The following is a 71288-nucleotide window of genomic DNA, read 5'->3' as shown; positions in this document are numbered from 1 at the left end:
CATTAGTGGTATTTGTTTGGGGCATTGTGCCGTATTCCCTCACTCCCCAGTGTAATGTCTGCTACATCTTGTGTGAGTGTCGGCTGAGCTTCCCGTGCACTAGCAAGCTCTCTCTCTTATCTTAATCTCTTCTCTTCCTTTTATCCCCTCTTTCATCCTCTGCAACTCCCTCCCTCCCCTGTCTCTCATTCTGTTTCTCTCTGAAGGGGTGACGGAGGTGCAGGCAGGCTTTGCCACTCAGGGCTGGTTCATCGGGCTTGTGAGTGCCATCGTGCTGCTGCTGCTGGTACTGCTCATTCTCTGCTTTATCAAGAGGGGCAAAGGGGGCAAATACTCAGGTAGGTCAAATCAGTCAAATGTACCCATTTCCCAGAGTCCTGCCACTGTGCTCCCACAACACTGCTTGACAGTATGTCATTATCAAGCTGTCAGACAGTGTCTCGAAGACCAGAGCAGCTTTCAGTGATTAATGGTAGAGATGATGAAATTCAATAATCTCTCACTCTCTTTCTCCCTCCCTCTCTCTTTCTCTCTCTCAGTTAAAGATAAAGAGGAGGGTCAAGTGGACTCTGAGGCCCGCCCTATGAAGGATGAGACATTTGGAGAATATAGGTTTGTCTATGTTGTTAGATATTCATGTATCGATTGTCATGTATTGATTACTATAGCATCTCTCCGCTTACCTGATCCTAATTTTTACATAAAGAGTTAAGCCATGATCATCCCGATTCCATCATAGGGAAGACATATGTTTCCCAACCCTCTCTGTTCCTTATCCTGTCCCTCTTTTCCCCAATGCTTCCCCCTGCTTTACAGATCTCTAGAAAGGTATGCTGTTTAGTGCTTTATTGTGCATGCCTCCCCTGCAACTGTCTGGTGTTTAGATTTGAAAGTGTTCTGCTTGGTAAAGGCTCCCCCATTTACCCTCCCCTTTTACCCAATACCCTTTTACTGTACCCCTCCTATGACTTGGTGGTACTCTGTATGCACTTGGTCTAAGGTATAATTCTATAATTGTACTGTGTACCTCACAGCATGTGTGGTAATGGTTTTTCCCACCACAACCTCCTACTTGACCCTATCCCCTCTCTCTCTCTCTCTCTCTCTCTCTCTCTCTCTTTTTTTCTCTCTCCCTCTCTCTATATGCCTGTTTTGTTTTCTGAGAAGGCAAGGTGTGCCATGATGTATGTGTGTTCCATTCACTAAAGTGTACAAGAAAGGTGAACAAAAACTCAACTCTCCCACTTTCTCTATCCACAGTGACAACGAGGAGAAGGGGACCGCCAGCCAGCCCTCTCTGTGTGATGAGAGTAAGCTGTGTACTAGTGAGGACAACCTGGACGAGTTCAACGTCAGCAGTGCCGTCACCACCGAGGTCAACATGGACGAGTCCTTAGTCAGTCAGTACAGCCGGCCCAGCGAGGGCCCAGACCCTGGCCTACAGGACAGCTCCCCTCTCAACCCCACCACTGTTACCTCCACCAACAACGGCCTCCCCAACTCAGCGGCCATTTTAGATTAAGCTCACAGGACTGTCAGACCAAAACATGTCAACATATACGTGCCCATACATATCTCTAAACGTGACTGACTTTGTAATCGATAGGCTGACTGCATGATCAATATAGAAGTGACGATTCCGATACATCTGTCATTCAGTCATACTATCTTGACAGACTGTTTGACCAGGAGTGTCTGTTGACAGGACAACACAGCCCGGACAGACGTGACTAACACTCACGTGACTAACAGACCCAAACCACCAACCCTAAAGATGTCCTTTGACCTTCTCGATGTAGTTTACAGCAAACCTGAGTGACAGCCATTAGCCTCTCTCCCTCTCTTTCTCTCTCACTCTTTATCAAATCATTGGGTTGTATTGGATTGGCAGAGACAGAGATGGAAATTGGAAAAAAATTATTATAATTAAAAAAACCCTGACAAATCTAGGTACTGTAGAGATACTAGTTGGATTTCAGGTATGATGATCTTAAGCAGAAATGCAGAGAAGTGCATACTGTACAGAGGGATGGAGAGGCGAGTGTGAGGACACAGACAGCGCAAGCAAATGTGGGTTACAAATGGCAAGTCTTAAATATTATCTCATGTTTTATTTATTTGTCATAAGCCATTTATTCATAAGCCATGTCAGTTTTTGCCAATTTAATTTTTTATGATTAATTTATTTTTCTACTAACTTTTTGGATACAAAAAGTCAACATTCTTTTGGTTGGCTATCAGGTTTGATTTGTACAGTATGTTCTCCTTTTCCAAAAAATACAATGTTTTATAGATAATTTGCATAATTTACTCATGATTTGTTTTTCTACATACTTCATAGATCAAGATGATTTAATTTACCCTAGCCAAGTTTCATACTATAAATACATGGGATGCATAAGAGGAATTTGCTGTGAAAATGCTGTATAGCAAGCAGTGTATATAGCTGCATTACATCTATCTATTTAGCCATATACAGTATTATAGATATGTACATGCTCCTTATGAGTTCCTGTGCCTGCTGGCGTCTACATAGAGCACCAGAAAATGTCATAACTCTCGCCTTTTCACCATAAGTGTAATGTCATTATTGGTATGATATTGTAATTTTTGTGTAGAACTATGTGTAGCTTTCTGTATCTGTCTGTGTCTCTTTCTACAGTGTATTAAACTATGTCCATTGATAAACAATCTTTCCCATACCTGTTCATGTCATAGCATATCACCACACTCTATAATGTGTAAAAGGAGCAGTATTTATAGATATATTTACAGTTATTAGGGAGTAAAACACACACACACACACACACACACACACACACACACACACACACACACACACACACACACACACAATGCACGCTGGCGATCCAAAACAGGCTTATTGATCAGCAGATTATGATGAAAGGCAAACATGTGTAAATGAGTTGCTTTTTACATCTAACATATAGAATGTACTGTATTCGTTGTAGGGCTGGGTACTAAATTATATTTACATGCCAAAAACCCTTTTGGAATTATGAAAAAGAGCAGGCAAGAATCCATTAGAGAGATGAGAACAGAGTTATTGGTATGGATATCAAGAGTCCGAAGAGACATAGAAAGAGAGCTTTTTAAATGTCACTCTGAATGTAAATACAACCCAAAAGATTGTGTTCTTTATCATTGAGTTGGTTTGATCAAATGTGTGGGTTTTAACTCTGTTTCAAGTTTGTTTTAAATGTTGCAAGTAGTTATATTTATTTTTTGTAATGATGAACCTATGTGTTCATTCTTTCCTTTTTTGATTAATAATGACAGTGATTTGGCTGTTTTAGAAAAATAGTTGATAGATGAGAAAAAAATGTAAAGACAAAAAAAAGAAAAATCCTCGAATTGTTCCTTAAGTGGTTAACGTTCTTAAGACTAACAAAATTCAAACGAAAAAATGTTTTATATCGACAGCTACTGTCATTTAGAATCAAATAAAAAACAGACAACCCAACAAGGTTGAATTAGGTTCATGGCAATCAGTGTCTACAGACTAAAAGCATTGCAGTCCAGTGAGTATCTGTTGAGAGTCTATGATCTGCTGTGTTGCAGTATGAGAGGTCAGGGATGCAGAGAGCCAGTTTGTGCTCACCACAGGGGGCATATGCAATATAGCTGGCTCTGCCCACCCCACTCTAAGAACAGTATATATACCCCCAGCCAAGGCTATCATCTACTGACCAGTCCCAGGGATAGAGACACGGGGCTCCTATGGCCACACAGTGGGTTAGATTGAGAGCTTTTGACTGACCTCCCTGTTGTTGGCTGTACAGACACACTCAGGACAAAAAAAACAAACATTTCTTTTAGAAATCTATTTTCATACGGGAATGATCAAAAATACAGTATGCCAATTATTCTGTCACACAACTATCTGCTGCTAAACATCTGTGTTTGTCAGTGTCAGGGCTTTTGAATGGGGAATGAGTGTGTGCACACACAGATACTCACTCTACTGCATCTTTCGCTTTGCTTTTCATGTGTCGAGGGGATCGTCGAGGGTTGCTAACATCTGTTTCTCCTCTGCTACTGTACTTTCCTTTTTTTTATATTTACTACATCAAATCTAATACAAAAGCGTTGAATTACCTATAGATGAGAAAAACAACAGCTTACTTAGGAAAACACAATGTATGGATTTAATGTTGCCTGGGGCAAGGGGGGGGGGTGGGGGAGGGGGGGTTCTATATTTCACTGCCGGAGTGGAGCCGTGCCTCTATATGCTATGGGGTATGCACCATTAGCACAATGGGAATGTGGGGGGGTACAGTAGTGTGTTCGTGCCATGGGGAAGAATGGAGTGGTGAGGGAGGGGGCTTATACTATATATGGGGCCAATAACATTGTATCTGCATTATGATTCCACCACTGTAACTAAATATGATTGAAATAAAGTACCTGGAACAACCTAAACCATAACAGGTGTCAGTTTATGTCCTCGTCAGCAATGAGCATGTTTATCCCACAAAAAGGTAATGATGTTACGTAATAATCAATATGAAACATAAAAGAGTAGGTAAGCCTAGAAATGTCGTCACAGCGACCATTGTATCACACACTGAGAACAGTGAATAACATGATGTGACCAAACCTTGGGAGTAAAGACAAGAAATCTTGAATATGATTATCCATAAACTTTATTTGCTTGTGTTAGTTGTAAGTGTGTGTGTGTGTGTGTGTGTGTGTGTATGTGTGTGTGTGTGCGCCAGGGGGCTTCATTAGGGTGTGTTGGTGGTTAACGGGAGCTGCTGCTGAATTGGGTGAAGTAGTAAGCACTGGGTCTGTTGGTGTACAGCTGCTTGTTCAGGTATTGCTGACTGAGGAAGACACAAAAAACATGCTGATTCAAATCCTTCTCTACAACGGCAATGTCTATTACTTTTTAGATTTAAAATAATTATATTTACTGGATACATAGTATTCAAAGGCTTTAAATTGAGCAAAAGTGTGTGTTTCTTGGCTGAGTGTGTGTGTGTGTGCCATGCTCACTGTTCACGCTGCTCTCTGGCCAACTGTTCATTGTGTTTATCCATCTGAATCCTCTTCTCCTTCTGCAGCTCCTTCGCTTTCCTCTCATCCGCTTCCCCCTCTCGGGTGAGCTCCATCCGCTGGAAATCCCACGCAGCATCTCTCTGCTTTTCAGTCTCTCTCTGCAGCTAAATTTGATTAAGAAAACCAGAGGAGATGGGATAAAACACCTGAGAGGGGATGAACAAAGGCTTATGAGATCCCCTTCAGTTTACCGACAATGATATTCCATGAGAGCGTCCGTAGAGGCCCGTATATGAGTGTGCTCTATTTGAGATGTCAGTACCTCTCTCTCTGTGCGCTGTTCCTCTCTCTGCCTGTGGATGGCGCTCCGCTGCTCGGTGCTCATCCCCCTCCACCTATCTGTCAGCACCCTGGGCCCGCTGACTCCACCCCCCTCTCTCTCTGCAGCCTCCGGACATTCTGTCAGTATGTCTGAGGTCACCATGTGCCACACCTCTGCTAGCTCCTCCCCTTCCTGTCTCAGACGTTCTTTCATCCGCTTCTCTGCCTGCTCCGCAGCCTGTAGGGAACCAGGATACATTTTTAAAGGTTGTGACTGGGGGTCAGGTAATCTGATCCCAGTTGTGGTTAAGGGCAAGTTCTACCTCGACAAGGGGGCCCAGGAGATATCGCCAAACCACACTGTCTGTTTTGTGTGTGTGTGTGTGTGTGTGTGTGTGTGTGTGTGTGTGTGGTGTGTGTGTGTGTGAGAGAGAGAGGGGTAATTAGAAAAAACACTATGACCAAAAAGCATTTATAATGATGCCTCCCACCGGAGAATTCATTGTAGTCAGTCAGGCAAATGAGGGAAAGCTTTTAAAAAGGGGCTGCCCACGCATAAATCAAAGCATTTTACTCTCCAGGTTGCTCGGCTCCTCTTGTGCGATCGTCATTTCCCCTGAGTGAGCGTGTGCGCATCGTTTAACATCTTCAATTAGTTTTGTAATGCAAAACTCCCATCTGAGTACACCCTGTCACAGTTCTACCACATCAGGCTTAATGCTGTGCATCACAACCTGGTGGTGTGTCCTGTCCTGTTGTGTGTGTACCTGAGCGTGGTTGTAGTTGTTGAGCGCAATGTGGGCTGCCCTCTTACACTCCTCCTCCAGTGCATCCAGCTGAACAGCCCTCAGGTCCTGCTGTACCAGCTCTTTGCCTTTCAGCAGCTCTGTAACACACACACACACACACACACACACACACACACACACACACACACACACACACACACACACACACACACACAGTTTTATCCACAGGATGATTTTGGGACAATAAACATGAACACACACACACACACACACACACACACACAGAGAGACTTGCACGCACGCAAGAGCACACACACACACACACACACACACACACACACACACACACACACACACACAGACTTGCACGCACACACTGTAAGTCATATACACTGTGCAGGGCTTCACTGTACACACCCACACTAGATATCATCACCCACACAAACACTCACACAACAACATGCTCTCACATAAACACTCCAAACATGAGCATCCATCAACGCCACCTGGGAAGGACTGTGTGCGTGGGAGTGTATGATTGTTTTTGCACGAGGACATGAGGCGTGTATATGATTTACGGAGGCTATATCTATATAAGTGAGTGTGTGTGTGTGTCTGTGTCTGTGTCTATGTGTGTGTGTGTGTGTGTGTGTGTGTGTGTGTGTGTGTGTGTGTGTGTGTGTGTGTGCGTGTGTGTGTGTGTGTGTGTAGGTTGGGGCAGTATTAGCACGGAACAGAAAAGAAGTACCACACTGCAGCATCACAGCTGGATACCATAACCTCAAACAACAACAGAGATAGAAGACAAACAACCCCAGGAACAGCAAACAAAAACACTGGAGGCAATGGTGTGTGTGTACGAGTGTGTATATGTGTTTTAACCTTTGTGTTTGTTCTCCTTGTGTCTTTTCTCACTGTCCTCTCTCTGTGCTCGTAGTGCTCTCTCTGTCTGCTCCATCTGTGCTCTCTTCTTCTCAGTGTCTCCGATACCCTCTCCCTGATCAGAACACACACATACAGCAAAGCCATAAAACACATGTTCAGAAAGTTACCTCTACTAAGCCTATATTATGCTATATGATTGTGTGAATAAATTAGTCATAAATTCAAACATATTCTTCCATTCACACATGTCATATCTGACATATCTTTCAAAAAGCTGACTTCACCTAAACATTGTATTATAGGCTACCTGGAACACCTGCATACTGGCAGGTCCCAATTCAGACTCTGGGATGGGGATGGACAACCCGAGTGCCCCCTGTCTGCCAACATTGAGATCAGCATCACGGGACTCCTTTGCACGCTGTCTAATTTCTCGGTACTGTACGAGGTCCCTGTTCAATTCTGCCCTCCTCTCTATCTCCTCAGTTTGCTGTTGCATCAGAATTGCATCTTGAGTCACTCTCTGCATATCTGCAAAACAAACATGGGCACGTTTTGGTTAGTTTTTAATGTTATCAATATCTAATTATTCTCTTTTACGAAGTCCTCTCTTACCGAAGGCCCTCTCTCGTTGACCCTCCATCTCTTCGCGCTCTAGTCTCTCCGCTACCTGGCGCTCCAGTGCTTGGAGGTCCAAACCCATCACTCGATTTCGAGCATTGAAAATTCGGGCTTGACGCGCAGCCTCCGCGGCCCTTCGGCTTTCCACTGCAACATCCGCGGAGTTGTCCACTGGCAAATCCACTTTATACATTCTCACAGTTTTGATGGGTCTGTATGGCAATACAAGTCAATCGTTGAAAGCACTTGAAAAAAAATGCCGACACTTTGTCAGCAGTAAGAACAAAGACAGTAGAACAAATTAAATATTTAATTGTATGATTAAACCCTTTCAATGTGATAGGAAAGACATGCCAATACCTACCACAAATTAAGTGCAACAATATCAATCATCCAGTAGAGAAGTCAGTCGATAACTTCATTCTAAATTCACCTCTCTTGTTTTGACGCTGCAAGTCACCATGGTAACAGCAATAAGATGTGCTTAATTCTTAATTTGCACCAGCGTCGTGTTACTCAATTTTGTGATATCATTAGTCTGTGAGTGGAAAGACTATGAAACAATGTTATGTTGAGTGCACCTGCGAGAAATAAACATAAATACATCAACTTGAATGTGGAAGTGTTATGGTATTCAGATACAGCATCATCTCGCGAGAAATAGTTATATTACGCGCGTTCCGGGGACTGCAGGACTGTAAAATGGCGCATTGTTGTTGCAGACGTACATTTTGAAAGCTAGCTTGCTTAAAGCAAGCTAATCAAATTAATTAGACAGACATTATATCGATAATGTGACTTTTGATTGTCGTAACGAAATATTTTACGGAGAGGTGTATACAATTTGCGTGCATGCGTCTCGCTTGAGTGCAACATTTTAGCTAGCTGCTAGCTAGCAACATTAACTAACAACACAACACAGATTCCTGTTTCCGCAGAAGAAAAGGATACATTTGTTTGAGCAAACATGGGTTATTTGAAATTAATTGAGATCGAAAATTTCAAATCTTACAAAGGAAGGCAAATCATAGGCCCCTTTCATAAATTCACTGCGATTATTGGACCCAATGGATCTGGTAAGTTATGGCCAACAATGCTAATATGCTAATGTTGTCTGTACTAGTCAATCATTGGTTGCATGCATAGTATCTGTCGTTATGTTGTACCATGTCGATAATGAGAGCGCGCATATCATGAATGTTTGCATTTGATTTAGTATTGCATTTTGTAGTAATACAGTAGTGAACATGAGTAACACTGTCACGACCTGTAAAGAATTCTAACGTTATAGCTAAACTTTAAGTGGATCAGGATTAAAATTCAATGTTAAAAGTAGCTTGTTGACAACCACAACCACACCCACATACCACTACTCAGTATTCATTTTTTAAATTTCAGTTCTCTTCACTCAAGAAGTTAATCAATCATGAGACTATTAGTATTTAGGCCACAGCACTTGGGTATAGTCTTAAAACTGCTTAAGACATAGGTACCACATTTGCATATCTCACTCAACACTGCTTGTCCTCCCAGGCAAATCCAACCTTATGGATGCCATCAGCTTTGTGCTGGCTGAGAAGACCAGTAACCTGCGTGTGAAGACACTGAAGGACTTGATTCATGGAGCCCCTGTGGGGAAGCCAGCTGCCAACAGAGCCTTTGTGAGCATGGTGTACCATGAGGACAATGATGAGGAGCGCACCTTCACCAGGATCATCATTGGTATGCTATGGCTGCCCAACATCCACCCCTGAACAAACTGTGTGACTATGCCACTTCACTCAATTTCTGCTGGGCCTCTTTGATGTGCGAATCAGGTTGATATCAAATAGCATAGGTCTAACTGTTTTGCACGGTTTCTGTCTCAGGTTCGTCTTCAGAGTACCGCATCAACAGTAAGGTGGTGGGCCTCGCTGAGTACAGTGAAGAGCTGGAGAAACTGGGCATCCTCATCAAGGCCAGGAACTTCTTGGTGTTCCAGGTGAGACAACACACACACACACACACACACACACACACACAAATATGCACATCTAAGGAAACCGTATAGCAGAGCAAAATGTACATTAATTAAAGTTTCTACTGAGTGAATGGTGTCCTAAATTGATTAGTCATTTGTCATAGATTTGTCCATGGGTCCTATGCAATGCAGTCTTGATAACTTCACCGTATTCTACCTTATACTAGGGAGCAGTGGAGTCCATTGCCATGAAGAACCCAAAGGAGCGTACAGCTCTGTTTGAGGAGATCTCCCGCTCAGGGGACCTGGCGCAGGAGTATGACCGCAGGAAGAAGGAGATGGTGAAAGCTGAGGAGGACACCCAGTTTAACTACCACCGCAAGAAGAACATCGCGGCCGAGCGCAAAGAGGCCAAGCAGGAGAAAGAGGAGGTATGGCTGTCTGTTTAAATGGCAACCTTCTCTCTAGCTACTTTCATCTTTAACTGATGTTTCCACTGGTCAAATTGTGACTGAATCGATATGCCTTACTCTCCCTTTACATTTGTGTCTTTATGATGCATCATTGAACACACACATGCTCACTCGCTCATTAATTAACACACCTCTCGTCTGTCTCTGTCAGGCGGAGCGTTACCAGAGGCTGAAGGACGAGGTGGTGAGGGCCCACGTCCAGATGCAGCTCTTCAAACTCTACCACAACGATGCAGAGATCGAGAAGCTGAACCGTGAGCTGTCACACCGCAACCGTGAGATTGACAAGGACCGCAAGAAGATGGACCATGTGGAGGAGGAGCTGAAGGAGAAAAAGAAGGAGCTGGGGAGGATGATGAGGGATCAGCAGACGGTGGAGAAGGAAATCAAGTTAGTGATGAAGGCCTCCATTTCCCTTCTGTAGACCTTAGGTTGTAGTTTGTAAGTGTTGAGGTTGATTTGTGACTTATATGCCTTCTAATGGAGGCATATAACTGCAGCGTGTGAAATTGAGTTGGATGTTCTTACATTGAAAGATACAAAGTCAAACAAGTAGCTATGGACATATGTTGCAGTTTCAGTAGCAGAGGGAGGCACAATAATGTAGATTAACATCTTTTAACATATTTTGGAAACTGAAGAGGGAACACCTTATTCTAAACTTCCACCCTTCTCCCTGCCCACCCCCCATCCAGAGAGAAGGATGCTGAGCTCAACCAAAAGCGTCCCCAGTACATTAAGGCCAAAGAGAACACCTCGCACAAGATCAAGAAGCTGGAGGCAGCGCGCAAGTCCCTGCAGAACGCCCAGAAGATGTACAAAAAGCGCAAGGGGGACATGGATGAGCTGGACCGGGAGCAGGGAGCGGTGGAGGTCACCAGGCAGGAGTTTGAGGAGCGCATGGAGGAGGAGGCCCAGAGCCAGGGCCAGGACCTCACCCTGGAGGAGAACCAGGTCAGACACCCTCTCCCTTGGAGCCTATTCAAGAAATTTAGTTTTTTTTTTTTAAATATGTTTTTAGGACATTTCTGCTTTATTTGGATAGAGACAGTAGAGATTGACAGGAAAGATGGGAGAGAGAGGAGGGATGACATGCAAGATGGGAGAGAGAGGAGGGATGACATGCAAGATTGGTCGAGGGTCGCAATCGAACCAGGAACCTTGCGATTACGTGGTGAGCGCATTAGTGTGCTACGCCACTAAGCGCCCCCAAATGTAGTTTGACCCTCTCCCTCTCGCTCCCCCCCCCTCGCCCTTCCCCTCCCCCCAGGTGAAGCAGTACCACAGACTGAAGGAGGAGGCCAGTAAGCGAGCAGCCACTCTGGCCCAGGAGCTGGAGAAGTTCAACCGTGACCAGAAGGCTGACCAGGACCGCCTCGATCTGGAGGAGAGGAAGAAAGTGGAGACGGAGGTAAGGATGATGAAGATCATGGAGGTATTGACTAATTGCTTCTCTGAAGTGCTAGTACCAGTGGTTGACCAAAGAGAAAGCAACATTTTGCAATGTTGTGCTGCAGGCCAAGATCAAGCAGAAGATCCGTGAGATTGAAGAGAACCAGAAACGTATAGAGAAGCTGGAGGACTACATCTTCACCAGCAGGTACCTCCCATTAATTGTTATTTGGACTGCTACTTGTACATCTTCCTAGTATTGGACTCCCTCACTCATATGCTGTGCTCCTCAGGCAGTCCCTGGATGAACAGAAGCGCATGGAGGAGGAGCTGACTGAGGAAGTGGAGCAGGCCAAGAGGAGAATTGACGAGATCAACTTGGAGCTCAACCAGGTACTGTTAATACACTGAGGAGGAAAGGGTGTAAAAGATGTGTGGTGGGGGGAGGGACTTTATGAGGGTGGGCAACGGAGGGAAGGTTCTCACATGGAGTTTTATTCTTTATGAATGCCCTTTCTATGGTAATTTTGTACCTTCTGTAGGGGAAAAAAAAAGTTTAATGGGAGTAATTAATGGACATTTATGATGAACTTGCTCCCTAATTGTACATTTAATTAATTACATTTACATTTATTAAAATTTGCAAATAAAACAATCAGTCACAAAACACACTGAGGAGTAGCAGTTAGATGGCACTAATTTGTAATGCAGGTATTTGTCCTGTCTCTGTCCCATAGGTGATGGAGCAGCTGGGAGATGCCAGGATTGACAGGCAGGAGAACAGCCGGCAGCAGCGCAAGGCTGAAATAATGGAGAGCATCAAGAGACTGTACCCTGGATCAGTGGTAAGACTGAGGGCTGTCAACTAAGCACAGGGCAACATAGTGGTCTTTTCTGTCTTTACTTGTTTAATTTACTTGTATAATAGTTTGTGATGAAATGGTATAATATACGTTTGATGTATTCAAACTATCTCTCTCCACTCCCCTCACCCCCCACCCAGTATGGCCGTCTGATTGACCTGTGCCAGCCTACTCAGAAGAAGTTCCAGATCGCTGTGACCAAGGTCCTGGGGAAGAACATGGATGCCATCATTGTGGACTCAGAGAAGACGGGCAGAGACTGCATCCAGTACATCAAGGAGCAGAGAGGAGAGCCAGAGACCTTTTTGCCCCTGGACTACCTGGAGGTATGCGCTGGGGAAAACTTGTGGTAATCTAACTGGTTACACTGGTGGTCACACAGCTGTTTAAAATTAAATGGAATACCATCTCTATGAAAAACAAACTGTTCTGTGGTGTTCCCCCGGTAAACCTGGGCTCCGGCCAAGGGGGAATTATTGTGTGAAAGTAGGTAAATGTCTAACTGTCCTTGGCTGGGTATTTCAGGTGAAGCCCACAGATGAGAAGCTGAGGGAGCTGCGTGGTGCCAAGCTGGTGATTGATGTAATCCGCTATGAGCCTCCCCACATCAAGAAGGCCCTGCAGTATGCCTGTGGCAATGCCCTGGTCTGTGAGAACGTAGAGGATGCTCGCAGGATTGCTTTCGGAGGACCCTACAGGCACAAGGTAATCACACATACCATACCGCACCACCATTCTCTGTAGTGGGTGATTAGTTTGTGCTAATTTCTCATCTTCATCCCTATTTTTGTCCCTGTCTGTCTCTTTCTCTTCCCCCCCGCTAGACGGTAGCCCTGGACGGTACTCTGTTCCAGAAGTCTGGTGTGATCTCGGGTGGAGCCAGCGACTTGAAGGCCAAGGCTCGGCGCTGGGATGAGAAGGCTGTGGACAAGCTTAAGGACAAGAAAGAGAAACTCACTGAGGAGCTCAAGGTAACCTTCCACACAGGCTTGTGCCAAGTTCAATGTGAAATTGCTTCATCTTGTCCTTAAATGGTACAAAACCACCTGATCTTATTGGAGTTGAATACCATGTAAGAGGGATTTATCAGAAATCTATGGAGGTGGCTGGCTCACTGGAGAGAAAACAACTACATTGACCATGATGCATCTCTTTGTCTCTGCAGGAGCAAATGAAGGCAAAGAGGAAGGAAGCTGAGCTGCGTCAGGTCCAATCTCAGGCCCACGGCCTACAGATGAGACTAAAATACTCCCAGAGTGACCTGGAGCAGACCAAGACACGCCACCTCTCCCTCAACATGCAGGTATGACGGTCTTAGTAGTAGCCTAGACAGACAATTGTCACTGTATTTAGTGTTAACAAATGCCTTTACTAAACCCTTGTAGGAGAAGTCCAAGCTGGAGAGCGAGCTAGCCAATTTTGGGCCCCGCATCAATGATATCAAGAGGATCATCCAGTCCCGCCAGAAGGAGATCACTGACCTGAGAGACCGCATGAACCTGGTGAGACAATGACTTGTTCCAAGGCTTGTTACCTACAAGTCAATGAAAGATTGGTACAGAATTGGATTAGATATTGAGTGCCAATCTGAACATGTCTATATGATGGTGGTAACTGTGATGCTGTGTGACAGGTGGAGGATGAGGTGTTTGTTGAGTTCTGCAAGGAGATTGGTGTCAGAAACATCCGAGAGTTCGAGGAAGAGAAGGTCAAGCGGCAGAACGAGATCGCCAAGAAACGGTGAGTCTCCTCATGTTCCGTCAATACGAACCAGTATTGAAGTGGTCCATTTTGCGCCTTTAAGGTCTGTCTCAGTTTCTCTGTGTCCAGTTACTTGACGTCCTTCATTTTGTGTCTGTCAGCCTGGAGTTTGAGACCCAGAAGACCCGCCTCGGCATCCAGTTTGACTATGAGAAGAACCAGCTGAAGGAAGACCAGGAGAAGGTGACGATGTGGGAGCAGACCGTCAAAAAGGACGAGAGTGAGATAGAGAGACTCAAGAAGGTAAGGAGAGGTACAGCCTAGCCAGTACAAATTCAGTGTAAAATCCACGTTTTTGCATGACCAATGGTCATATTCATAAGCAAATGGTTTGAAATAAGCTATTTGCTATTTGTTTTTTTATGTCCATGCACCAACCTCACTAAGTCAATTTCCTGTATGTGCAAATATACTTGGCCAAATAAAAGAATTCTGATTCTGAAATGTAGTTAGTTAGTGTAACTGTATGAAGCTGGTCAGTGAGTCTTTTTGTTTTTAACCTCTCCCTGTCTCTCTCTCCTAGGAGGAGCACAGGCACATGAAGATAATAGATGAGACCATGGCCCAGCTCCAGGACCTGAAGAACCAGCACCTCACCAAGAAGTCTGAGGTCAATGACAAGAACCACGAGATGGAAGAGATACGCAAGAAACTGGGCGGCGCCAACAAGTGAGCTCAAACGACGCACACAATCGCATTTCTGATCTTTCTCATCTCATCTATGTATATACTGTATGTTATATTGTTTGTGTCAGTGTTTGACCTGTGTTTGTGCCCCAGGGAGCTGACCCAGCTTCAGAAGGAGGTGACAGCCATTGAGACTAAGCTGGAGCAGAAGCGCAGTGACCGTCACAACCTGCTCCAGGCCTGTAAGATGCAGGACATTAGACTGCCCCTCCGCTCTGGAACCATGGATGATATTGGCCAGGGAGAGGTACACAATAAACATATGTACACACACACACACACACACACACACACACACTCTCTCTTGCACACAGTGATGCAGAGCTGATAACAGCAACATAAGCTATGTTCCCTGTGTCCTCTTCCTCATTGTTATCTGTGTGTAGGGGAGCTCTCAGCCAGAGGAGCCAGTCAGCAACAGCCAGAGGACGTCCAGCACTGTTCTGGCTAAAGAAGCTCTCATAGAGATCGACTACAGCAACTTGTCTGAGGACCTCAAGGTAGGAAGCCCTCTTGTCATGATGACCTCAGTTAGACTTGTGCTGTGGCTCACCTGTAACTGTGTGTATTGTGTGTCAGGATGCGCTGGCAGAGGATGAGATCAAGGGGGAGATGAACACGCTGCAGCAGCGTCTGAACGAGCAGCAGAGCATCCTACAGAGGATCAGCGCTCCCAACATGAAGGCTATGGAGAAACTGGAGAGTGTCAGGGACAAGTTCCAGGAGACCAGTGACGGTGAGAGAGAGGGGGAGAGAGGAGAGTTGGGAGGGAGGTGTAGAACCCAGATGGGCTGGGCTGTTTTTCACTCCTCCTTGTAGAAAATGTCATGACAGGGTGTCCTCATGATTCTGTTAATTCTGTGCGCAGAGTTCGAGGCAGCCCGCAAGAGAGCCAAGAAGGCCAAGCAGGCATTTGAACAGATCAAGAAGGAGAGGTATGACCGCTTCAACGCCTGCTTCGAGTCTGTGGCCACCAACATTGATGAGATCTACAAGGCCCTGTCACGCAACAGCAGTGCTCAGGTACTCCCTTACTATGACAATAGTAAAACCATACATAAACATTGACATACTAATACACTTCTACTGCTCTCTGAAGCGACACAATTTAGCCTGCAGTTTACTGTGATTATGCAAGTTTTACCAGGGTATATTGGGTGAGATTGGGCTGTGTTTGGGAGATTTTTTTCAGATGATTAACACCGTTTCCCTTAGGCCTTCCTGGGTCCTGAGAACCCGGAGGAGCCCTACCTGGATGGCATCAACTACAACTGTGTGGCTCCAGGGAAGAGGTTCAGACCCATGGACAACCTGTCAGGAGGAGAGAAGACTGTGGCCGCCCTGGCCCTACTGTTCGCCATCCATAGGTGAGAAGGGGTGGGGCTGGGGGCATAATATGTATTGTGTATTTCACATAATATGTATCTTCTGTTGACCTATGATGTTAAACATTTTTATTCAGTTATTTTTTTATTTTGTAATAATTCTGTATAATATGCCCATTAGCTACAAGCCTGCCCCGTTCTTTGTCCTGGATGAGATTGATGCTGCATTGGACAACACCAACATTGGCAAGGTCTGTGTGTAGATACCGAATGCCTTAAATAGAATTGTACATCGTGAAATCTCCCAATAAGATGTATTGTATCATATCTAATTTGTCAGTGCATATTCTGTAGGTGGCAAACTACATCAAGGACCAGTCAGTGCTGAATTTCCAGGCAATAGTCATCTCCCTGAAGGAGGAGTTCTACACCAAGGCAGACTCTCTCATTGGAGTCTATCCAGAGGTGTGTATCCTGACCATAACACAACAACTCACCGCACAGTTTACACTCAGTCAACAGAATACATGCACACCTACAGTAGAACACCTATACAGAAATCCTTGATAATAAGCAATACTTCACACTTTAAAAATAAGTGTTATATATTATTACCAACCATTTTATGTCTTGGATCATTTCAAACACAGCTTAAACAATAATGTGTGTGTGTGTACTGGATGTTTTATGTGATCTAGGACAAAACTAATTGTCCCTCTTTCCCCCCCCACAGCAAGGCGATTGTGTCATCAGCAAAGTGCTCACCTTCGACCTCTCTCAGTATCCTGACGCCAACCCCAACCCTAATGAATAGGACAGACGAGAGCAAAACGGGCTTTTTGACACATTGGTCGGTCACCAGAACCGTATAACTACTGTCTCTGGATTGCTAATGTATTCTGTAGTGTGTATCATGAATCATGCATCCATTTGCTTATAGGTGTTGTTTGCTATCATGTTTTTTAATCTTTTTTTTTCTTTTTTTTTTTTAGTATATTAAAATATAGAATTAGTGAGGGCTTTTTGAAGAGGGGTGGGGGGTACAGCAGCTTAAAGTTGTTCTTTTAGACAGCTGAAAGCTGAATATATGTGCATTTATACAATTTATTTCCTTATTTGATTCGATTGATTTGAATTTGGAACAATATACAATATTTTTAAGGCTATCGTATGAAACTTTATCTGAAGTTAAAATGGTTGCAACTTGCAAATCGTTTTAACACTTTTGTATTCTGTCGTGGTAGAACCTGATGATAGGATGATCATATATTACATTGAGCATTTTCTTTTTCTTTTAGTCTACTTTTTTGTCTTGGATAAGTACGAATGTTTATCTTCTTCTTTCCTGTCTTGCTTTAGTGTTTCACTGGTCAATGTGTAACTGAAGTCCTTGACTTCTTCCCCTTGTGTGTATCTCAGCCTGCTTTGATGTTTTTCTCACTTATGCTACAGCTATTTTTATTTCATCAGAACTTTGTCAGGAAGACTGTACGGTTGCATTTGGTCACATTCCACACTTGTGATTTCAAGTCACCTATTTTCAAACCATGGCCTAATATGAGAGAAATCAGAACTGTTTATGGAACTTTGTTATTAGCATTGTTGAATATTAGCACCATGTTAGATTTACAGCTTTTTCTACAGGTGAAAATTCCATCATGACCATAATGAATAACAGTGTTTTTTGTAGTGGCTTTGCAAGTATCCCCTACATTTGTTCTAGGTAAGGTCAATCAAAGGCAAATGGGAAATTGTTCTCTGCAGGCTCCTGCAGTCCAGGTTTTATTCCATTGTATTGATTCCTTTCATTTAATAAACTACCAAACTATTTTAGCTCTTGACTTTGTGTCTCAATTATTGTCCATGTCTATTTCTCTGTTTATACCAATGTTTTACATTTTACAATGTAGGTTTAGACTTTTTTGTTGTTTTTAACAGACCTATTCAATAGAATTACACTCACAAAACACTTTATTAGGAACACTATACTAATACTGGGTAGGGCCTCCCTTTGCTCTCAAAACAGCCTCAATTCTTTGTGGCATTGATTCCACAAGATGTTGGAAACATTCCTTTGAGATTCTGGTCCATTCTGACATGATTGCATCATGCAATTTTTCAGGTGCACTTTCAAGCTGTGAATCTTCCATTCTACCACATCCCAAAGGTGTTCTATTGGATTCATATCCGGTGACTGGGAAGGCCACTGAAGAACACTGAACTCATTGTCATGTTCATGAAACCATTTTGAGATGACTTTCACTTTATGACATGGCGCATTATCATGCTGGAAGTAGCCATTAGAAGATGGGTAAATTGTGGCCATGAAGAGATGCACATGGTCAGCAACAATACTCAAATAGGCTGTGGCATTCAAGCGATGATTGATTGGTATTAACATGCCCAAAGTGTGCCAAGAAGACATTCCCCACACCATTACACCACTGCATGAATGAGAAGGTGTACAGGTGTTCCTAATAAAGTGTTTGGTGAGTATAACTTTCCACTCATACTGTGAGTATGCAGTATGTTTTGCTGCAGCAGTTTCCAGTCCATAAGGGGGAGTGGATACTTTATCATGGTAGAGTATTTATAGACCGCCTCTCAGCTTTCAAGTAGCAACGTATGGGGGGGGGGGGGGAAGTCCCACTAGATGATTCACTAACATGTCTTTCACTAAGGCTCCTCCTGCACTAACTATTACATTTCAAGGGGCTTTATTGTCATATGTTATATGTTGATATGTTCTCACAGGGTACTCAGCATTTTACCATACACCTGTTGTACTCTCCCTGCTACTGCAGTCTGTTGACGGAACATGGCCACCCTCTCATTACATGTATTCCCTCTTACATATATTTGCAGAAAATAAATCAATTTACACAAAGTTATGTATGTTTTGGATGTTTTATTTGATCTACCAATGCTGTAAAAGCTCGGTCTGACATTAGAACATTAGTCAAAGGCACAGATTTAAGGATGGATGATAGACTGTTAAATAGCAGGGGATGCTGCTCTTTCCACAACCTGACCCCAGAGAAGAGCCTTTTACAACATACATTAAACAACGTAAAGCAGAATAGGCCAACCAAAGTAAAACATATGTCCTTTGAGACCTGTTTGAGTGACTCTGCACTGAGGCACAACATGAAATCTCAGAGAAAAAAGTGCAACATACCATCAGTAAGTTCATGCAGTTTTGAACAAAACCAGTTGATCTCGAGTGAAATGTGGGCTGTCAAGCTAAATCCACCATACTCCAGGTATGCTGAAGGCTTGCATTGATCTGCATTGATAAAACAAACGTATTGTACTAAAAAATCTCCCTTATTCCCCTTACTCAAGTCTTTAAAACAAAGTATTTTTGCATTTCACAGAATATAACCATTTAAATAAATACACACAATATCCTCATTTAAAGGATATCAGTAAGACATATACGAGAAAACAAATACTATACACCGAATTCGCTTACGTGAATATTCAAACTTTTATAATACAATAATTGTCATGAATGAAAAAGTACAATAAAATGTCCAACACTTTAAAAAAATAAACTTCCTCTTTAAACAAGTGCCTTGACCTTCTGCAGTGAGCAGAGGTGAGCAATGAAGGAAACTGTGTTGTCCAAGTCTTGACTAAATGAAAAGTGTAAATAAAAAAATACTGTCCTCCCCTTTAAGCGAATCAATGTCTTTAAGAACCAAAAAAGTGAGACCTTTTCTTTGCACTCAGGTTTTAGCAGGAGAGCCCTTTTCAAATAATTAAACTGAATGGCTCAAATTCAGTTGCAGTTTTATGGGCCCAGATGCAGAGAAACTCAATATTCAATTTCCCCCAATAACAGGTTCCCAGTCCTTTCTCACTCTCCTCTCTGACTGAATGGAGAACCCTAGCACACTCCATTCAAAGTCATTTTGTCACCATGCACACACCACCACTTTTCTGTAGGCTGTAGTCAGAAACACAGCAGACTGCATGGTTGTTCAAACACTCTATGGAATGGATTAGATCAACAAACAATATACAAAGAAAGAGGTTCATGAACCTGTGTACTCTGTGATACGTTAGTTTTTTATTTGTTGAAATCAATCGGGCGACTGAGAAGATTAGAAGAATATCGTCTTTGGTTAGTTAGTTTCCCATAAGAATCAACCAGTCAACAACATGTTAGACCTGAGCCAACCTGCCAGCTAGGCCATCAGCCTGGTTAGTATGTTTATCCCGTTTCCAGGGCAACAAATCAGGCTTGGTAATGCTGTGATGTCACCAATTACACAGCCTGGTCAAGTGTAACATCGTCACATGATAAGCCCACATATCATGTGAGTGACAGGCTCTACACTTTAGTGTCTGCCTCGGCCTCAGTGGGCATTGCAGCAGGGACGGAGGGAGGGACAGGGATCGGACGTTTCTTCCTCTTGACGGTAGTGTCTGCAGCGGCAGGGCCCTGGGGCGCTACGGCAGGGGTGAGGATACAGGGAAGGACAGGGATGGGACGCTTCTTCTTCTTGGTGGTGGTGACACGGCCGCTGCGGCCATTGAGGATGCCCTGGGCCATGCCCTCCATGTCCTCCACAGGGATGTGCATGGCCTCAGCCATCTCCTGCTTGGTCACAGACACAAACGTAGGGTCTATGGCCAGAGAGTCCAGACCTCCCTCTATTAGCACCTGGGAAGGACAACAACGATGAACACATTCAGTTGACTTACATAGCCTTATGATTCTCATACATATAATAATACCTGAATCTGAAAGTTAAAAAAACCCTCCATACTCATGTTATTCCCATTAAAAAAAAAAATGGAATCCAGTGTTAATGTTGCAGTGAGCCTCGCCCCGGAGTTGCAGATATAATGTTAGTGGCTCTGGAGATGAACACATAGTAGAGGTGGGCAGCTACCCTCTCACTCACCTCCTGAATCAGCTGGTCAGCAGCAGGCAAAGCGGCCGCAATAGCCTGGGAACAGTGAGACTGGCTATCACCATCGGTTACCTGCAATGACAAAGAAGGGGGGGTGTTGTGTGCCATCACTTATTGTCTTTCATATTGGGGCATTATGAAACTGTTTTAGACTGTAACAGTGATTAAAGGCTATACCAATCAAACAGAACTTAATTTTATTACCAAGGCTTTCTATTGCACTATTGGTCCGTATTGCTTGGGTTTTACTTGAATAGTGCTTTAATTATCTGTTACCATTGCTTGTATCATGTTAACATGTAGGCTACTGCTGTTTATTTACTGTTTTTCTATTTCACTTTTCTTCTATTGTACTATTGCTCTATAAATACATTTATTATTATTATTACTTTTATTATTATATGAAGTGTGGCATAAGTATAGGGTGAAGTCGTCTTTCCTCAGATACTGTATAGATACCAGTTACCTGAGTGATGTCTGTTGCTGTGATGCCAGAGCAGCGCCTGTTATCTACAGGAGACAAACAGAGCCGATTACTGCATCACTCCCATACATCAGACGGGCTTAGTCAGGACGAGGAATGTTATAGAGTTCTAGTGTAGTACAGACTATTTCAGTCCCATAGAAAGGCTGATGAACTGACCTTCATTGGAATGGTAGAGCTGGGGACTCCCCTCTCTCTCATAAGAAAATCTATGACAAGCACAAACACCATTTAGAGTGCTTCAGACCAATGATACTGTATATACAGTATACACACAGGCAAATAACACATACTGTACTTGTAGCAGCTTTCTAACTTCAAATAAGGCGTTGGTATAACCATGTGCAACTATTGAGACGAACATCCAATGTACTTCTTGTCTTCATACTGTATACCCAGCATGCCACACCTGAATGGACCCACCACCACCCACCTGTAATTCCTAAAATTGAGGCTAGATGGGGTAGATAGACACTTCTAATCTGGACCATCAACCATACATGACAAAATATAAAAAATGACCAGAATAATGAGACAATGTGACAAATGGCTCCAACAGTACTGTATTATCGTCATCATCATAAGTGAAGTTTCAAAGCAACATTAACCCTGGTCTCTGTTGATGTTTGTGTTTTAAGATTTAGGTTGGGTGCAGTACTCACTCCTGCTCCAAGGCGGCGTTGTTGTTGCTGTTGTTCTTGGTGGGGGTCATGGGGAAGAACTCGGTGTTTTGCAGGAAGACAGAGTCAGGGGGCGACTCACCGTCCTCTGGGCTGCTCTCAGAGAACTGCAGAGGGCGCTGGCTGGTCATCTGAGTGGGCAGAGGGCTACTGGGCTCTGTGGAGAATGGGTCCACGTGGTTCCCAAACAGACCGCCCGCACGCTGGCCAACCAAACACAAACACTGGGGTTACCACACACACTAATTTACTTAGCAGGGAACATCTGCATGTTTGTCTATATCCTGCTCTGCTCTGGTCAGTGTCTCACCCTGTAGATGGCATCCTCATCCATGGCTTTGTCCATCTCCTCCTCATTGAGCAGGTCTCCTGAGATAGCCCTGTGCAGCTCTGGGGCCGCTTCCTCCTCTATACTCCTCAGACCAGCCTGGGAAAGAAGGACAGGGGGAGTGGGGTGGAGGAGAGGAGAGGAAGACAAACAGAAGGAGGACAGAGATTGATGGATGGCACAGTGATGGATGGCAAAGAAAGACAGAGATTAAAGGGAAAGTAAAGGAAGACATAGGGAAAGAGAAAGAAAGGAAGAAGAGGACAGTAAGGGTAGGGTTATGAGTAGAATGGGTAGTATGTATTATGCATACAAGTAGAGATTGGGTTTCAGGAGGGGAGTGGAGAGTGGTAAAGAACGTGATAGGGGCCTAAAGAGGGAGAAGGTGTTGTTTCTATAAAGCAAGAGTCTGGCCTCACCTGGATCTCTGGACCTGTGGCACTGATCTTGGTGGGCCGGTAGCCATAGTACTCCTCTTGGCGCTTCATGAACTTGCGGAAATGTTCCTGGATGAGGAACGTGGCATAGAACTTGCCCACAGTCACCTCATCATCTAGGACCATTTAGAAGAAAACACTGTCAGACTGACAACCTGTCCTCTGTGAATATACTGTACAAATGTACTGTACATTCAGTTGTGCACCGTTTATGTTGTGGTCACAGCAAAAATGCCCACCTCCGATTGGCGGAATGACCTGGTCCAATAGTTTCATACTGGTGCGTTTCCAGATCTTCTTTATAATGGCTCTCAACTCCTCATTGGCCTGCTCAAAGTTGCCTAATTCAGATAAGACGTGGGGGGAAATACTGCATATGAAATCACATTATCATAAAAACAAACATGAACACGTTTTTATGTAATATGTGTGAAGTTCTAGAAATTATATGTACACACCTTCTGTCTTGATCTTAAGAGCAGTTCTAACGAGGGCAAACAGGGTGGCATTGAAGGTGACAGTGCCATCGCTGTTCAGTGGCATGTTCATGGAAATCAAGCGCTGGAGGAGAGGACAGAGACAGAGTGGGCATCAGTGTGGAAAGAAACCTATCATACAGATTCCTAACTTTCTTTACATCACTGAAATATACTATCATGGCATTTGATCCCGTTTATAAGTAACTGACCTTGCAGGCAGCGCGATGAGGGCAGAATTTCCCAAAGCCTAGCGGAGGCTGGATTCGTCGAAGTAGTGTTACCACATCCAGATGCTTGATACGCCCCCTGCATGTCAGGAGAACAAACTGCACTTAGACACGTGTTTGCAGAGCAGAGCTACTGTACACCAGCTTTGGTTACACAGACGCAGAACATGACCTAGATATGATCAGAGCTAAATTAAGCAACTTCCTCTGGTTTCAGAGGGAATGTAGTGGGGTTGTGCAGACAGCAGACTCACTTGGCTTCTGGGTCGTACTCTGCCCAGATCTTCTTAAACTCATCCAGATGATGTGGACCCAGGATGGACCAATCACGAGTCAGGTAATCAAAGTTATCCATAATCACAGCCACAAATAAGTTGATAATCTTGGGAAGGAAAGAAAGAACAATCAACTACAGCAAATTGTCTGTTTATAATCAAGTATGCTCAGACCTAGTTCTCAGACAATTCCGACGAGAGATAATTAATTTCTCCCAAACCGCATCATTAGGCATACCCCCTCTTGTAGTTTGAACTATGCCTCATATATACAGTGTGAGATTTTCCAGTGATTCTACAACACTAGCTGAGCACTGACCAGGAAGGCACAGAGCATGTAGAAGCTCATGAAGTAGAAGACAGCGAAGCCGGCCCCACACGTGTACTCTTCCCCAGGTTGGTAGTCAGATTTGGGATCACACAGCTTTCCATACATACTGGCCAGCATGATCTCCTGCCATGCCTCCCCGGTGGCGCAACTGTGTGAGAGAGAGAGAGACACACACACACACACACACACACACACACAGACACACACACAGACACAGACACAGACACAGACACAGACACAGACACAGACACAGACACAGACACAGACACACACACACACACACACACACACACACACACACACACACACACACACACACACACACACACACACAAACCTCAGTGATGGAGAAAGTACCTTGTGAAACAAAGTTTGAACTTTGGGTTTTGGGTTTGACCCACACACTGACTAAAACACTCACCGGAATAGCACCAGGACAGCTTGAGGGAATGTCTGGAAGTTGTTGTTGCGGTTGATCTGTGTGCCATCCAGTAGAGCTATCTTACCAAACACCTGGAGGACAAGCACCAAAGCCATACATACTTGATGTGTATCATACTGTACGGTGTAGGCTAATTGTAATATTGTTGGCAATACCATGTTTGTTTATAGCACTTTCAGAGGTGGCCTTGTTTACCTGCATCCCAATGACAGCATAGATGAAGAAGAGCATGACGATGAGGAGAGCTACATAGGGTAGAGCCTAAACAACACACACACACACACACACACACACACACACACACACACACACACACACACACACATTTAGTTGTCAAAACCAATGATACCCACATAAACTATCATAAGTCACTGACATGGAGAGATGAGTACAGAGTCTGTGCACTTGTATTGACCTGGAAGGACTTGATGAAGGTCCACAGGAGGTTGCGGATGCCCTCGGATCGATTCAACAGTTTCACCAAACGCATGACACGGAAGAGTCGGAAGAATGTGATGGAAACTCTAGCATTTTCAGAATCCTTTTAGCAAACAGAACCAGAGAATTTGTATGATATTTGAATTCATTCATGTGAAATTACATAATTACAGAATCGATTTGTATTTATTTAAATGATCTGAATGAATGGAAAAAAATTGCATCTGCACTTGTGTTGACTTACAGCAATGGCCTGCATGGGGTTTGTCTCCTAGAAAAAGCAGAATAGATAATATTAGTTTAATAAAATCTTAAATATCGTTCATATTGTATCATTAACAACATCTGGGGGAAAAAAGGTAAACAGGGGCATGTTTGCACTCTGGGGATGATGTCAATACAAGAGTCAATTTACATAAATACATGCTATCAAGGACTAGAGAGTTATAAAGCATGATACAAACATCTCGATAAATGTAAGCTATGCTACCTGTGAGAAATTGCAGCACTTGGTAACTCATGCAAAATACACAAAATACACACAGGTCATTCAGTCTTTAAGACACTGATTGATTATCATACATGTAGTGACATATATTACTGTGTCGATGTTGTTGATCAGTTAGTTAGTTCAGGTAAATAGTCATACATCTTAAGCAGAGTCACATTTGATGATTTGCCTAATCCTAGATACAATTGTATGGTAAGATTCAATATTATAAACACTAATTCCTGTGACTACGTCTGATTAGCCTCAAGCCATGGTATCCCAGTAGTAGAGAACTAGCTAAAGACACACAACTCTAACTAGAGTAACAACAAGTGGAGTGCTCACACAGCAAGGCCCATGCAGTGCAGGGTGATATTTACAGCACAGCCATGGAGACAGTACAGTCCTCCACTGGAGGCTAGAGCAGCCTAGATAGACCGGAAGATAAAGAGAGAGAGAGAGAAAGAGAGAGAGGAGTGGGGGTTAGACAGGTGGGGAAGGTGTGGTGCAGGGTGGAGAGAATGCTATTTGTGAGTTTTTGTTTTGTGTGAAAAAAGAGAACAATATGCGATGTGAAAGGAGAAGGAAGGGTGGTATCAAAAGTGCCTCAAATCTTGACCAAGGAGTGATCCTGAAGACTCAAACAGTACTGAGGGGAGGGTAAATAACATATGACAAGAGTCCTTTGTGCTTAAACTCATTCAACAGATATCATAGAATATATTGTACCATACAAAACCATATAAGTGGTGGACGGAGCATTCCAATGAGTGGGGGTGGAGATGGTCTTGAGGTAGCACAAGGCAATGGGGGGTGTCTAACAGTGGTACTGACCGTGTTCCTACCCACAGCCTGCTGTTGTGCCAGGATTGTGTGTCTCTGAGTATGAGTGTTGAATAAACACAGTCCAGTGTTATCACTGATATTGCTTAACACTATTGCATGGGAATGTCTAAAAAATATAATTTTATAAGACATACAGGTTTGTATGGTTTGCATTGTATAAACGACAAACCATTTCTTTGTTTTAAATTAATCCCAAAAATAGAGGAGGACATTGTTCTGCGTACTCACATCAACCTCGCTAAGGATGACATCAACAACACTGCCGATGACGATGAGGAAGTCAAAGACGTTCCACGGGTCTCCAAAGTAGCCCTGAACACACGCCATACAGTACATACACAGTTCACAAACAGGCAGCACTGGTCATCATACTAAACATTCCAGCCAGCCCAGCCTCTTTTTCTAGGCTGGTCCTGGTGTCGTAAAAAGACTTGTGTCTGACTTCACAAGACTACTGTCAGCCCGGAGACCAGGGTTACCTTACCTTAGCTTTGAAGGCCATGAGCTTGAGTATCATCTCTACGGTGAAGAGGACGGTAAAGATAAGGTTCAAGGTGTCCGACAGCTTGGTCACATAGTGTGACTGATTACAGTGCTACATATCAGGCATTGGAAACAAAGAAACCAGTAAGGGAAAGTTACAGGTAAGGTTACAGACAGTGCTTGAGTTGGGCTGGTACACACGGGTACAGAGCACCTAAAATACACAGGTACAGAAACATATTTCATATGGAGATAAAGTCCCAATGGCAGTGACTCAGGGGGTGATATGGCTGTGCTTACCTGCATCCCCAGACATAAGGTGTTGAGCATGATGAGGAAGAACATGAGGTACTCAAAGTAGCAGGAGGTCACCACGTACCACATGCGATACTGGAAGGGGTTCTTAGGGATGTAGCACCTCAGAGGCCGAGCTTTGAGAGCATACTGGACACACTGACGCTAAGGGGGAAAGATATGGGGCGTTAGGGTTATTAGGAACTACAGCATATCCCACCTTAGTTTTATAACAATGGAATACATCTTCACTTCATCTTTAAAAATATGTTTGTACATTATCATGGGATATTTCTGTGGAAATTCAAAGAGCATGCTTGCATGATTACAAATACACGTTGTAAAGCCTTTCAGGCTGAGGATCATCCATGTCAATGTTCCCTGATCAGTCGGTCACTGTACCTGGTTCTTGTCCAGCTCACAGTTCTTATACTCTTGCTCTCCCTGCTCCTGGAAGGTTACGATGACAAAGCCCACAAAGATATTCATCATGAAGAAGGCGATGAGGATGATGTAAATGATGAAGAAGATGGAGATGTCTACGCGGTTGTTGAAGACGGGACCCATGTCCTCTCGGTCTGAATCTATGGCTCTGTACAAAAGCCTGGGCACAGAGAAGGGAGAGAGAGGTTCTAAATGACCCATTGAGAAAACAATATGACAGATGACCATGTCAACTTGAACTTGACAACACAAGAGAAAGAATAATATTCACTTCAATGATATTCATGCCATTCTGTGGTGATACTCACTGTGGCCATCCCTCAAATGTGGACACAGTGAAGAGAGCTAGCATGCCATTGAGGACATTGTCAAAGTTGAAGTCACTGTTGATCCACATTCGTGGTGCGATCACAGTGTCCTGGAGAGAGTTCTCCACGTGTTTCATAAAGGTTCCCCTGTTGGGTGAAAGGGATGGTTGAAGATACTTAGATGAAGATAGTACAGATATGAGAGCATACAATTGGTGCAACTACCAAAACAAAAAAACAGAACATTTAAAACATTATTAGAGAATGGCTTTCTCTTACTGGCACTCCATTTCAGTCAATTTGGAGGAGTCGGTACAACTGTAGAATTTACCCTGGAGAAATAACCAAACATAATCATGACATGGCCTCTCTCAATGTATTTGAGTCATTTGAAAACATAACCATTATGTAACAGTATGATCGACTGCATAGCAACTGCATACAGTAGTGGAAATCTCACCTTGAAGAGCTGGACTCCTATGCAGGCAAACATGAAGTCTAGCAGCATGGTGACCAGGACAATGTTGCCAATGGTTTTGATGGCCACAAACACACTCTGGACCACGTGCTGTCAAACACAACAAAACAACAACGATTATTTGCCCATATGTGATAATAACGTTACAAGCATAGATACTTGACACACCTCTAAATCAAATGTTCTGTGAATATGTGTGATATTGTGTATTATTATTACAATTATTATTATTATTATTAATAAGAGATAAGAGTACAGTAAGAGTGTGTGTTGTACCTTTAACCCCTTGGCTCTGTTGATCGCCCTCAGAGGCCTCAGCACCCTCAACACCCTGAGAATCTTCACCACAGAGATGGCACTAGACCTACAGACAACAGTCAAACAACAGACAAGGTCAACAAAATTCCTATACTGTACATCCATACTATCTATTGCTGTGCAGAACAAACGTAGAGGTATCAACAACATTGATAACATTTTAACCATTCTCCATCTCTGATCTACGATGAAAACACTGATCAGCTTATGAAACAGGCGTCAAGTTGTTAGCCCCAAACAGTAGCCCCGCACTTCAAGCTGCTCCGACCGAGTCTCGAACTTGTGACCTCTGACTTGCCGACACACGTGACCGTCTCCTCAAATACTCGATGTAAACCAGCTACGCTATCGCTAAAGCTAGCAACTCAATTACACTTACTCCATTCCCATGGACAGCAGGGACACGCCCACCACGATCAGGTCCAGGATGTTGAAGGAGTTGCGACAGAAAGAGCCGCTATGCAGGAAGGCACCATACGTTGTCATCTGGAGGGCAGACAAGTGGTTACACACAAACTGCCACTAACGCCATACCACCTACAGTACATCAAACTATACCATACTACACTATACCATACTATCCACTGTATCAGTTCAGTGTATTTTACCTTCAACACAATCTCAATGGTGAACACAGAAGTGAAGACGATATCAGCATAGGCCAAGATCTGCATAGAAAATAGAGGGTTGGTAGGATTGTTATTGCACATATAAATGCCTTGTGAGATCATTCCTACAGTGGGTGAGAGTATGTTGGCACCTTGTTCCTGAATGACTTGGGGTCGATGGGGTCCTCTGCTGCCAGGGAGATACTACTGAGGAGGATGAAGAGCAGGATGAAGTTGGTGAAGGGAGTGGCGTTGATGATCTTGTGGCACACCTTACGGAACCTGGCCAGCAGACACACAAACAATATAGACATGGGCAATTAGTCATCGTAAGATCAAGAGCTTCGTTCATTGTTATTGTTTTTGTTGTTTTTCTCACTCCTGCATCTTATGATTCATAATGACACTGTGAATGTTTAACTTTCAGACTCTCCTAAGTGCCATGGTTATTGCTGTTGTCCCTATTGTTGTATTCTGGAACTGTGTTGATCATACTTGTTCTGTGGGCCAAATATGAAGAAGGAGCTGGCCTCGGGCATGGGCACTGCCTTCTCCTTCAGCTGGAGGTCAGCCATTGGTCGAGGCCGGGGGCTAATGGGGATATTTGGCTCCTCCTCCTCATCATCACCTGCAGGGGGGAGGGTTCGCAGTTGTCAAATTCAGTAGCTCTCTTATCAAAATAAGTACATAGCAATGAAAACTGATATGTTTAAGAACATGTCAAAGCACTGATAAAAAGAGAATGTATTCCATCAAAAATCAATACAACAATATCAGAGAACTCATATTATGAGTTAACAACAAGTTCATGTAAGCATTTACAGGCTTTATAAGGCAGTGGTCAGTGTGTGTGAAAATAGACTATCTTCAAACCTGGAGCATCAATGATCCTTAAGAGGCTAATAATAATGAGGGAGGACTATACTTGTACTGTAGCATCGCCAGGTGAAGAGCCCTGACACTCAGCCCATCTAACGAGTTCAACACCTGCCAGCAGTTTTTTTACAGAATGTGTGCGAGAGAGCTATGATACTATAGCTTACCAGGGAAGTCTGCAGGAGGGAAAGGGTCCTTCACTTCATTGACGTTGGATTCAAACTCATCTACTTTCATCTGGAAAAGCACAAGTACATCAACATAAGACAGTTACATAAACACATCTGTACCTACATTACACAGTTCCTTCTCAATGATACAGTAGCTATATCAGGGATAATCAACCTCTTCAGGACTGAAATACTGTAATGTGAGCCTGCTTCAGGCTATAGAAAGAGCCCTGACCTTAGCCGTGGTGGGGATCCCCTCGATCTTAGCCCTCTGTTCCGCCAGCTTCTTCGCCAATAGAGCCTTCTCCTCATCAGACTTGTTAGGCATAAGGGATCTGACAGCACCAAGATAGAGGATGATGAATAAAACATTTAGGTAAGAAAGATAAAGGATGCTTAGTAAAGGTCAGCTGCCGATCATTATCTTTCACTCATCTTGCATTGTTGATAATGGAGAGTGTACTCAGTCTGTGTTCACCTGAGCAGCTTCCTCCTTATCTTTTCCTCAGTTTTCTCTTTCTGAGCTGAGGTCAGGCTCTCGGCCTCCGCCAGGTTGTCCACGGCAATGGCCAGGAAGACATTGAGGAGGATATCTGGCGTCAGGCCGCTCAGGAAAACAACAGGAAGAGGAGAACTATGGAACCTGCGAAGTACTCTGGTCTTTACTCTAGGACATCATACAATTATTCACAGCCTGTAAAACAAGCATTATTCTATATAATGAGACCAACTACCTAACACCTTTGCTTTTGTATGTACAGTAGTATTTTAGTGAGTTATATTGCACAGGACTTTGATCACATTGCGACTCCATCATCATACAGTAAGTTGTGAAGGATACAGTTCCCAACCACGAAGAGGAAGATGAAGAAAATGCTGACCAGTATTCCAGGGAAGACTGGTCCTCCGTAGGCCATGATCCCATTGTACATGATGGAGTTCCAGTCCTCTCCAGTCAGGACCTGAAAGAGGAAGAGAAGCACTTGAATGACTCAAAGGAAAAATAAACGATTCAGATGCTACTTTAATACAAATTAAGTCATTTCATGACTGCAGCTAGGTAGCTAAGCTAAGGATGTAATACCCATTCACCATCTCAAGGGCCTCTAACTAGAGGAGAGTGTGTGAGAGGGGAGGTTTAGTACCTGGAACACACTAATGAGAGCCTGGGGGAAGTTGTCAAAGTTGCTGCGGCGGACCTCCTGATCGGGAAAGTTGAACTTGCCCCCGAACACCTGCATGCCCAGGAGGGAGAAGATGACGATGAAGAGGAAGAGGAGGAGGAGCAGAGAGGCGATGGAGCGGACAGAGTTCAGGAGAGAAGCCACCAGGTTGCTAAGAGAGGTCCAGTACCTGGCAACCACAGGAGAGAGTAGAGAATTACCATAGGCAGAGATGTATTAAATGTAACGTTTGGTTACATTGTCATACTGTACCAAATGTTACATTTGAGTATATGGTTCAGTATGACAGCAGAATACAAACAAACATTTTTAATCAATCCTACTAACAGACTTTTTCTCGGGTGTAAAGACATTTTTAGGACATTGACGTACTTTGTGACCTTGAAGAGGCGCAGCAACCTGATACACCTGAGCACAGAGATGCCCAGAGGGGACATGACGTCCAAGGACACCAGGATGACCTCCAGGATGCCCACTGTCACCACGAAGCAGTCGAAGCGGTTGAACAGCGACATGAAGTAGGCGGGCAGACCCAGGGCGTACATCTTCACAAACATCTCCACGACAAACAGGGTCAGCAGCACCTTGGTGGCATTGTCTGATGTTAGAGACAGGAGATAGTCATCAAGGAGCAGGGAGACTGAAGATGGGCTGCTAAGAACTGATCCTGTGCTGTTGAACTCAACTACAGTACTTCAAGTACTTCAATAGATATAGATATAGAGCTATTCCTGTGTCAGCAGTTGAGTTTTTTTTTCCTCTGGAGGTAACAGCAGTAAAACAACTATTATCCCAAAAACCTCAATGAGATACAGTATAACCCAACAAAAAAAAATGTAGTTATGCAAAACATGCTTCATATAGATTCACGCTGAATAGCAGCTTAGGACAGACCTTGTAAAGCAGTGAGCGAGTCAGGCTGGTGGTGATGTTCTGTGGCAATGGCCAGTGTGTTGAGGAAGACCAGCAGGATCACCAGCCAATAGAAAGCCTTGGATTTCACATACACATGGCACTTCAACCTGAAGAAGCGGTTCCAGCGACGGGCGAGACGACTGGACAGAGATAGAGGAGGGAAATAGAGAGAGAGAGAGAGAGAGAGAAAGAGAGAGAGAGAGAGAGAGAGAGAGAGAGAGAGAGAGAGAGACAAAGAGAGAGAGATTTGCTAATTCAGTGACTGTTTCTCTACTCAGATATGGTACACCATTGTAAAGTCACTGTACTCACTAGTAGTACACCACGCGGCTCTTGCCTTCTAGTTCATACAGACTGTCTGTGTCTGAGCCTCCATCTGTCAATGGCAGGAGTCCTGGCAAAAATAAACAGAGTGTGTTAGGTCGACTTGTGGATCTGTTGCTCAATTCTACAATACAGTGAAGTGCCTACTCATGACACATGGGGCTCCGAGATTGATGTTTTCACGTCCAATAATTTGTACTGCCAGCAGAATCCCATTTAGAATATTAAAAGTTTTGAATCTCATTTGACTCCATTTGCCTGGACACTTCCTGGTCGTGGAGATACTATACAGAGTGGCAGGTGTTAGTGGTTTGTTGGCAGGCACCCTTACCCTCCTGGTCGATGTCTAGGACCTCAGCCTGGGTGATCCACTCCATGTAACCCTTCAGGTCCTCATCAAGCTGCTGCCGTTCACGCAGCTTCTGGAACTCTCCACGAGACTTGGCCTTCTCTCTCTCCTTAGTGAATTCTCTGTGTGAAGGGAGGAGAAAGTGGTTGAGAGTATACATCTCTTTAAGGGTTTTTTTGAGTAAAGGAAAAAGGGACATGACTTGTGTAGTCATAGAGCAGAATGGACTGATAAAGGAATTCGTACCCACTGAGCACCCCCAGAACCAGGTTGAGAATGAAGAAAGAACCCAATAGAATGAGGGTGACAAAGTACAGCCATGGCCACTCATTCCCTATGGCATCATTCACCTGCAACAGACCACAACGTCATTACCAAGTCGTACGATGTATTTTTTTGCTACCGTATCTCATTATGAGCACTTTCCAATTCATGTATGAGTGAATTCGCTCAGGGTGTGCACATTTTAGTTCGAGGCCAATACTAACACACCTGATTCAACTAATCAAGGGCTTGGTGACCAGTTGATTAATAAAACCAGGTGTGTAAGTATTGGGCGAGGGCAAACATTTGCACACCCTGGGCATCCCAAAAAATGGATTGGACAACACTGTGATGTAGACAGTGTTGAGTGCATCTGATTGAACAAGGAGACTGACCCAGTAGAGCACTTCCGTCCAGCCCTCCATGGTTATGGACTGGTAGACGGTCAGCATTGCAAATCCAAAGTTGTCAAAGTGAGTGATGCCGTAGTTTGGTCCCACCCAGCCTGGCCGACACTCTGTGCCATTGATGGTGCAGCGGCGCCCATTACCAGCCTGGGCACAAGGGGCGGGCATCTCGCCTTCCACAGTGGCCATGATGTCTGGAGGAGAAAGAAGAGCACAAACACATGTTCATGTATGGCAAGTGGGTGATATGTTTCAAAACATGAACCTCAATTGAAATACCTATATAAATCATTGTGTTTTCAAAGGTGTGTTGATGGAGGTTAGCCCTGTGATTATGAATTGGTAAATGCCCAAGTGCTACCATGTTTCTGTCCAATACGTTGTTAAGTCTCAGTGATGTACCTGTGCCTGTGTAGTAGCAGGTCTTGTGCATCTTACACTTGAAGAGCTCCAAGCCTACAATTGCATAGATGGTGACCATGAAGAAGACCAGCAGGGCGATGTGCAGGAGGGGCAGCATGGATTTGAGGATAGAGCTCATCACCACCTGCAGGCCTGTAGAGGAACAGCACACAGTCCTTACGTTCAGCACAAAAACTCCTCTGCTAAATGATTGTCAAATGTGAGTTGAAGACACTCATATTTAAACTAGACTGAAACCGATGTTCATTAGTGCACCTCTAATACCCTAGTATTAGTGCAGGGATGTAGAGGTTCTTACTGGGGACTCCTGAGACGAGACGCAGGGGCCGCAGCACTCTGAATGCTCTCAGAGCCTTCATATCGAACCCGCCACCCTTGTCCATGGGAACGCCCGCTATTTTATTGATGGTGTCCAGGGCAAAAGTGAATAGGCTGTGGGCCGAAACATTACAATACAGTATATTAATAACTTGACTTTCTTCATTCCTCTACTGGTAAATAGGGACAGAAAACAAAGTATGATTGTAAGAGAACATCGTTTTGGGCTGTGTCAGTGTGAGTAAAATAATAATATTTTGAGACCAGACTAATGGTGGACTGGCGAGACATGTATTAGAACATGGGTTTTGAGTAAAATAACCTTTTTGATTATGGTGAGTTGGCTTGGTTAAGTTTTGTCTTATGGCCTTTAGGGGTGCAGGTGGCACCCCTCAGTAGGGCTCCTCTTACCCCATGAAGACGATGACAAAGTCCAGTATGTTCCAACAGTTCCGTAAATAGGCACCCTCGTGGAACATTAACCCATACGCCACGATCTTCAGAAAGCACTCTAACGTGAAGACAACCAGAAAGATGTACTCCAGGCTCTCCTGAACGGAAACACAAAGACCAGCAAATTAGAGACTTTGACACCAATTCCCTTCCTACCTCTTTTAGTCGTAGCAAAGAGCCAATCTTGCAGTAAAGCCCCAGTTTTGATAGAGTATTAAGAGGAAAATCTGACATGAAGGCTGCTTTAGAAGGAAATATGAACCGGCAATGTAATAAAATGTTACTTGAATTACATTTACACATATTAAATAAATGACACACATATTACTTTTCTCTGGTTGTTAACTCATCACAGCCTTGATTAAATGGGGCCTACAACAGTTTAAGGGAATGTGACTTCTGAGAAGGAATGAATGGAGAGTGGGTGGCATAAGTTCAAATGTCTGAGTTTTGTCAGACTGACTAATGTAAACTGTTTGAGAAGAAAATGTGAATGTTTTAGTAAAGGATGGTAAACAAAGATGATCTATGACTTATCACAAGTTTTGGTTAATAACGTTATTCATGTGAAGTCAAATAGGAGCTTATATCAACACATTGGTAGCATTTCCCCCACTGTGTTTCTCAGTGGGGTTAATTGTAGCATTGATACTGTCAAAGAGAGGAGGCACACACACGCACGCACACACACACACACACGCACGCACACACCAAACAGCACCATGTATGGTTTCCCTCAGGCTTCTGTGTGTTTGTATATACTTCAGCTGGTCACACACAGTGGCTGTCTCTAAAACAGACAGGCAGAGAAATGCACACTGGCACCACAAGACCTGTGTTGCCAAATCACCCTATCAAACATCACTGCGTGCTAAGGACAGTTGATTTCCTGAATTCAATTTAATTGAAAAAAAAATAATGAATTGCTAAAAGACAAACATTGTATGTACCACACTGTACACTGGTTTGTGCAGTAGATAAAGGCCAAGTAAGTACCACCAGAGTGATAAGTTCTAAGATAGCCATTTACACTAAACATTGAATAGCTCATTTATATTTTGCTGCACTGCACTTGCACCAGTTATTAATCCCTTCTTATGGAATGAGGCCACACAACACATCCCGTCAGTACAGTTGAGGGAATTATTTAGCACATAGATCTGTCATAATGCTCATTAAATAAACAGCAGAATTTTTCCAATGCGTATTTCAAACACAGTGAATGAAATGAAAACTGAGGCCATTAGGCAAGGCACGCTCCTCTGAAGTAGTGGATTACAGTTTTATGAACTGATATATTTCATGAGTGGGGCTGAATTACATGGAGCACTATGTGAGTGTGGGTGTCTCTTGTCTCCAGTGACTGCGTGCGTCCATGAGGTGACGCTGTCTGGGCCGACCTACTTCTTCTACAGAGACCACCAGCCAGCTCCTGTTCCAGGCTTCACATTTCTGGAATGACACACTAAGGAGCCAGATGGGTGGGCTAGGTGCCAACCGAGAAGTAATGGAGAAAATCAGGCCAGCATTAGGGCCAAATGGGATCTAATGACTTGTTGAACCCTACTAGGGGATGCAGTGCAATGGGTGTGTATCCTTTAGATCCACGCCATGACAACTCAGTGCAGACCTTGGGTAGTGTTGTTGTGCTTTGTTCATGGAGGTGGGCCGTAAAGTTCATTGGGTGCACCTACAGTGGCAGGTGGCGGTCCGGGTGCAATACATTAGCACTTGTGCCCCGAGGTCAAGACTTAAGGAGGGTCACAGACAGCCAATTTAACCCTTAGACTGACTGCTGTGTACTGACTCCTGCGTACTGACTCCTGCGTACTGACTGCTGCGTATGTCTGTGTCAACAACACTCGCCCCTAGCTTACAGAAGTGAGACCTTTGCACACCTCTGACCTTCTCCATACCCCCAGATACACAGCCAATGGTCCCAAAAGCCATTCTGAATCATAATAGTAGCAGAAGACTACATGTACAATGTAAGCCTATCTATTATCTGATTAACACAAGTATCAATTAACACAACAAACAAGTAAGTGACTGCAATTGGATAACTTTTACAACCAGAAAATAACACCAAAGAGCACAGCAATCTTTAACTGTTTATAATTTTAGAAACTAGTGTAAGCTATTATTATGATTCATGACACACAACTGTATCTGTTGCAACGTTTCTCATGGTGGATTTGTCAGTTGTTTTGTCACATGTTCAGCATTGGCAGATCAATTGAATGACCTCTGAACTAGAAAGACGATGGAGTTTTGAATAAACCGTTGAGTTGTAGATTTTTCTTTAAACGTTAGACTCAGACCTATGGACTGCAGTCTCAGAGCAACGGCAACACACACCTCAGAGGTCTAAATATAAAGCATCAGGACTGGCTGGGCTGGGGGGGGGGGGGCAACACCTGCCACTAGTCTTGCATTACAGTATTAAAACATAAGACACCTTCTGAGTCACCTGCCTTGTAGAGTGGAATCGATTAAATCAAACCATTACTGACCACTGATCAGCACGTATTCTTAAAAACAATGCACACCTGCTACAGCATAGTTGGAATCACATATATGTTTCCATGGGAACGTTTTTCAACAAATATTTGCATGAGTCGCTTTTGTATCAGTGTTTTAATGACAAATGGCTGCTTGGTGTTTTAATGATAAATTATTTCTATTATTACTACTACTTATTACTTATTATTGAATTGTTGATTGTTTGCTGAAAGCTGTTGTTGAGTATGGAGCAAGATCCCAAAACATTTCACTATGTCAATTACAACTGTATGCGATATAAGTGACAAATAAAAATTGATTTGATTTGATTTGATTTGACTGTATCTCAACACATAATGAGAGTAAACTCACGTGGCACTCTCAAAATGATAACCTCAAGATCTCTAGTCTCATATGAGACAACATGTTGTTGTGAGGAACCAGCAGAGCCCCCAAGTAAAGAGCTGACTGACTACCGGAGGCATGTTGAGGCTCATGGGGCTCATTTAGCGAGAGGAGTCAGTTGTTGGAGTGGAGAGTCTGACCTCACTGATTCAAAATGGCTAGCAGCACACAGAGCTACCAACAGACTGTGTCACTGGTGATTTTAGATATGAAAAACATGTAATATTGTAGGTCATAAACCAGTGATGGATACAGTAATAGTTGGACAACTGATAATGCTTTTATATGAGCATCAGCTTGTGTAGAGCGTACCATCATCCATACATAAAATCCTCCCAACATAGATACCAGGTTAAACTCACATCCATGGACTTGAAAACCCCCCACATTATACAGTGTTAAACTCCTCTTGTGTGAAGATGTTGTTAGACAATAATCAGAGTGTCCAGGCAGGTTCTCACCAGGTTGGTGTTGGTGTTGTTGCTGTCCTCCTCAGGCATGGGCGTGAACACAGCCAGGGACACACAGTTGGCCAGGATGGTCACCAGGATGATGATCTCAAAGGCTCTGGAGGTGAGGGACTCAGGACAACAACATGGAGATATACAGGGGACTGGTAGAGACAAGCATAGCACAGGTGCCAAGAGAGACTGACCTTGTCAGAGAGAGACACTCTCTTCATGTCCCAGTTAGGTGTGAATGACTTTATATTGAGATGCTTCCTGAGACACAATCAGAGTAGATTTTGTGAGTTTTTTGTATTTGTATTTGCAGGATATGAGGCCTATGTAGTTCATATTTGCATCTAAATTTGTTGTTGACTTAACCTGATGGCCAGACAAGTGTACATCTCCAACAGACATGTGCATCTCTTCACGTTATCAAAAGAAAGTTTGCAGCAGTGTCTCTAATACTGTAGTAGCAGGAGCCATGTTGTAAGCATGTAGTGTGTAGTACCTTCTCCTGATGCTCCCTGAAACACCGTTCCTAAAACAGACCATCAATCTGCCATCCCAAGTCTACTCGATGTGTAATCCTGCCTGCTCTCCTCAGTGCCTGGGAATACCCACCCCTAGGGGGCGCTCCATTAGAATTCCCCTGCTAGCTCAGCATCATATCTTGCTGACTGTGATGCCACAGGACAGCTGCAGTCACCAAGAATATTATCAAACCATTTAAATACACACTTATGAAGAAATGACCTAAATAGACCTCACCAATTCCAAAAGGCAATCCTGTGGAAGGGTTTTCTAATGAGCCTTTTGGGAAAATGTTCTAACATTTTCAAAATGTGTCTTTTTCTATTTCTAGTGCATTGTTCCAGTCTTGAGTACCTGAGGCCTGGATTGTGTGAGTACGAACAAGCACTTTACAAATATGCAGAAATATGTAACTGCATATCTCCATCTTTAGAAGTTTGGCAGTGTAGCAAGAGAGCTCATATATATATATATATATATATATATATATATATATATATATATATATATATATATATATATATATACCTCTGTGTGTATATATATATATATACATGTGTGTGTGTGTGTGTGTGTGTGTGTGTGTGTGTAATCAGTAGCTATAAGGGAATATGGTTAGGTCCAAAAGCAGGGCGGAAACCCCCCAGGAGGAACAGCATCACTCAACAACCTGTCTTCAGTTCAGGCTCCAAGCCTACTGTGCCCTAACATTTCATTCAGGGCGACTCTTTCCACATTACAAACAGAATCCAAGGCCAGCCAGACACTTAGCACTAAATTAAGAGGCTTCATTAATTGTTTCTGATAGCGGCTCTAAATAGTGCAGGGTTAACCTGTTGATAAGCCCCCTAGTCAGTGAAAAGACAGGGGTTACATGCTTCACATTTACTCTGGGCAGGCAGACGCATAACAGTCTTAACACTCTCGGTAGGCCCTCCACAGAGATTTTAAAGAGGATAAACATGGCAGTGGTAGAGAACAAGATGTAACAGCTGGGAAATGTAGCAGTCGCCTTCTTTTAGGTTTGCAGGGGAGCCATTTTTGTATCCGTGACTTGACAGATATTTGACAAGTGTCAAATTGAAACCACTTTTATAGCACCAAGCCCATATCTGTTCAACAGATATGCAAGGGTCTTCTACAGTAAATAAGATCCTGTACAGTTTATGGAGCAATTCTTCAACAACAGAGCAAGCGTTAGCAGTTGTTGTCCCACTGTATAAGCATTTTCTGCAAGTTTCTAACTGTAATATAATATATGTATCACAGAATATGTGTGTGTGTGTGTGTGTGTGTGTGTGTGTGTGTGTGTGTGTGTGTAAGTAAGTAAGTAAGTACAAGAGGCCTCTATGAAGGATACTTCCACTCTACGATGTTGATGCAGGCCTTGCGAAAGGGGTTCTTGAGGGTGAAGAAGAAGAGAGAGCGGGCCGGGCGAGGGTTGCCCCCCGTGGCCTGCATCTTCTTCAGCTTCTCCCTCTGCTTCCTCTTCAGCTCCTCTTCATTCATGATGAACGATGTCATTGCTGGCGCACCATTGGCTGCCATCTTGAACTGTCCCTCCTTAGAAAACGCTCTATCCTCAAAACACTTGTCTTCTCACCAAATATTCCAAAACGGCAGTATAAGTCCAACCCTGGGGCCCCTTAGGTCCAGATCCTTAGGTCCTGTGTGTGCTCTTCTCCTACCTCCAGCACCCACTCTTTTGTCTCTCCTCCTGACTCTGTCTCTCCCTCACAGAGGCAAAGACACAGCCGCTCCTCTTGGCTGAAGCTTTTCTTCTGTTAGAAAAACTACACCAGGCAAGGAAAAATTAGAAGAGCTGTGGAGCTGGAGGAGCTACAGTTGGCCCCGCCGTGGTTTAAATATAGACAGCAAACCACGGACTGGCCATGCTTGGGGATGGCTAAGAGGGTGGGGGTAGGGGGCTTAGGATGGGATAGGGGGGTTCAGGGGTGGTGAGGGGCAGGAGCAGAGAGCACAGGGAGGAAGGGAGGTCAGGTCTGGGCGGGGGGGCCTGAGACAGCAGAAAACGGAGCAGCCACCCAAAAGGTGCAGCTGTTCCTCTGCCGGCCTCTGCTCTGCTTTAGCACCCCCGTCTGCTCTGTAGACACACATGTAGGAGAAGAGGAGGAACAAGGGAGGAAAGAGGAAGAGAAGGAGATGTAAACGTTCTTGCTGCCAGTGGCCAGGCAGACATATTATGTTTGTGTGACACTGTGCAGAAGGAGGAGATTGTTTATAGACTGGTTGAGGTTGGAATGGGGGAGTCTGGGCAGGAAGAGAGACACAAATCTTCTCAGGATAACATCATGATAAGAATTCGGTTACACAACATATTTAATTTTATGTCATTCCAGGACAGTTGGGGGAAGTATGTAATTTGCATGTAGAGTAAACCACACATGATGGTATATTCCCAACCAAACTTTTAACTTCCTCACACAAAACATTAAAAACTGTGAAATAGTTCTTAAAGTCTGTAGGTTTATCACATAACACACAAATTGTAAAGACCACTCACTCACTATTCCATATTTCTACATCTTAGAGGATTTAACAAATTAGTTGGTTCCATAGGGATCCAAATAGAATAAAGCCTGGATTTCTGCTCACAAAACTGTGGTGCAGTACAGTATTATATGAATGATGTCCTTTCAAGAATTTCTCCCCTGGGCCCAACACATATGGAGGTGCACCTACATTATATGGGCTGTCTCGCCCTCTAGTGGTTGATAATAATACCAGAAAAACAGAAGCTTCTGAAATAAGGTGTCAACCTAGTATGCAAATGAAAGCTGCAATCAAACAACTTCAACAAGGCAATTTTAAGCTCAACGAAAGGATGTTTTTATTGTTTGCTAACAAGATGTATACAGGAACAAATAAATTATTTCAACAGTGACATGTCCATCTGAATAAATGAACAAATGTAATAAAAAAAAAAAAAATATATATTATCAAACACCATATAATTTGAAATGCTCTTAAAACATTAACATATAGCTCAATAATAATGTACTCTATCTGAAATGAAATACATCATATATATATTCCAAGATCATTTCAAAGAGATCTATTCTCAATGTGTGACCTGAGGTAAAGCAGGCCAGCATAGTTTTGACTAGCTGTTACTGGAACCTTCCCCTAGGGAAGTGATACTGGAATATCAGAGGGAATTCACTACAGTTCATAGCCATTCAAAGCCATGAGGCATTTCAGTGACTCCACAGTTAACTACCTTAAAATGAGCGTTGCAAGCAATCCTCCTTTTTCAGATGTCTCAGTCATCTGTATACAGACAGGGTCTCAACAACTCTCTCCTCATCAGTAAATTAATCATTATTACAAGGCATGATCAAAGACCAAACAATCTTTTCTTGTGTATTTCAGTGCAATGGGTATCAAAAACATAGTAGCAGTGAGCTGGACCAGATTCACAATAATTAAGGAGCAAAAATTACTCAGCAATAGCTTAAAATGAGGGTAACCAATTACATACTGCCACCCTATCCTGTGAGCTTACTATTCACAAGCATACAGCCTACCTGTCCACTGAGGTAGCTCCACAATACAATAACGCTACAATGAGTAAGGAAGTGATTTAACTTGATATATGTAGGCTAAACCATTACATTACCAAAAAGATAAGGATTGCCCTAAGTTCCAACTTACAAAGAAAGGTGCTTTAGCTTTGAAAATACATTTTTGCTTTCGAAGCTGTCTGATGTGCTGTCATTTTCCATTGTAACTATTCATGCAGAGAACTCATTTCAGAGCAAGCAAGTTACAACTCACATTGAGCTGATAAGGCATGATGAGGCCAGTCCTAATATTGATAAATATTGTATAAGATCAATGATCTTCTATAAGCTTAACAGTGAAAACATGACGTCATGATTGCAGAGCCATAATTCTAGAAACAAGGAAACCAAATGATAATTTGGGCACTAAAACAGCATAAAGAAGTACTTGATTGATTGCAGAGAGGAGAATGTATTGAAATGGCAGAGGAATTAAAAGTCTAAACAATAATGTAGGTAGTGACAATACAAGAGCACATGTGGACAAAGCCAGGGGATGACCAGAACCACAGGTCTAATGGCAGCCATAGGGCTTAGCTAAGCATCTTGTGGCGGTCAAAGACAGTCTTGCGCTGTTCCTGGACCTGCTTTTTCCAGCGCTGCTGTGCCCCCTCCACCCTCTCCAACACTGTGTTCCCCCTGCCCTGAGCCCCGTCTACCTGCGGCCGCAAGTCCTGTAGGGGAAAACCGGGGGGGGGGGGGGATATAGGTTGTTAAACACACCTCACTTGTTGAAGATACATTGTTTGTGTGTGTGTGTGTGTGTGTGTGTGTGTGTGCATACATTTGAGGGCTGGTGTACCTCAGAGTCCTCCTCATTGTGCAGAGGCTGGGTGTAGGAGTCGTGTTTGCGGATGAGGGGGTCGACCAACAGCAGGAACAACATGTAGAGCAGGAGGGAGCCAACCACTGACAGGTAGATTATGATGGTCACCTGAGAATGTGTAAAAGTGTAATGAAGATGAGAAAGCCCTTGGTTATATAGCAATACTGTTAACTGACACCTGTCAAGGTTGGGGAAGTAATCAAGCAGTTGAAGGTAAAAGTAAAAGTTGAAACGCTATGAATTCAATGTAAAAAATGCCATTGAGTTGCAGTTTTGCCAAGCAATGCCAATTGAAATAACTCCATGTCAGTCAATATGGTGTCATGGTCCATACCTTGATGGTATTGCTGCTGCGCTCCTCATACTTGCACTCACAGAGCAGACAGTAAGCCTCCACATCATGGCCAGGCACTGGCATAGGCTCCACTACATGAAGGCAGTTACTGAAGACACATGCATAGAGGATTGATACAATGTCATTTTTCATTCATCTGTCCATAGGACTGAGGATGCTATCCGTATCCGGCTAGTGGATCCCCAAATAATGAGATGATACTCAAAATCTTGCTTCTGAACATCTCTATAAACTGTGACAGTCAATTATTTTTAATTGATGTGTGCATCTTGACAGAAGCCTCTCACCAATCCTTCTGGGAAACATTCCTATTGTAGATGTGTCCAGTGATGTTTCTGTAGGGTGGACAGATACACTTGCAGCGCACATCCTCAAAACTCTGCAAGGACAGATCAAAAAACATTATTACCATCCATGATCCTTCAAATCATAAGAAGATGTGTGCATAATCAAGAAATTATCAACATATTACATTCAAAATAAACACAAATATTACCTTAATAATAATAATAATAATACCTTACTAATAATACTTAATGGCATACCTTGCTAGCGTGTGCAAAGGAGACAACTTCACAGAGAAACACAATCAGCAGGCCGAATAAAAGGGACTTGGAACTTTGTTCTTTCCTGGACAACATCTCTCACTCACTGAAACCTCAGTCAGTACTCCTGGGGATGACCAAAATAATTGTTATGACAAGGGACCTGGCAAGCCAGAGCAGATATAGCAGCAGCTAAAGTTATCTAACGAGCGCATATGAGCTGCAACTGTTCAGCAGGCTTTTGAAGACTGTTATGATAGGAACGCATGCAATTGTGCATGTGGCGAAAGAGGCTACAATTCTATGAGTGTTCCGTAAAATGTATTTAACATATTGTTTTTTACAAGCCAGTTATGCACATACCGACAGGAGATTGCTTCCGCTGTTTAGGGCCCTCTTTTCTTCTTTACTTTGGTTGAAGAAAATGAGTTTGTTACAATGTGCAAATGTCTATACCGCCACCTAGTGGATGGAATATGAATCACTAGAAAAGTATAGAATCTGAACTTCGACCAGTGGTCAAGGTCCTATCTATCCTCCTGGGCCTGGCTTTGCTGTTTCCTGATTACAAATCAGATTATTTGAAAACTTAAAGCAAAGACTGGTAGTAAAGCTTGCAATTTTAGTCTGAGATTTAGCCATGCCTTTACCACTGTCATGGATTTTAGGTCATGAGAAAGGCAGAAAGGTTTACATTTGAATCTCTTTGACAAAGGGCCTTTGATGGGCAGGCACTAAGATCTTTATATTTATTGACTCTGCCATATTTCTCTCTGGCAGGCCTTAGCAGAACGGCAGATAGTGAATCAGTCTGAAACAGTTGGCACAATTTGTTTGTGTTGTTGAATGCAATTTGAAGTCTTGGGGGAAAAGACACATAGGGTTGTGCCACCTCTCTGTCTGCAGTGTGTATATCCTCAAATCCTCTCTCCCTTGTGGAATTTGTAATGTAACCCCAGCATCTTGACCCAATCAATACCTCTATTTCCTGGTAATCCTGCTTTCATATCTCTCTGTAAAGTAAGCTACTCATTCTACCTTTAATAAGCCATACAAATCAATAACACACAAATTCAGCTCAAAACACTTGAGCTCATAGTCATGAAGAGCAATGGAAGCCACTGATACCTCTCTAATCAGCTATAATATCAATGTGAACACAACCCCCTATTCTTCGGTTTCCCCTCCCTCTCTTCATCTTTATCATTCCTATGATGATGTTATTCTCTGCTGCCTGTTGGAGTCTACCAGACCTGAGGAGGACCAGATAGGAACACACCACAAAGGTCAAATTGTACAGCTCAGATTCAATAGATTGTTTAGACTGTTTCAATAGAATTTTCCTGACATTACTGTATAGCCATTGTAGTCCATTGACCTATTTTACTGTGAATCTACATTTGCTAGGTTCTTGGGAGTAGGGCCACATGGATACTGAGCATGTCTTATCCCCAGGATTTTCTCACACGTCACAACATGTCACAACATTCCCACATACTTCCTGTTTTCATCAGCTCTGTCAAGTCATTACAACCAATGCCTGTCTGACTACATGACATGCACAGTAAGGGGCTTCTAATTTGTGTCTTAGGAAAGTATTAATGGCAGCGACCTAAACCCAGTAATATTGATACTCGTTTTCATCACCAGTTGAACATTTGAATTGGTAAGTTCAGTGAGTTTTGGTTTTTGAATGCCTTCCAAATAATGACCTTAGAATGAAGAAGGTAAAACATCTTTAAAAAATAAAATCCACCAGAGGATGTGACAGGTGCATCAGTGTCACTTTTATTTTACCTAAGACATATCAAAGAAGCAACAGAATAGACTGACATGCTGCGCCTCACTCAAAATAATGGTTCTAAAGAAAAGAGTAGTCAGTTTGGCCACTAGGAGGTGTTAAAAGGATCCAAGCACAGTCTCTACCGAGCCTAGTACCAGTATCAGAAGCTCATTCCTGTAGATAAGGAGGAACTAGTACATAATAATGACATTCCCTGAAGTCTAATGCCACAAAACACCTCTAACTGCACATAGCTCACTGATAGATTATCAAGGATAAACCCATTGATAAAATTAAGGATATTCCCCCACTCTTTGGTTTTGTGTTTTATATGTATATGGCATGTAATAATGTGCTGTTACACCAAGTTTAGTCAATCAAGATAAGGTGTTAAATTGGAAACAAATACATTCCAAGGCACTACAGTGTCATTCACCACCCATCCTATTTCCCTATCTCACCTTTTGTTACTCTTTACTCCAGAGGACGGGCTCATTGTAATGCAATTACACGGAATGAGGAATGGTATCAAACCAATGTGTTTACTTCTTTTTACCTTTTTACTTTCATCAGCCTCCACTGCTCCACCCCTCCTACTCATTTCTGTCCCATTTTTCTTTTTGACCTTTACCACATCTTCTGCAGTGCTTTTCTATACACCTTTCTTACTCTCTATCATTTCATTGCAGCGTACACTCCTTGAATAACAAGATTGTGCTGGTAAGTGATATTTCCCACCAGTCACCCTGCTCTTCTCAGCTGACGTGATGTATTGTGGGTAGTACGACTATTCTAATAGACACACATGGTAATTAAGGTGGTGGGAGGCAGCAGACTGCAGTGGAACAGGGACAACACAAACTATAAATCACAACTCTTGGTTCCGCCTTCCCGAGCATAGCCGATCACGCTTGCCGAAAAGCAATTCTGCCATCATGGGTTTGCACATTTGTCTTCATCAGCTACTGGGTTGTTTTGGCCCAGACTGAATTTGTTGGTTCCCATGGTAATCAAACATGGAGTACTTTTCAAATGTTACTATTGTTACAGTCATGGTCCACTTTAGCAACCTTATGACACAAGTCAGCATTAGACTACTTGTTAAACAGCCACCAAAATTAGAATGCAAGCTGTAAAGGTGGTAGACTAGGAAGAGTGCCTAATTGCATTTAGCAAGTGTTTTGTGGAACAAAGGGCTCTAACTCAATAGAAAGTATAGAATCTGGTTCCGAGATAATTCAGAGTACTGTTGATTTTGTTGTCTCCTGCTTCATCTGGGTAGACAGCTGTCAATCACCCAGCGGAGGGAGAGGTGTCTGCTGAGGATCTGGTGTCAGCAAGGTGAGAGCTGAGCTGATCTGAGCTGAGCTGAGCTGAGCTGAGCGCATCTGAAATGGATGCTGAGGAGAGCTCCTCCTGCCTCTAAGGGACAGAGATTTTCAGTGAGGAAACAGAGGCTGCTGGAGCAGGAGATTCAGCCAGACAGAACATGAAACCTAGGAGCGGCCATGACACATGATCGACACACACACACACACACACACACACACACACACACACGCATGCATTCACACTTGGAAACATACACACACAAACACACACGCACACACAGACACACACACACACACACACACACACACACACCCAACATGCCTCCTCCCTTCCCTGCTCTCTATTCTGATGCTGCAGTGTGATTTCAGAGAAACGGACGGAGGAGGAGGAGGAGGTAATGTTTGGTATCAGAGCTGATCCCCAGCTATAGAGCCATTTGACCTCTGGAACCTCCAAAATGTGTGGCCCCTGATGCTTCCTATGATGTTAGGAATGAGATGGGGGAGGTTTCAAGTGGATGTTTATGGTGTAAGTAATTGTTTCCATGTTTGAAGGAAACAAGCAACCTGCCAGAAATCCACATGTATCTCACACAAGCCTGAAGGGGGGGGGGGGGGGGGGGGGGGGTGTTCAGAAAAGAAACAGTCAATATAGAGGAATGAAAGGAGACATGAATTGAGAGGTGGGTAAATAGCTGGAGGGAAGAAGGATGAAACTTTGTTGTTGGAATAAAAGGATGAGATGTAAGCTCTGTTCTTCACAGACAGGTTTAATATGCTCTGGCAGAAGGGTCGACACACTGACAGCCATTAATATTATCCCAAGTTCCAATGACAAAACCATAACATAAGACTGATTTGGAATACTGGAAATACACAAGTCTAAATGGGTTTTAGTAGTGTATATTGTAAATCAAGACTTTGGAGGGAAATAGACACATTCTCTCATGTGTCAAAATGACACATCCATGTGAAAATAATGTGTGACACCACTCTCTGTGTGTCTGCGGCTTCAAAGCCGTTTGAGTAACATGTTTAGCCATCAAAGGTTATCGGGCGTCGGGGGTTTGTTTGGCAATAGGCTGACAGATCAGAGTAGAGAGACGGGCATGTTGTCAGTTCTAATCCTTTCGAGGGGGGACCTCACAGCTCTCTCCGCTCTCCCTTGTGCCTCAGCTGGTGGTGGTAGTGGTGTGGGGGGATGTGCGGGGGGGGGGGGGGTTTCCTGACATGTCTCCTCGCTGGGGAGGGCTGTGTTGAGCCTGCCAGTGCCGCCCCACCCCACCCCTTCCCCCTCCCACCACCCCGGTGCTGTGGCGTCTGTTCCACCTGCTCCAGCTGTGGCCCGCATCTGCAGGCAGGCATCCACGGGGGCCTCCTCCTCCCTATGCCACAATGACTCACCCTCCTCTGCCTCCACACGCAACACTATTCGACCTGGCAGCGCTGCATCGCACCACACCACCCAGCGACTCCTCTAACATGTTGTCTAACACACACACACACACACACACACACACACACACACACACACCCTTCTTTGTCTTTCTCTGAGAGCAGAAAGGTTTGCTGTGTACCAGCTGTAAACAGGGTGATCTGAAGCCAAAGTTGTCATCTTACAGCTCCAGAAATCAATAGAGCCCCCCTTTCACTCTCTAATCTCCCCACACGTGTGGAGTGAGCTGGGGCTGGTTGGGCACAGCAGAGGGCCCTGCAAAGGAAGGAGGTATGAAGGGAGGGAGGGACAGAGAGGGAAGGAGGGAGGGATGAAGAGGTAAGAAGGGCAAGGCAGAAAGATGGAGAGGATGGAGCCCATACTTGGTAGAAAGGCTGGGATTCCAGACTGAGGATTTCTAACAGAGACAGAGACTGATGGAAGGAAGTTGGTGGAGAGATGTGTGTGATGAGAGTGTGTGTGTGAACTGATGAAATCTAGCAGTATGATACTGTGTGTTACTGTACACTGTATTTTCAAAACCCTCCCATTTTATCCAACTGTGTTCAAATGTTTATTTTTTGTAGAAAATTGTTTCTTTTTCTCCCTCCCTCCCTCACTCCCTCCCTCCCTCCATCTCTTTCTCTGTCTCGCTCTCTTTCTCTCTCTCTCTCTCTTTCTCTCTCTCTCTCTCATTATGAATTCAGTACAGCCTTTGCCTCTCCCACTCCTTTGCACCATAAGTAGTACACAGCTGCCCCACCCTGTTAAATACCCTCCATCATGTCTCACAGCTCACTCTCCCTCTCTCACCCTTATTGACTCAATCAACAGGCTCTTTCATAACAGGTAGAAGAGCACGAGAAGAATAGAACAGAGACAGAGTGATAGAGAGAGTCACTTGGGGAAGAGAGAGATGGAGAGAAAGAGAGAGAGAGACTTGGGGAAGAGAGAAAAAGAGAAAAAGAGAGAGTGAGATATAGGAGGGAGGGAGATGAGAGAGAGGGAGATTGAGAGAGAGAGAGAGAGAGAGAGAGAGAGAGAGAGAGAGAGAGAGCAAGGAGAGAGAGGATATATTGTGGGGTTAGGGGGAGACGCTCCACTGGTTGGCTGACAAACAGAGGGTCCCTCCAGAGCAAGGCAGATGAGAAGGAAAGCGAAAGGAGTGGGTGAGAGAAAAGGAGGGGAGTTTGATGTGGGCAGTCAACCCCCCACCTTCCCACCCTCCCTCCTCTCTTTCCCCAGCAGAAAATCTATGCTTGCTTTCTTAGTATTCCTCCCATCCCCTTCTGAAGGCTCCACAGAGGGAAGAGCAGACAAGTGAACTGCTAGTGAGGCCCAGGCCAGCCACGTGTGATGCAGGGTGGGAGATTTTTTAGGACGGGGTGTTTGCTCAAGGCTGACAGAATAGACAGAAAGCCTAGTGACTTGAAAGCCCCCACCAGGGACTGAGGCTGAACAATTCCTTCCTACTGTACCTCTCAGTTCACCTGCCCCAGCCCTGGCTGTACAGCACTATAAAACTCTACGAAAGAAAACTAGCATAAAAAGTATATTTGTGATCCGTAAACCTTGGTTGAGATACCGTTGTCTTCTCGCTACAGGAGCATATGCTACTCCGTTGTATGTGTCTCTACCACACTTTGCCAACTGAAAGACATTGCTCTGATGTTATGTCTACATACAGACATTCTCCGCAACACAACTACAGTAGTAGTTACAGCTACAGTACAGCAATTACCACCACAGTACTACTATCCCTCCTATCACGTCCGCTATCACTACTGAACCATACACACAAAAGCTTTGTCCGTCACTCTTTCTCCCTGTCCCAAAGTGGCCCGTTCCTCTGTCACCTTGAGCCTCGCCGTCATGCTTCTGTGATCATTCTAAAGGTCACAGCTTGTAGCCACTGTCATTACCTGTCACTCTCCCTCACTCCCTCCCTCCTTCCCTCCCTCCCTCCCTCCCTCCTCAAGCCGCTCTCTGTCATGCATTTCATTCCTAGGCTCTGGAAGACAGATCAAAGTGCCATCCTTAGTTGGGCTTTGAAGGTTAGGAGCGGAGGAGAGAAGTGATCCCACTGCAGATTGAGCCGTGTCTCAGGGGAGGCTAGTGGAGGTAGAAATCGGAGGACAGGCTCATTGTAATGCATGGAGTGATTCCATTCCATGCCTCCAGCAGCCTCCATTGACAGGGTGTGGTTATGGGAGGGAATGGGACGTGCAGATGGAGGAAAGGAGGGAGGAGAGGCAGGTTGATCAAGGTTGCTCTCAGTGGAACAGTGTGTTTGTTAAGTGTTTCAGTGTATCAGACAGTGTGCCAGTTACAATTAGAGTTTCATCTGAAGTTAAGTCTATCGGTGTCTAAGGATCTGTCATTCTAAAGCCATTGGAGAGAAGATGCCTGTTTCTCAGAACTTGAACAGAAGAGACTAATCAAGGCTCAGTGGTTGAGATTCTAGTGAACAGTAAGACTGTATTCCTCATTAGGGACATGAGGGAAAGTCATGTAATATTACACTAGAAATGGCCTATTTCATCTAACAGGCGTCTTGTTACGACACACTTTAATGAACTGAATTTGGCACAACTGTCATATCAGGCAGTTCGCCCTAAAATAAGAACAGATCTTTTAACCATTCCTAATTGGGCTACATTTGGTTGCTGCTGGATGTGGCAAAATAGGAGAATATAGACAAAGTTCGAGGCAGACTGTTGTACTCCAAATAACCCCCAAACTCCCAGAAAATGAAGCTACTGTGCGGTCTGTTTAATTAAAAGAGGAGAGAAGGACAATTTAAGAGACAGCAAACACAGGTGTGTTGTTTTATCAACTGGGAGGTGAGGGGTAATCACTGCAAACTTTAATCAGACCAGATCAATTATTCATAGTCAGGGGCCTAGCGAGCAGATTTCTAAAATGCCCTCTCACTGACAGCCCTAGATGAATAATTCAGGATGCATTTACACAAAGAACTTCATCTCTGATACCTGATCAGTCAGTTAGAAACATTATGCAACAGGGAATGTCAATTAGACAGAGGGAAATGTGTCTCCTGATATGTGCACAATGAAACAAAACCCAAACTTGGCTGGAGAGGGACAGGGTAGAATACAGTACTGTATATCGTAGCAGAGGTGTCCTGTAGCACCTTACATTTCATATTTAGAGAGAGGGTTCACAGACAAACGGACCAACTATCGTACGTGCCCTCAGTGAGGAACTAACTATTGGAACTATTGGAACTAACCACTGACAGCCCAGATGTTACACATTAACTACTGTCCTTTCATTCGCTTACTTGTCAGCTACTTGCAAACACTGCCACAACACTTTTGAAATCAGTCTATTGCACATAGTGGGACAACTGAGGACATATCGCTACAAAGGTTGTTCCAACTGTGAACTTGCTGTGTAGGGAGACAACAGAGAGAGGGAGAGGAGGGGGTGGGGGGGGGGGGGGGCAAAAGAAGACCAGTCAAGGAGGGGGAGATAGATAGACAGAGGAAAAAGCAGAAAGTGTAATTCTTGGCTGCCACAATTTATCGTTAAATCCCTGACAGCCACCAACCATAAGTCACCAAATAATTGCTCTCAATCATTTACAGAGATCCTTCATGTCCTCCTGTCCTACTTGCTGCCCTTCCACTGCCACATCACCACAACACCAGGTCAAAATACTGTCTGTGACCACACTTGTCCATTCCACAGGAGTTTGGGTACTATGCTACAGTACTAGAGTAGTGTTGTAGTATTGAGCTGCACAACAACAAGGTAAGAAGAAGGGGGTGGAGGAAAACAGAAAGTGGTGAACATTTCTTTCACTGCTTCATAGTGACGCTACATTTCAGAGGCTGCATTATTGAGAGAACACTACTCCATGGGAACGTCCCATTGCATTGCTAAGACACAATTCACATGTGTTTTCTTACATTAAATTACATTTTCCATTAAATCTTCAGATATCTGGAAGAAGCTGGACTAGAGAGTCTTTCAGATATACTTGACGTCTGTAGTGTGTACACATGGTTACAATAGCAGGACTGTATGGTGCTGTGTTTTAGAAGCATCACAGATCAATAGTGTTTGAGTCTGTTAATATAAATGTTCATGGATGAATAGGATATCACAGATATGAAGAACAACAAGGGTCATTACAGCAGCAGATTCAAGGGATAGCTGTCTACCTTCTGGATTCCAGTATGACAATGAATAAAATGTCACAGTGTCAAACCAGAGGTTGTTGACATCAAGACAACATAATTCCGAGAGTGGGACACATGTAGAACAATTGAATTCAGTCCTCATTTATGAACACTCGTCAAATCTTGACAAAAAGTGCAAGGTAGATGAGGATGTTGAGTAATTGACAGAGAGACAGACATGCAGACACATTTAATACGCAGATAAACAGAACAATCAAATGTGTGCTAGGGAGGCACAGTTACATTTATAAACAAAATAAAGCATAATGTCAATTATGTCATAAATGATCATAACATTTATGTGACCAATGCATTAATAAATAATTACATCTGAGTGTGTGAAGTTTATGTGTATTATAATGATTGTGATTGTTGGCCAGTCCATACATCCCTGTCATGTTCCTGTCATAGCTGGGGTTTAGAGAAACGATGACCGCTCTCGTAGGACGACGCAGCATCTCACTTTGAGTGATAGAAAGGTAGCTAGAGTGTGTCTGAGCGTGGAACGAGAGATCCATTATTCCTTCTGTCCTCTACCTCTACATGTTTCTCCTGTCATGCTTTGAAGACGATCTTGAAACTGAATATTTGGATGATTCTGCAATTTGCCCGTACTGTATCACCCCCCCCCCCCACCAAACACACACACACACACACACACACACACACACACACACACACACACACACACACACACACCACCTGTCACAACCCCTCTCCTGTCTGTGTGAATTTGGGTTTGAATGATTGTGTGTTTGTGTTTGTGTGTGTTTCTCTGTGTATCAGTGTGCACGGCAGGGATTACCATCAACTTGGGGACGCTCTGAAAATGTCATTGTTTTGTTGTGTTCTGTTTTATGACACTGTTTATACAGTGTGGATGATTTTTCATCCCCGAGAGGACTTTGCTTTGTCTGCCTGGAATGGGGAACAGTAAATAAGTGGTAATGGGAGTCAATGGAGGGGAGGGAGGGAGCGGGTGGAGTTGGGGACCGTTTTCTGTCATCACTTTAGAAGGTTGTGACCCCAGAGCACGGTGGCACTGAGCTGCTAAATTATTCAGGCTGTGTCTCAAACCCCCCATCTCTGGAGAAGGCAGAGCTGTGATTGCTGGGAGCTGACTGACTGACATTTGCACATGAAAATCGGCTGCGTTTCCCCCAAACACCCATGCTGCTTAAGAAAAAGAGTGGAGGGACCCCGGCTCTCTGTGTGGGGGAGTAGTGGGGCTGGGGAAGAGGGAGGGGGTGAAGGAGGAGGTAGGGAGGGAGGGAGGGAGGAGAAGATGCTGTAATGAGAAGAGTCCTGCTGCTGTCACAGAGCCACATTAACCTAACTGGAATGCTACACAAGGCCTGCTGCAATATTTCCTTTTCATTCAGGGCTCATCTGTGCTAGGAATTTATCCATGGGGAACCAATGCCAAATATGCCATGAGAGGTCCACTATCATTTCATATGGTAGAAATTCACTTTGAATTGCTGTTAAACCTTTGATTTGAGCACATTAGATACTAAATTCAAGAATTAAAATGTGCAATTGAGAGTAGATACATAATTATATACTTGATTCTACAGCTTGGTAAAGATAGGACAGTTTGAAATGTGCACCTAAAGTTAATTACCGCAATCAACAACAAGAGCAATAATAGTTGGTTAGGAAAGTGATTCAGAAAATCAACTGAGTAAGGAAATATAGAACAGTATGTTTCACTTTTAGTCGAGTGCCAAAATATTGTCATACTCTGAATCCCCTGTCGAACCAAACTCACATATTCTCCCCTTTGACTAAACTCTGATTGGTGTGCACACTCCTGGAGGAACACATACAGAGCTTGGACTTAATTGACTAATTTGAACATAATAGTTTTTCAAAAAGGACATGGTGAAAATGTCAATACATGGTAACTTACGTTAAGGATGAGCATAAATTATTCTTGATGATTAAAATAGCTTAGCAGGACATGAGGGACCGTCTGTCTCATAAATCATTTTGTTGGGGTCAAGGGGCATTTAACTGAGACATGAGCAGAAATGTGATTAACTTATGGCAAAATTTTCTCAGAACTCGCACAGGAATACAAAGCATATACAAAAATGTGCATAATGATTATATAACTAACACGTTCCTCTCCAACCGTGTGTGTGTGTGTGTATGTGTGTGTGTGTGTGTGTGTGTGTGTGTGTGTGTGTGTGTGTGTGTGTGTGTGTGTGTGTGTGTGTGAGAAAGAGAGAGAGAGAGAGAGAGAGAGAGGGAGAGAGAGAGAGGGTGGAGCATTGGACAGATGACAAATTGTGATTAATAAATATGGTCCGGGACAGCAGTGTGGAGCGCTGTTATTAATAGAGAGAATTAGAGTGGCTGTGCAACTCAATCTGCACACTGTCACTCTGCATCAGACCTCATAATCAGAACCTAATGGAACAGCACAGCACCAGGATGTAGATACATCTATTCATGTACCATGCACACTTACAGTATATACACACACACACGTGCAGTCATGTGAATACCCTCACACAAATGGAAATATGCACACACACACACACACACACACACACACACACACACACACACACACACACACACACACACACACACTTACACTCTGACCTGTCCTTTTTTCTTCAGGTCCGCCCACATGCTGGTGCCATCACATACACATACACATACACATCTCACACACACACACACACACACACACACACACACACACACACACACACACACACACACACACACACACACACACACACACCCTTCTTTGTCTTTCTCTGACACACACATGTTTGCATATGAACACACACATTCCATGATGATGTTAAATGTTTGTGCTGTCCCTCACATCTCACCTTTACCCTATCTTCCTGTAGCCTACATTTACTTTTCTTTCTGTTTTCTGTCTTTTTTTCTTTTGTTATTTCTTTCGTTCTTCCAATCAACATCATGTTTGAATGAACATGCCAAAGTGTGAACTATTGACCTTGTCATCTACTAATACCATGTTAATGAATTACAAGTTGTCTTCTCCATCTTTACTGTTGTAACTAACCGCTTGTAGATGGCCACCCCACCACCCCACCACCTCTTTGCCTCAATCATTATATTGAGTTATTTTTTTATTTTTAGACTGGCCTCAAACTACCCTGGTGAAGAATCTGTATCCTAATGACCTCTAAATTGATTTATACACAGGCTATCCCCATGATAATGGATTCCCATTTTAGTGTTTCTAACTTGGCAAACTGCTGAGTGGTGGTGCCCCTGGGGTGGTGGACTTCAGGCAGTGACCAGTGACCTGCCTCGAGGGTATCTAACTCCACCCCTCAAACAATAGCTCGCACTGTATTACACATCCTAGTACTGTATGTAGAGGTCCTCACTGAGGCTTACTTCCAATAATCAAAGTCGCAATGACACATTTGTGTATTTGGTCTTTAGATAATAAAGGTCAATGTGGCAAGTTTTTTTTTCACCTGCCCTGCCTCTCTTAATGTCAACTGCACCTCCATTGTGTAAATGGATGAATGCAAAACGTTATGTGGATGCTGGTATGCACACAAAGACAAAATGGTCACACCAAACGAGTATTACATGAGTTATGTGGCCATACATTAGTTCCTGCTTCTCTACTTGTTTACTCAAAGAGGAGAGAAACGACTGTGCCTGAATCCTCTGTGGGAGAGAGCGAGAGACCGAGAGAGAGAGAGAGAGAGAGAGAGAGAGAGAGAGAGAGAGAGAGAGAGAGAGAGAGAGAGAGAGAGAGAGAGAGAGAGAGAGAGAGAGCGGGAGAGAGAGAGAGAGAGAGAGAGAGAGAGACAGGTAGAGATATTTATGCTTTTGCACCACAATATATGAGACACATTAAACAAACAATTCACATCAGGCCTTACAGCCCTATAGTAAATCGAATATCCTGTTACACTTGAAGGAACCCTCCTCACAATAAAAAACAAACATTAGCAAGCAAGTACGATGACAGCCGCATGTAGGATGAGAGAGATAGCAGAAAAGAGAGGAGGGAGAGACAGAGAGACAGACAGCTCAAAGACATGCACATATTTCAATATTAATCAGCTCAGTAATATTTTAACAGGCACTAAAAATCCAATTCAGAGTATATTGGCTCTGACTCCTGGCAATGATTATCCGTCCTGTGGAGCTCTGAGCACTGTTCTAACGGCACAGACTGACTGACCCACAAACTGGGACTGACATACCATTTAACTCATCCCTGTGTTGGACCACACTCCTTAACTCCTCAAACATATCCCAGTGGAGCTCTGGTATCCCAGCACACTCCCACTCCCACACCTACCCCTCTCCTTCTCAAACACATCCTTTGCTGGCCACCATCTTTGCTGTACATGCTGCTCATGTATCTTTTCTCTCCCTGTTCCGGGTGAACTAGTCCCTTGATCCCCTGGCAGTGGTCATATCTGAGGAGAGAAAGAGGTAGAGTGGTGCTTGATGAAAAAAACATATCAATATGTATTTTCTCTGCTCCCTCCTAAACCATGAAACATTAAACATGCAGATGTGTGATTATGCCTGTCAGAGAGTGATGACAGAATTCTCACAGGATATGTGCTAAAACCTGCATTTCAAGATGCTTTGGTATTATTGCTATTGCAAATTGAGAGAGTTGTGTACTGATATTGTATGGATTATGGAGTGATGTTTTTTCATAATCATAGGCCTGCGTCAGTTTGACCATGCTTTTGTTTAGCAAATGAATAGGACAATGGAGATGTCTTAGTATCATTTTGAGTAAGCTGTCATCTTAAATGTAATGTATACAGTGCCTTCGGAAAGTATTCAGACCCCTTCACTTTTTCCACATTGTGTTGTGTTTTGACCCTATTGTTATAGACCCTATAAATACAAAGATATTAATTCCAAAATTACATGAGCTATTATCCTTGCATTAAAATGGACTCAGTTCAACGTATTGAGTGATTTGTTGATGACATTTTTGCATTTTACCATAGCAAAGGGTCTGAATACTTATGTACTTATGAGGTATTTCTGTATATCAACTTTAATACATTTACTGAAATCACTTTGTCATTCAGGGGTATTGTGTGTGGGTTGATGGCAAATTATTTTAATTTAATCCATTTTAAATTGAGTCTATAACACAACAAAACGTGGAAAAAGTGAAGGAGTCTGAATACTTTCCGAAGGCATTGTAGATTTTACAGAAATTGTGTATGGGTTATCATCTCAATAGCCTATGTCATCCATTCACTGTGTAAAGTAATGCAATATAATCACAAGGATGGGTGGTCGGAGGAAACCAAAGGAATCGTGCACTTACAACAGCTAAGCTAAATTCTTTCAAGATACATTTGTAAAGGAGAAGCCTATCCATTCTGGTTCAAAGGAGTGTACAACATCCCTAAGATATATTGCCTTCACTTACAATAAGTACTTATACCAACACTTTTCCTTCATGGTTTAAACTTAGCATACCACCAATAGTTTGAATGAAAATTCAGTGACAAAATGGCAAGAGCTGTTATTTTGAAACAGAGCAAAACATAGGGAACTAGCACTAGAACAAGCGAAAAAGAGCAGTGCAGTGTCTCTCTCTAATGAGGCCTGATGGCGGGGGAATAAATGCAAGCCACACAGTGGCTATTTATTGTCTCTTCTCCATTCCTCACTCATCATACCAAACACATTTTTGACCATGTCATCATAGCCTCCTTCCTTCCACCTCTCCTGCCATTCTGCATTTAAGAATTTTTACCAAAAGAATTTTATCAAATAGCTGTACAACAGGTGGGATCAAAGCATGTAGATTAGGTGTTGAGCAGCATTTACACACCATGTGCACAACCTTTTGCTTAAAGAATACATAAAACATGTTTATTTTCTTCCTCTCCTCTCCTAAACTTACTGTATGACCCATCTTTTCAAGACAAGGCATAGCGTTTGTGGAAAAAGGGAAAAGACGAGAGAGAGAGAGACAGAGAGAGACAGAGAGAGAGAGAGAGAGAGAGAGAGAGAGAGAGAGAGAGAGAGAGAGAGAGAGAGAGAGAGAGAGAGAGAGAGAGCGCGATTACAGGTGTCGGAGTGAGAGCTCGGCCAACGCACACGCCTAGTGTTATCAAGAGGAGGGGACCAGACCAGCTTTAGTTAGTGCAACGGCTCTTACGGACCTCGCTGAAGCAGTTTAATGGGCCCTCCAAAAACTCGTTTAACGAAGGCAAACTTAATAATTTCAACAGGTTCTTGGACACCAGTAATCTGTGGATCTCTACTTTGAACTGTTGCATGACTTTCAACGATGATCAACATTTGCGAAAAAATTACAGTAGCGTGAAGGTGAGATGTGATTCAGTTTCCTCACTCTTTTTTTCCCCGGGCATCATCTCATGCTGAAAAAGCGCGCCCATTTCGCAAGTTGTTCGTCACATCAGGAGCATTCGTACCTGAACTGTCCTACACAGGTGAAACTGATGTAAAAATCAAAGACACCTGACGGAGAGTCTTGGTTTCAGAGTGTCACTAACAGGACTTTTAAGGAAAGACGGTGAGTAGCTACATTTTGTAAAATGATTTGCACGGTGTTTGTTCGTGTTACTGCCTTGCTCTGTAGACACGTAATGATACTATAACAATGAATGGAAATGTGCTAATAGGTTGATAAGCAGGCCTACACATTTAATGTGATAAGACTACTGTAAATACATTTGAATTCATTTGAATACAGAAAATATGTTTATGACGAATATATGCCAAATGGGATTAGTTTAAAAATATACATTTGTGTCACATATTCATCCATGTTGCCCTATTTGTTTGAATAATTGAATGAGGATGTTCTGATTGTATTGCTTGTGCATTTAGATATTCAAAACCAGACAAGAATACCTTTTGTTTGTTTTTAGAATAATGGCAAAATGAAAGTGAGCCTGTTCAAAAATGATATCCTAGTCAACCTGATCTGAACATGACATTTTAACCTGGATGAGGATTGTATCCATATAGGGAGGAATAGGTAACATCTTAGATCCATGATTGTTTTTTTTCCCTTTTCCCATTTTCACAGATTTTGTGGGTGCCAGAAGAGGAGTACCTTGCACCAAGTATTGTATTGGCTTCTTGGCCCCAGCACCCGTTTAGATGTGGACACCCAATAAATGCAGGGGACTGAAATGATTCTGACAGGAAGAGACCACTGAATGCATCGACTTGTTATTACTTTGAGTCAAGGCAGATTCAGTGGAGAGATGTCTCCATTAAGTGCGATTCTGTCCTTTGTAGGAGGCCCTTGAGAAAAGCAGCATTTTTTTGAAGAAATTGTGAAGTATTCTTTATTAAACAAACAAGACATTGTGTTATTGCTCACAGCCTGCAGTTTGCCAATACACTCTCAATAAGCTCTGATTTTATAACTTCTCTCTCTTGGGCAGTTATGGTTGATGCTTGATGCTCAAAAAAGAGAGTGAATTTGATCAAAGCGAGAGGAATTGAGAAACGGTGAAAGCTTTATGAAATTAACTATGTTTTCTGTAACCTATCCAACACAATCGAAAACAGATCTTTGTCCAGATCATCTACAACAGCCTGTTGTCTGAACATTACATCCCTACACCTACAGGTTTTAAAAGACTAATTCCTGGTCCCCTGGCCATCATCATTTTTCTTTGCCGTCCCTCCCCTGTTCTCTCTATCTTCCTATCGTCAGCTCTCTCTCACTGTCTGCTATCTTACTTTCTCACGTACACTCTGCTGATCGTGTCTCAACCCTCTGCTGGGTGCTCACACCTGTAAGTGCTAGCATCACATCCAAACATACCTCTCCTTCTTACAGCCTCTTGGCCACAATCCACATTTCCCCCTTTTTACTCTTTCATCCCATAACCTCTCTTTCTCAGCTAAGTCCATCCTGGCAGGCACTATTCCACCTAAAGGGGAGGAGGACTTTCTAACGCTGGCTGCCTCTCAGCTAAGCCGGCGGAAGCGTGTCATCGGGGCCGCAGTGGGCGTGGCCATGGTTCTAGTCCTTTTGATCGCCATCCCCTTATTGGTCCACACAACCAAAGGGGGAAGCACCGGAAGTGGGGAAACCCATTATGAAATGCTTGGCAGCTGCAGGATGGTTTGTGACCCCTACACCACCTCACAAACTGGCCAGGAGCTGACGGCTGTCTCTCCACCACCTCCGGATTATGCTGGGAGAAAGGGAAAGTCAGGATTCCGAGGGGCCCCCGGAATCCCCGGACCCCCAGGAACCAGAGGACCCCCTGGGGAGCCTGGTAAGCCAGGGCCACAGGGCCCCCCTGGTCCAGGGCCTGGAGGCTATGTGCCCTCCTTCTACAGTCCCAAGATTGCCTTCTATGCAGGTCTACGCAAGCAGCACGAGGGGAGTGAAATTCTCAAGTTTGATGATGTGGTGACCAATGTGGGGAACTACTATGAGCCCTCCACTGGCAAGTTCACCTGCCCCCTGCCAGGCATCTACTTCTTCACCTACCATGTCCTCATGAGGGGAGGTGATGGCACCAGCATGTGGGCAGACCTGAAGAAAAATGGACAGGTCAGAGTGTAAATGTGTGTGTGTGTGTGTGTGTGTGTGTGTGTGTGTGTCTCTGTGCCTGTGCAACAGATCGCCATAATACTGATTTGGTGTAGGACCATCACCTTTGCAACATGAAACACTTGAAATTCATAGCACATTCCACTTATTTAGGCTGCAGCACGACAGCAAGAAAATGAAATAGAAAATAGTCTCCCTCATTAAAGAGAAGTCATGCTTTACACTTCAATATCACAGCGACAAATATTTGCGTTCTCACATGTACAGCAATAAATGACAAGTGTGCTGTCGTTTCCAAAGGAACAGTCTAATTAGTATCATACACATAACTTGATTATCTCCTAAACATGCAAAAGAGCACAGGAGAAATATCTGTCACTGTGTGGACCAGTCAGTGTACACATCAGATAAATAATGAATGAATGTGAAATTGACAGTCCACTCATCCACTCCCTCATTCCCCAGACACTAATTAAAGACAGAGGAGCTGATGGGGGGGGAAGAGGAAAAAAGGGGTGGGATAAATCACTGGAATTGAATTTGAGGACTCAACCTCAGGAACATTTTCATTTACTCACACAAACACCCAAAGATACACACGCGAATGCACACAAACACACAACAATACACACGCACATGTACGCATACTGTACGCACGCACGCATGCACGCACGCACGCACGCAGGCAGGCAGACAGACAGACAGACACACACACACATACACACACACACACCTGTATTTGGGACTAATAGCTGAGTAACAAAGATATACATGTATCTTTCTCTTTTAAGGAACATTATACTGTTACAATGTCATATTCAATCATTAACATGTCCATAGCCCTGAATGTGTGTGGCAAATTGTTAAAGATCAGAGATGTGACAAACTGCATTTAAGGTACAAGGCTGCTGTCTGATGTCCTATATTGTCATTCAAGTCATCTCAGCCTGTTAAATCATTCATAACTCTTAGATTAGATCCCCTGAACACCACCCCTACCCCTTCTCCTACTTGTTCATTGATTTCCCATTAATTATCTTTTCACTCAACTCAATTATTTAACCTCACCCAGGTCCATTTCAAACACATCAGATGGTCCTATTTAACCGTTCTGATCAGTCTTCATATCAAACACATGCTTAAATAGAGCTATTGGCACTGTGTCTTTAAATGGAAAAAGCGCTGTGAATGAATTGCTACAGCTTGCATGATCTTGTCTGGTTTTATTTTTGAACACCTAAAGGCAAAGGAGCACTCTGCCTGAGGCTATACCAGTGCCAATCAACTGGTGGTGTTTACAAAATGGACACTGCATCTAACAGTCTGTGTTCTTGATTTCCAAGTCATAAGGCCTTTTTTTTCCATTGCCGCAGTTCCAAGTTCCAACAGTTTTGTAAACGTAGCGTCTGTCTATAGGTGAGGCATTGCAGGTTCATAAACGCTACATTTCAGAGATGGTGGAAGTGTCATTTATCAAACAATAGTATTCACTCTGACTCTGACTGAGTATGTCGGTGTCATGTGTAGCTCGTACAGAAAAGTCTGTGGGCGGTCAGGGGGATATCGTGATGCCAGTCAATGTAGAAGAACTGGAGAAACAACTGGACTCATTGAGAGAAATATGACAGCAAAATGGGAGCAGAAGAAGACACGTTAGTTGACAGAGAGATCAGGGGAGGAGAGGAAGATAGATGACTCAATAAAGGTGCGTAGACAGTGGGCTGAGAGATGAGACAACGGGGAGCCAGTATTTGTGAGGGCCGGAATGAGATCAGAAGACAGATGGACACCCACCGGACACGTCAGGGCCAGACAAGTAGTGAACGAGGTATCAGGAAAAAGAGAATAAAAAAAAATAAAAAAGAGAGAAGACAATTGGTCTAGACATTGCATTTGTGTACCAATTAGAAAGTCAGCTTGAGACATGGACAAAATCTGCATACTAATTAATCCTGGGACTCCATTGATTTCTCCAGGGGATATTTTCCCCACCTGTATCTTTGTTAATGATTTAATTGATGGGGCAGTTTAATTGCTGGTGTTGCTTTAGGTATGGTTTAAGATGGAGATGATGATAGTGACAGGTGACATGGTTGTGGTGGAGGACAGTCATACTGTACAGCTTGACTGTCCCAGGAGGAGAAGGTCTTTACAACAGGGATGCCTTGTGATTCTTGTAGATGAATTACCTATCACCTCCAGTAAATCCCAGCAGTGTAACCTCATCCGCCTACACCGCCATGTAACACGAGTCCCAAGTGGTTTTGAAATGACATAGCTTTGGAGTATGTGGGTGTGTTGGAATTGCTGGAACTTGATGGGGTTTTAGATCTAATGGTTAAATCAGAGTGGGAAATGACCGGTTAGACCTCATTCATCAAGATATGTAATTGTTGTAATTGATTTGATACATTCTTCAGCAGACTATGTGACTCAAACTGGTGTGAAAGTATTTCTCATTGATGTGACAGCCACTGTTAATGAACCGCACATCAAAGTGAGGGTTTTACAATTTAAACAAGAGGGGTAAGAATATAGCTGACAATATACAATACAGTATCAATTTAAGTCCAGGCAGGTATCCTGTCCTATTAGTATTGAGGCTTCAGATACACATCTTGAATACTCAGTCTATTCCAAATTCATCATTTGAGATATATGGTGTATAATTGTAGGTAATATTCTAGCATAGTAGTAATAGTTAATATTAAGTATCTATGCTTAGTATGCTAATGAAGGCATGCTTTATAAGGTGTCACAAGGGCTAATGCGTCATGCTTATTTTTCATTGCAACAGCTCCCCTTCCACTCATTAACTTGTGTGGTGCTGTGCGTCTATTAATTTATAGTCCAATAGTGAATGGCTATACATTCACTTTATTAGGAACTCCTGTAACCTTCTCATGGTAGAGGTGGTGTAATGGTGTGGGGAATGTTTTCTTGGCACACTTTGGGCAGCGTTAATACCAATCAATCATCGCTTGAATGCCACAGCCTATTTGAGCATTGTTGCTGACCACGTGCATCCCTTCATGGCCACAATTTACCCATCTTCTAATGGCTACTTCCAGCATGATAATGCACCATGTCACAAAGCAAAAGTCATCTCAAACTGGTTTCATGAACATGACAATGAGTTCAGTGTTCTTCATGTGGCCTTCCCAGTCACTGGATCTGAATCCATCGAACACCTTTGAGATGTGTTAGAACGGGAGATTCACAGCTTGAAAGCGCACCTGAAAAATCTGCAGGAATTGCGTGATGTAATCATGCCATCATGGACCAGAATCTCAAAGGAATGTTTCCAACATCTTGTGGAATCAATGCCAGAATTGAGGCTGTTTTGAGAGCAAAGGGAGGCCCTACCCAGTATTAGTACAGTGTTCTAATAAAGGGAGGCCCTACCCAGTATTAGTATAGTGTTCCTAATAAAGGGAGGCCCTACCCAGTATTAGTATAGTGTTCTAATAAAGTGTAGATTGAGTGTATATGATGGCCTGAATACAATGTGCAAAGTGGACACACAGACATTACTATATGACCTCTGATTTATCTCTCCAATGGTTTTTCATCTGCCACATGCTCTTTTAATAGATGATATAAAGGTCAAGTTATTTCACAGAGTAGTGTTAAAATGTCATATTCTCTCTGTAATGACCAGCACCTGTATTAACTCCCAGTAAAGTGACATGGATAAAAAATAATTATCCTTTCGAGTAGGTAAGCTCTGATTATCTACAGTAACGCACTTCTTCTCTGTGCTGTATTTCTGTATGTTAGCTAAGATACTAGGTGGCTTTTTAATAAAGGTTAAATAAAAATAAGCAATAAAACAAATTTTTTAGAATGCCCCAATACAGAGAATTACTGACCGGGTAGACTGTAATTTTAAGTACAACCAATTAGATGCTACAGTAGCTTCTCTCTCTGTAATACCCAGTCCCCTCGAGGAGAAAAAAAAACTATTCAATAAATATTCCATTTCCACTGCTTTTGGCTGCCCCCCCCCCCCCTCTCTCTTGCCATGTGCAGACTCCCATAGGTAAGTTTAACAGCTACTTTTCTATTGTCTCCGCTCGAAGAGGTCAGTATATCACAGCAAATGAATCCTGTCAGTTTTATTACCAGTGAAGCACAGCCCCACAAATAAAAACAAGACTTCATATACCCTCACATCTTCCTGGTCTCACAAAATAGCCTTGCTTGATCAGTTTGTTACCCTAGCCCAACAACCCCCCCACCCAACCACTCCCCCACTCCTCTCAACCCTTTGCTTTGCAGCCCCCCCCCCCCCCCCCCCCCATCTACCCTTTTCTGTCTGTTGCTCCACATCTCAGCTTGTATATAAAATGACACTGCAGCTGCTCCCCCCTTCTACCCCCCATGGCTGCGGCCCCCCCTTTCTCCCAGGCCCGTTTATTGGAGCCCCTGTAATGAAAGGCCCTGGCAGAGACACAGACACAGAGACAGAGACAGCCCCAGGCAGGCCCCCAGGGCCCCTGCTCACAGCAGCCCGAAGCCCACAGACCCAAGATCAGCTCTGTTTCACATGGAGCCTCACTCCCCTGGTCATATCAATCTCCACTGCACTTTATCATAATCCCACCATGCCTGTCTCATGACTGTCTCTCCAATGTTTCACCAGTGGCATCAACATTGGTCAACTTAAACATTCCTACTCTGCCAAGTAGGCCTATAGGGCCTACCCAAATCTCATACGTTGATAATGTTATGTTGTAGGTAGTGTTGAATGCTCTCTGTGGTATTGGGAAATCATCAAATGTGGCCACATACACGCAGCTCTGAGCCTCAGAGTAATGCCTGAGGGGGAAAAGAGTCCCTTTACACAGTTTGCCCAAAATAATGAGCAGAATGACATATGCTTGATGTCAATGGGAAGTCAGAGCAACACCGTCACTGTCAGAAGCAGGCCAGATGCTAATGTGATATTGGCTGTCACCACAGATGTCTAGCAGGAAGTCAATCTAACCTTTAGAGATGACAAGGAAAAGTTGTTATTTTCTCGTAGATTATATGTAAAAAACAAAAACAAAAACCCAAAAAACATATATATATTGCTCCATTAAATATGTCATGCCTGTTAGGATAACACAGGAAAACCACAAAAGGAGCATGGGGAAGAATGAGTCAATTACTGTGTTTTCAAACTATGAACCACAAACATATGTAGCCACCACAGTCTCTATCTCTAATTCTAATAAGGTCAGATCACTAGACTGTGTCTGTATCTGAAGACTATAGCTGGCCCATGAGATAGACCACCCCATACCCTTAATCAATCTGGTTTAGAGTGGACAGGGACACGCTTAACTGCTGCCTGCCGACACGCTTCATGTTGGATGTAGAATCCGTGACCTGCATCTCATTTAAACAGAACCTCGGACACTGACCACACCATGAAAAATAACTGGAGTATTGATAGAAAGAAGAAGTAAACAGCAAAATAACTGAAGTATGATTGATAGATATAAAAAGTAAACAGCAACTGGAACAAAATGTTACTGTGTAATGGAAGACGGTTTCATGCTAAAACAACAAAAGAAGAGGTGCTGCCTCAAATAAATAGATTATTTCATGCAGAACTAAGGTTTGATTAAGGTCATAAAAACAAAATGTCATGTTTTTAATCTGAGCAAAATAAAATCCTATACTTTTGCAATGAGAGAGTGTCTCTTCTACGAACATACAAAATGTTATACTATAAAATAAATGAATACATTTTGTTATAGTTTGATTAGACTGCTGCTCTACTACTGTTTGTAGGCTACTGTTTTAGTTTAAATAGCAGACACCTTGTTTGGGAGGAAATGTCTAAAAAGTGATGGGAATGACATGATGTTAGTTAAGTTGCAGCTTGTATTCTCTCCCTGTCGTGGGCGAGGTGCGGGCGGTTGTCTGGGGCTGTGACAGAGATTGAGTGCTCACAGCGTGGCTGGACATCGAGCCAGACACAGAGCCACTGATGTCTGACATGTGTCTGTGGGTTTGAGATAAGATACCAGAATTATTGATATATTCCAAATATGATGTTATTAGGCATAGTGTACAGAATTAGGACACATAGCTGTCATGGGTTGAATTGTTGTTGAAGCAAGTACGCAACTTAACTTTTGCAATAGATAAATCACCTTTTTCCCTTCTTAATTATAAGTTATTCACGCAAGTGTGTGTCTATGTGTCTACATGAGTAAACCCAATTAAATGTGTTCTCAAACAAGTAAAGATCCACTGCCTGCGGCTCAATAAGGCACCCACTCACTAGCAGCATGCAAATGTGAAACTGTCTGCCTCGGACACAACCACTCGATATCATGCATATTGAGCTCTGCTAGGATCATAAGCAACAGGTCAGTAGCTGGGGGAGAGGTGATGCTGCTGTTCCTAGCCCTAACCAGTGACGACCCTCCCCGTAGACAACCTGTTGTCTCCAGCGAGCCTGCTTATCCACACTTGCCAATCAGCCTCCCGCTTCAATCCATAGCCACAGCCGAGCAGCCCAGCTGATCAATAACTGAGAGCATGCTTGTTTTCTTGATCCAGCTCGGGGTCAGAAGCCATAACCCAAACCAATGTTCATCAAGTGCATCCCCCTGTCAGACAGGCAGAGCTCAACAGGGCTGACATCATACCGTAGCTCCTTAATTGACTAAGAAGGAGATTAGGGACTAATAATTACAGAATCCTGTGTGGTAATGTGAGGTGGTAAAAGAAGAAGATGTGTGTAACCCTGGTTATTTTGTATACGTTCTGAAACGGTGCAACCCATTTCAATTATACTAAAAACCAGGGTTTACACACACATACACACACACACACACAGACAGACACACACACACACACACACACACACACACACACACACACACACACCCACACACCTCTTGTGGAATATAGTGTTCTGATGAAGAATGGGACAGAGTATGACATGTGGCCACCATAGGAATGGCAGGTATTTAGCACGAGGAGAGTGAGCAGCGGTGACATTTGTGGGTATTTGCTCTCCTCTCTTCTGTCCTCCCTCTAACACTCAGTGTCTCTCTCCCCTCTGTGTGACAGGTAAGGGCCAGTGCTATAGCGCAGGACGCTGATCAGAATTACGACTATGCCTCCAACAGTGTGATCCTGCATTTAGACGTGGGGGACGAGGTGTGTGTGCAGCTGGACGGAGGGAAGGTCCACGGGGGAAACACCAACAAATACAGCACCTTCTCGGGCTTTCTCATCTACCCCGACTGATCCCCTCCATTCCAATCATACTAGGAGGCTGCTGAGCACACACACAAACAAACACACACACACGCACGCACGCACGCACGCACACGCGCACGCATGCGCACACACACACACACACACACACACACACACACAATGAAATACCAACAAACTTAAAGGATGTGTGGACTGTTTGAGTGTATCTTTTAAAAAATGAGTTGAGTTGTGTGTTGAGCCAATCATAATGACCAAGTGCATTTATTGACCCCTAGTGTGTGTGTGTGTGTAAATAATATCATATGATAGAAATGTATACAAACACCTGCTGGATAGTGCACTGAAATATACAGTTTATTCCATGAGTCTCTCCGACTGACATTGTGAGTGTATACTACATACATTATAACAAGACTGTATTAGTCCTCTAAGCTTCAGCCTAGGCATTAACACTGTAAACCAATATGAGTCTTTAGGTTTACACAAGCGTCCAGCAGTTGACCAAAAAACCCATTGGCTGAGTCTCCAGTCCACCCCAGTAATAATCTGGGTCATAATAAAATGTTCCTGCTGTTTCCAAAGGAAGTACCTCTGCTGTTTCAAAGTAAAAGCCCTGTTGTGAATAATCAACATAACCCTGCTACACAAGTATAATAATCATAATAACATCATCTGTAAAAGCACAGATGGTTGACCCTCTATCCCAGTCACATAAAGAGACTGCAGGGAGCTGAGTACAGTACCACACACACACACACACACACACACACACACACACACACACACACACATACACACAATGAAATTGCAACAAACTAAAAATACGTGGTCTGAGTGAGAGGAAGTGAAGAAGTGTTTTATGGGTGGGAGTTGATTGAAGTATGTACTATTGAGCCAGTCACCATGACCAAGTGCATTTACTGATCCCTAGTGTGTTTGTAAATATGCATTAAATACGATGTACAGAATAGGTGCACAAGCATTTGCACTTTGGTGCACTTAAATATACAACATATTCTGTGTGTCACTTGTACTTACATTGTCAGTTGTACATACAGTACAGTATAACCACCATCATTCAGAGCCTCAGTCTGAGGACACTGTTCAAAGTAAAACCTTCTAATCTGTATAAACATGCTGCTTCTTAGTTGGATACAGAATTGCTATTAAAATATCTATAACAACAGTGTTCACTTCACTATTATTACATGTTTGGTTTGGGGTGGAGAAATATAAGAAATAGTCCAGCGAGAGGACTGGATACTAGATAAATAACAACATATATATATATATATATATATATACATACATGTGTGTGTGTGTGTGTGTGTGTGTGTAAGTGTGTCTGTAAGTGTGTGTAAGTGTGTAAGTGTGTGTGTGTGTGTAAGTTAATGTAAGTCCCCTTCATTTTTCATTTGTCTTGACTGTCTGGGTGGAATTGGAAATATTGCCTGTGAGTGTTGACTAACAGGGGTAGGGATCGGACCCACAATGGCTGACCCCTGCTTTGGACCGCTCTCAGATGGATTTCCAATATGTCTTAAGACACTGCCTTAGAAGAAAACATTAATATTCAGATCTGAGCTGATAATTCACCGCTCTACAAAATCCACCCAACATTTACTTATAAAACGCTAGAATATATTTGTTGGTCTAACTGATACAAAGTTTGATGTTGGTTTAGAAGTTGATGGTAAAAAATATATATATTATAAAAGAAGTAGATGGTATTTGAAAGAGCTCTACGAAGTGATCATGAGAGATGTTCATATTAATGACCAGTAATAAATCCAGGTAATTATTGCGATGCATCCCAAATAATGATTCCCATTGATTCCCTATAGTATTGTCCTCACATTCACATTCCTTTGTAATTGTTTGTAGTGAATCAAAACAGCGTTGTCATGCCTTTGTTTTGATTTTATTATGAATTTTCTGTTTGCATAACATGAAGTGTAAAAGGGGGGATTAGTCTAAATGTCCACCAGCAGTTTATTTCACCGAATTTTAGCAGTAGTCAAGACTCATTCTTCTGTGCCACTTTTTCAGTCAATTAATCAACATGGAAGCCTGTTAATTAAGGGGAATAGCCATTTACAGTACATGATGAATAATTATGCATGGAGACTTTACCTCATTCTCTGTGATTATTACACACTACACGCTACATAGGCAAGGTTTGATGATTGATACCAAGATCCTGAATTTGTGGCTCAAAAGTGTCAATAAATGGTTTTGGTTTTTTAACCAGTTCAATGTGTAGTTGACTTTAACTCAAATCCAAACTTGGATTGTTTTTCCTTCTTGTCGTAGGATATATATTTAGTCTACTAGAATATTCTACACACAAAAGAAACACTTTCAAATGTGCCTGTGTGAGAGGGGCTTTGATAATTAATCTCACATTTAGTGTGAGAAATATTACTGTGTTGGTCATACATTTTCTGGACAAATTGTTGAAACTTTATTATCCCAGATCATTTATAATACAATACA

General features: G+C 43.2%; 6 protein-coding genes across 8 annotated transcripts in view; 3 read left to right on the top strand and 3 right to left on the bottom strand.

Moving 5' to 3' along the window:
• Positions 1 to 2054, top strand: part of l1cama (L1 cell adhesion molecule, paralog a) — a 35461-nt gene extending 33407 nt beyond the window's left edge. The window contains exons 25-27 of the mRNA XM_083675809.1: positions 207 to 338; positions 540 to 612; positions 1261 to 2054. Of these exons, the coding sequence (XP_083531935.1) occupies positions 207 to 338; positions 540 to 612; positions 1261 to 1522 (467 nt within the window). The 3' untranslated portion in view covers positions 1523 to 2054. The remainder of the gene's footprint in view (positions 1 to 206; positions 339 to 539; positions 613 to 1260) is intronic.
• Positions 2055 to 4765: 2711 nt separating this feature from the next.
• On the bottom strand, positions 4766 to 7791 carry ribc1 (RIB43A domain with coiled-coils 1; the record flags this gene model as incomplete). Its single annotated transcript, XM_083674715.1, has 7 exons — positions 4766 to 4847; positions 5020 to 5186; positions 5345 to 5581; positions 6111 to 6229; positions 6975 to 7089; positions 7285 to 7508; positions 7593 to 7791. The coding sequence occupies 7 exons, from the start codon at positions 7789 to 7791 to the stop codon at positions 4766 to 4768; spliced, it is 1143 nt and encodes a 380-aa protein (XP_083530841.1).
• Positions 7792 to 8291: 500 nt separating this feature from the next.
• smc1a (structural maintenance of chromosomes 1A) lies at positions 8292 to 17573 on the top strand. The gene is made up of 26 exons (XM_083675385.1): positions 8292 to 8674; positions 9132 to 9320; positions 9467 to 9579; positions 9786 to 9989; positions 10183 to 10421; positions 10727 to 10985; positions 11302 to 11442; positions 11549 to 11631; positions 11717 to 11816; positions 12161 to 12268; positions 12427 to 12612; positions 12812 to 12991; positions 13111 to 13257; positions 13452 to 13589; positions 13672 to 13788; positions 13920 to 14026; positions 14149 to 14290; positions 14571 to 14716; positions 14828 to 14981; positions 15121 to 15234; positions 15314 to 15470; positions 15603 to 15757; positions 15950 to 16101; positions 16241 to 16310; positions 16414 to 16524; positions 16793 to 17573. Exons 1-26 carry the CDS (start codon positions 8566 to 8568, stop codon positions 16871 to 16873), a joined length of 3702 nt encoding a protein of 1233 aa, XP_083531511.1. The 5' UTR covers positions 8292 to 8565; the 3' UTR covers positions 16874 to 17573.
• Positions 17574 to 20398: 2825 nt separating this feature from the next.
• LOC310808850 (dihydropyridine-sensitive L-type skeletal muscle calcium channel subunit alpha-1-like) lies at positions 20399 to 40492 on the bottom strand (the record flags this gene model as incomplete). Its single annotated transcript, XM_083675948.1, has 45 exons — positions 20399 to 20731; positions 20976 to 21056; positions 21451 to 21494; positions 21628 to 21677; positions 22131 to 22351; positions 22459 to 22575; positions 22896 to 23029; positions 23153 to 23254; positions 23372 to 23474; positions 23602 to 23698; positions 23874 to 24001; positions 24214 to 24373; positions 24647 to 24738; positions 24863 to 24928; positions 25083 to 25208; positions 25350 to 25376; positions 25976 to 26023; positions 26670 to 26753; positions 26926 to 27036; positions 27225 to 27383; positions 27621 to 27822; positions 27971 to 28117; positions 28250 to 28302; positions 28431 to 28538; positions 28725 to 28812; positions 29146 to 29252; positions 29375 to 29434; positions 29527 to 29656; positions 29870 to 30002; positions 30418 to 30487; positions 30656 to 30755; positions 30899 to 31013; positions 31262 to 31382; positions 31566 to 31773; positions 31977 to 32202; positions 32499 to 32659; positions 32832 to 32913; positions 33169 to 33314; positions 33439 to 33542; positions 33852 to 34057; positions 34266 to 34418; positions 34585 to 34718; positions 35016 to 35155; positions 38426 to 38531; positions 40305 to 40492. The coding sequence occupies 45 exons, from the start codon at positions 40490 to 40492 to the stop codon at positions 20399 to 20401; spliced, it is 5571 nt and encodes a 1856-aa protein (XP_083532074.1).
• Positions 40493 to 41776: 1284 nt separating this feature from the next.
• Positions 41777 to 44658, bottom strand: tmem9 (transmembrane protein 9). 3 transcript variants are annotated; one of them, XM_083674893.1, is made up of 6 exons: positions 44618 to 44658; positions 44255 to 44381; positions 43997 to 44088; positions 43689 to 43797; positions 43331 to 43462; positions 41777 to 43202 (listed from the first exon to the last, which is right to left on the bottom strand). In XM_083674893.1, exons 2-6 carry the CDS (start codon positions 44348 to 44350, stop codon positions 43062 to 43064), a joined length of 570 nt encoding a protein of 189 aa, XP_083531019.1. In that variant the 5' UTR covers positions 44351 to 44381; positions 44618 to 44658; the 3' UTR covers positions 41777 to 43061. The 3 variants fall into 3 exon arrangements, with proteins under 3 accessions (XP_083531019.1, XP_083531021.1, XP_083531020.1); XM_083674895.1 differs by having other exon boundaries at positions 44255 to 44378; positions 44622 to 44633; XM_083674894.1 differs by lacking the exon at positions 44618 to 44658 and having other exon boundaries at positions 44255 to 44606.
• Positions 44659 to 61013: 16355 nt separating this feature from the next.
• On the top strand, positions 61014 to 68819 carry c1ql4a (complement component 1, q subcomponent-like 4; the record flags this gene model as incomplete). Its single annotated transcript, XM_083674896.1, has 2 exons — positions 61014 to 61562; positions 68640 to 68819. Exons 1-2 carry the CDS (start codon positions 61017 to 61019, stop codon positions 68817 to 68819), a joined length of 726 nt encoding a protein of 241 aa, XP_083531022.1. The 5' UTR covers positions 61014 to 61016.
• Positions 68820 to 71288: the final 2469 nt, after the last annotated feature.

This window comes from Argentina silus (assembly GCF_951799395.1).
Source record: "Argentina silus genome assembly, chromosome: 8".
In the NCBI taxonomy this organism is placed as follows: Eukaryota; Metazoa; Chordata; class Actinopteri; order Argentiniformes; family Argentinidae; genus Argentina; species Argentina silus.
This window is presented reverse-complemented; position numbering and strand designations above follow the sequence as displayed.

Coding starts and splice junctions, on each gene's coding strand:
- tmem9 (XM_083674893.1), bottom strand. CDS start 44,350: ATGTTGTCCAGGAAAGAACAAAGTTCCAAGTCCCTTTTATTCGGCCTG. Junction 44,089..44,254: donor CCTTTGCACACGCTAGCAAG/GTATGCCATTAA, acceptor CTGTCCTTGCAG/AGTTTTGAGGATGTGCGCTG. Junction 43,798..43,996: donor AATGTTTCCCAGAAGGATTG/GTGAGAGGCTTC, acceptor ATGTGTCTTCAG/TAACTGCCTTCATGTAGTGG.
- smc1a (XM_083675385.1), top strand. CDS start 8,566: ATGGGTTATTTGAAATTAATTGAGATCGAAAATTTCAAATCTTACAAA. Junction 11,443..11,548: donor GGAAGAAAGTGGAGACGGAG/GTAAGGATGATG, acceptor GTTGTGCTGCAG/GCCAAGATCAAGCAGAAGAT. Junction 11,817..12,160: donor TCAACTTGGAGCTCAACCAG/GTACTGTTAATA, acceptor TCTGTCCCATAG/GTGATGGAGCAGCTGGGAGA.